The 72,089-nt window shown below is 49.5% G+C and overlaps 2 protein-coding genes across 2 annotated transcripts; one reads left to right on the top strand and one right to left on the bottom strand.

Annotated features, from left to right (window-relative positions):
• Positions 1–25,057: 25,057 nt before the first annotated feature.
• LOC308161869 (sterile alpha motif domain-containing protein 9-like) lies at positions 25,058–38,865 on the bottom strand (the record flags this gene model as incomplete). Its single annotated transcript, XM_080535946.1, has 4 exons — positions 25,058–25,073; positions 25,579–28,706; positions 35,569–35,916; positions 38,842–38,865. The coding sequence occupies 4 exons, from the start codon at positions 38,863–38,865 to the stop codon at positions 25,058–25,060; spliced, it is 3,516 nt and encodes a 1,171-aa protein (XP_080392072.1).
• Positions 38,866–42,280: 3,415 nt separating this feature from the next.
• LOC308163094 (flavin-containing monooxygenase 5-like) lies at positions 42,281–56,306 on the top strand. The gene is made up of 10 exons (XM_080537276.1): positions 42,281–42,327; positions 43,365–43,504; positions 43,925–44,113; positions 44,355–44,520; positions 49,142–49,284; positions 52,481–52,677; positions 53,005–53,152; positions 53,309–53,516; positions 53,947–54,019; positions 54,347–56,306. The coding sequence occupies exons 2-10, from the start codon at positions 43,373–43,375 to the stop codon at positions 54,753–54,755; spliced, it is 1,665 nt and encodes a 554-aa protein (XP_080393402.1). The 5' UTR covers positions 42,281–42,327; positions 43,365–43,372; the 3' UTR covers positions 54,756–56,306.
• Positions 56,307–72,089: the final 15,783 nt, after the last annotated feature.

Genomic DNA, 72,089 nt, shown 5'->3' on the forward strand with positions numbered 1-72,089 from the left:
GTGAGATAACCAATGCCTCTAGCAGATTTTTATAACACTCTTCCTCTAGCTGGAGAAAGTCCCATGGACTACTGGATACGCTTGAATAAGGCTGTGGATGTCGCGGATGAGTGTCTGAGAAGGCAGGGGCGAAACATTGAGGACCCCTCTCATGAAGTCACAATGATGCTGGTGAAACACTGCCCTGACCCCGCTCTTGCAAGTGCCTAAAGTACACATCAGCGTCCTGTCATCGGTCAGCACAGAACACAACGCAGGTAGTCGACTCGAGACAGACCGAGCCGGTTACACTAGCACCAGGGGAGCCACCCCTCCCAAATTTCGTTGTTTGGTACCTGTACTATAGCAATGACAATAAAGACCATTCATTCATTCATTCATTATAAAAGAGAAGCAACCTCAAGTGTCTCATTAAAGCTCAACTGATGAAAAAAAGAATTGCAACTGCAACTGGGTGAGTCAGAATATTTTTCACAATGGTGTAAATATCTATGTATTAAAGGGGAGTGGTTCAAATGATTTTCATTAATAATCAGTAGAGTTAGATAAGAAGTTTAAGTGTGTGTGTGTGTGTGTGTGTGTGTGTGTGTGTGTGTGTGTGTGTGTGTGTGGGGGTGTGGGGGTGTGTGTGTGTGTGTGTGGCTGTATTGCAAGTGCAACTGACACTTGTGATGATATTCTGGTTCAATTAGCTCTTGTCCCTGAGAGGGAATTTGTGATAATCATAATGTCTTGAATGTGTTCTCTCTCTCTATGTGTGTGTGTGTGTGTGTGTGTGTGTGTGTGTGTGTGTGTGTGTGTGTGTGTGTGTGTGTGTGTGTGATAAGTGTTATCCTGTCTCATCTTGTCTGTTTCCTCTCCCCATCAGTCAAGACGGATGAGAAAAGGATGACATCACTGCACCTCAGACAGAAGCCAAGGAGGAGCAGGAGAAAGGGAAAAGAAACAGATATCAAATCAAATTCATTATTATTTATTATTTATTTTTCAGTGAGTGTGTGGGCATGTAGGTGTACACTTTTTTTTTTCCTGATTGAAGTGGTAACAATTAACCATTGAGGTGGCCAGGTGGCACATGTATTGGCCAATTAGCTCATGTAGTCTAATTTTGAATGGCAATGTTTTGAAATGGCAAACATGTGACTTTATGTCAGATTGTTGTGTGCAGAAAACCGTGTTCAGTGCATTTAAAAAGTGCCATTTTGAATAGCAAAATGTGTGTAAAGCAGAAAATGTGTTTAGAGTTTTGGAGACATGAGAAGAGGTTTTGCTCTCTGTGTGTCAGTAATAAATGTTATATTTGCAAGTTAGAGTTTAATTGAAATGTTTGGGAAATAATCAACACGCATGAGTGAGGGGGTACTTCTGGCATGGCAAAACAGCTCAAGGGGTACACAAGACAAAAAAGGTTGGGAACCACTGCTCTAAATGATTCGTTCAAGTCCGTTCCTTGAATCCCCCGAGGCAAAAAAGTCTAATCCCCAATAGTCATTGAGACAAACGCTCGTCCTCTCAAACAAACACGCAGATGGATTGTGGATCATATTGGCTCACCCGGTTGAAGTGGTCCGTCCTCAGCGTCGCGGTAGATTCAAACAAAAATAATCCTTGGAAAAAGTATATCCCACAGCGTGAGTACCTCCCTCCAACGCGATGCGAACGTTTTATCTATCTTTTGTTCCAAGCTTACAGCAACACATTCATATATATATATATAGCCGACCGGGACTGTCTAGAACAAACACTTCTCCTCCAGCTCTCCTCTCTCTCTCTCTGTCTCCTCCCCCTCTCTCTCCTGGTGAATGTTCACCGTCATTAACACAAGTCTCTTCACCTGCGCCAGAGCGCGTTGACAGCTCATTTAAAGAGACAGTACCCCAAAACAAGAAGACATTATACATCACAAAACTAGGAAAATAATAACAGAAAAACACTTATATATATATATACTAATAACCATTTAGGGTAGGCATTAGTGTACAACAACAACACAGTACATCAATGTGGCTTTGTCACAATCTATCAGAAAATACTGATAAACAGCCATACAATGTTACATAAATCAGGCTATGAATGATATTAACAAATCCCTAAGCCTTCAGAATATGAATAGGAATAAAACTGGAAAGTTTGGTTTATGTAAGTGCTACTGAAGTGACAATTCCTGGCTCAAAGTTTGAGAAACGAGCCTTTTTTAGGAGAATACAGATGCACATAAGAACCTTTATTTGTAGAGCACTTTTCCTGCAAACATTGCAGCTCAAAGTGCTTTCACATAGCCACACTGCATAAAAACAATAATAGAACAATACCAATAATATAAAACAAGAATAAACCATACAATGAATGAATGAATGAATGAATGAATGAATGAATCTTTTATTTCAAACATGATTTAAAATAATAAAATAACAAATAACTAATATGAAGAGTACAGGCCTATCAATGCTCGAAAGGGAGTAGGATGAGAGTTTGTTTAAACTATATCCAGAACAGAAGATGTTGGTTCTTCTTCTTCGGCGTATGGGTAGTTGTTTTTCCTCTCCACTCCACCAGGCTCGGGGCCGAGGGGCTACCCTTTTACCACCCCGAGACCTGGTTGAGGGGCTCACCCGGGCTATATTTCTGGACACCCCTCCAGAAGCCACGTCATCGTCTCGTCATCTAATACCGACAGACCATGCATCCCGTTGGGTGGGTGGTACACCGGGCAATCCAGGATAATATGGTCTGCGGTTTGGTCCTCTGCGCCACACTCGCACGACGCATTTGGGGCCAAGCCCCATCTGTGCATTGATGAGCGGAAACGCCCGACGCCGGTCCGGAGACGATTGAGCCTCACCCAGGATAGCCTTGGCAAGTCCATCCCGAGGGGCTCAGCGCCGGCAACTGGGATGTGGTCGCGGAGTTTGGAGGTGTTAGCCTCCCACTCCGCGCGCCACATATAATCCGCCCATCCTGCCGCACTGATGTTGAGATCTCTGCATTGCTGCCTGAGATCCTGTGCGGCAGGCACAAATGGGTGTCTCGACTTGAGACGCCGGGAGGGCTCCGCTGTTATAGTGAGCCTATCATGGAGCAGATGGTTATTAAGCTCCGCGGCCCGGCAGGCGAGACGTGCTGTGGCTCCCATGCGGCGGAGGCCTGCGGGCTGGATGCCTGCTAGGATGGGAAGGTTGTCCACGGGGGTAGGACGCAGGCATCCTGTCACAATGCGCAAGGCTTCGTTTATAGGCGAGTCGATGAGGCGGGTGTGGGCACTGCGACACCATACTGGGGCGCAGTATTCACTAGTTGAATAAACGAGGGCTAGGGCTGCCGTGCGCAAGGTCCTTGCGCCGGCGCCCCAGCCCGAGCCAACCAGTCGCCTCATCAACGCCACACGAGCTGTTAACTTCTTGCGCAGTGACTCGAGGTGTCGGCGAAACGTGAGCGTCCTGTCCAATGTCACGCCGAGATAGATTGGCTCAGCGGAACATGGCAGGGGAGTTCCATCTAGGTGTACTCTAAGCTCACGTTTAGCCTCCCTGTTGTTAAGGTGGAAGGCAGCCGACACCGTCTTTGCCTCGCTAAGCTTCAATCTCCATTTCCGGAAGTATGCCACTAGTGTCTGCATGTCCTGGCTCAGAATCCCCTCCACAGACTGCACAAGATGTTGGTGTCGTCCATAAAAAGAACATTTATTTATACATAACATTTAAACAAGTAAATATATAGACAAAGTATAGTAAAATAAACATCTAATGTGTATTTTGATTTGAGGGCCATTTTAAAATGTATTGAGCTGGGGCAGAGGGGGGGTGTACCCATGTCTTTCTGCTTTTAAGCCCAAGTCAGGTACTCGGCCTCCTGGACACTCCCCCTCCTGGACACTCCCCCACCCTGCACCCAGCCATGACACCTGGGACGACCTCCTGGACACTCCCCCTCCTGGACACTCCCCCACCCTGCACCCAGCCATGACACCTGGGACGACCTCCTGGACACTCCCCCACCCTGCACCCAGCCATGACACCTGGGACGACCTCCTGGACACTCCCCCACCCTGCACCCAGCCATGACACCTGGGACGACCTCCTGGTGGACACTCCCCCACCCTGCACCCAGCCATGACACCTGGGACGACCTCCTGGACACTCCCCACCCTGCACCCAGCCATGACACCTGGGACGACCTCCTGGACACTCCCCCACCCTGCACCCAGCCATGACACCTGGGACGACCTCCTGGACACTCCCCCACCCTGCACCCAGCCATGACACCTGGGACGACCTCCTGGACACTCCCCCACCCTGCACCCAGCCATGACACCTGGGACGACCTCCTGGACACTCCCCCACCCTGCACCCAGCCATGACACCACCCTCCTCCACGGCCCTGGGACGACCTCCTGGACACTCCCCCACCCTGCACCCAGCCATGACACCACCACCCTGCACCCAGCCATGACACCACCCTCCTCCACGGCCCTGGGACGACCTCCTGGACACTCCCCCACCCTGCACCCAGCCATGACACCACCCTCCTCCACGCAGCCACAACACCACAACACCCTAACACTCAACCCTGCACCCAGCCATGACACCACCCTCCTCCACGCAGCCATAACACCACCACCCTAACACTCAACCCTGCACCCAGCCATGACACCACCCTCCTCCACGCAGCCACAACACCACCACCCTAACACTCAACCCTGCACCCAGCCATGACACCACCCTCCTCCACGCAGCCACAACACCACCACCCTAACACTCAACCCTGCACCCAGCCATGACACCACCCTCCTCCACGCAGCCACAACACCACCACCCTAACACTCAACCCTCCACCCAGCCATGACACCACCACCCTAACACTCAACCCTCCACCCAGCCATGACACCTCCACCCAGCCAGCCATGACACCACCACCACCCTCCACCCAGCCACGACACCACCACCTTCCACCCATCCACAACACCACCACCCTCCACCCAGCCACAACACCACCACCCTAACACTCAACCCTCCACCCAGCCATGACACCACCACCCTCCACGCAGCCACAACACCACCACCCTAACACTCAACCCTGCACCCAGCCATGACACCACCCTCCTCCACGCAGCCACAACACCACCACCCTAACACTCAACCCTGCACCCAGCCATGACACCACCCTCCTCCACGCAGCCACAACACCACCACCCTAACACTCAACCCTCCACCCAGCCATGACACCACCACCCTAACACTCAACCCTCCACCCAGCCATGACACCTCCACCCAGCCAGCCATGACACCACCACCACCCTCCACCCAGCCACGACACCACCACCCTCCACCCATCCACAACACCACCACCCTCCACCCAGCCACAACACCACCACCCTAACACTCAACCCTCCACCCAGCCATGACACCACCACCCTCCACCCAGCCAGCCATGACACCACCACCCTCCAACCCCAACACCCTCCACCCAGCCCTGACACAACCACCCTAACACACTCAACCCTCCACCCAACCACGCAGCCATAACACCACCACCACCCTCCAACCCCAACACCCTCCAATCAGCCATGACACCACCACCCTCCACCCAGCCACAACATCACCACCCTCCACCCTAACACCCTCCACCCAGCCATAACACCACCACCCTCCAACCCCAACACCCTCCACTCAGCCATGACACCACCACCCTCCACTGAACCACGAGACCACCCTCCACCCAGCCTCGACACCACCCCCCTCCAACCCCAACACCCTCCACCCAGCCTCGACACCACCACCACCCTCCAAACCCAACATCCTCCACCCAGCCATGACACCACCAACACCCTCCACCCAGCCATGACACCACCACCCTCCAACCCCACCACCCAACCCTCGACACCACCACCCTCCATCCAGCCTCAACACCACCACCCTCCACCCAGCCACAACACCACCACCCTCCACCCAGCCACAACACCACCACCACCCTCCACCCTAACACACTCAACCCTCCACCCAACCACCAAGCCATAACACCACCCTCCAACCCCAACCACCCAGCCATGACACCACCACCCACCAACCCCAACACCCTCGACCCAGCCATGACACCACCACCCTCCAACCCCAACACCCTCCACCCAGCCATGACACCACCACTCTCCACCCAGCCATGACACCACCACCCTCCACCCAGCCACAACACCACCACCCTCCACCCAGCCACAACACCGCCGCCACAACACCACCACCACAACCACCACCCTCCACCCTAACACACTCAACCCTCCAACCACGAGCCATAACACCACCCTCCACCCAGCCACAACACCACCACCCTCCATCCAGCCTCAACACCACCACCCTCCAACCCCACCACCCTCAACCCAGCCACGAAACCACCACCCTCCCCTCAGCCACGAAACCACCACCCTCCACCCAACCACAACGCCACCACCCTCCACCCAGCCACAACACCACCACCCTCCATCCAGCAACAACAACACCACCACCCTCCATCCAGCCTCAAAACAACCACCACCCTCCAACCCCACCACCCTCGACCCAGCCATGACACCACCACCCTCCACCCAGCCACAACACCACCACCCTCCACCCTAACACACAGAACCCTCCACCCAACCACCCAGCCATAACACCACCCTCCAACCCAAACACCCTCCACCCAGCCATGACACCACCACCCTCCACCCAGCCATGACACCACCCTCCACCCAGCCATGACACCACCACCCTCCACCCAGCCATGACACCACCAACAATCTCCAAGCCCACCACCCTACACCCGACCACGACACCACCCAGCCTCGACACCACCACCCTCCATCCAGCCTCAACACCACCACCCTCCAACCCCTCCACCCAGCCATGACACCACCCTCCAACCCCAACACCACCCTCCAACCCCACCCTCCAGCCACAACACCTCCACCCAGCCACAACACCACCACCACCACCCTCAACCCAGCCACAACACCACAACCCTCCACCCTAACTAACATACTAACTAACCTACCCAGAACCTAAACGACCTGCTACAGAACTACGGGGCGTGACACCCGCTCGCGTCTTACCTAATGTTTTTAGACAGCGGTTATCTACGTGATGTAATGTATCACCACCACCCTCCAACCCCACCAGCCTCGACCCAGCCATGACACCACCATCCTCCAACCCAAAAACACCCTCCACCCAGCCATTACACCACCACCCTCCACCCAACCATGACACCCCCACACTCCACCCAGCAATGACACCACCACCCTCCACCCAGCCACGACTCCACCAATCATAAATAAAAGGATTTATTGCCTTCGCGAAAAGTATATTTACAAGTGTTGACAAATATTAGACACCACCACCCTCCCCCCAGCCACGAAACCACCACTCTCCCCCCAGCCACGAAACCACCACCCTCCACCCAACCACAACGCCATCACCCTCCACTCAGCCATGACACCACCACCCTCCACCCAGCCACAACATCACCACCCTCCACCCATCCACGACATCGCCACCCTCCACCCAACCATGACACCACCACCCTCCACCCAGCCATGACACCACCACCCTCCACACAGCACAACATCACCAACCTCCACTCTACACCCCAACCACCCAGCCATGACACCACAACCCTCCAACCCCAAAACCCTTCACCCAGCCATGACACCACCCTCTTACAAGTGTTTACAAATATTATGGACAACAGTCATACAACATTAACAATAACACAAAAACAACTTGGGATAAACAAAGGGTAGGAGAAGGACCATGAGAACGGTGTCACAAAACAACAAAACACAGCCCTATTCTTCCCTACACCTCTGACCTACCTATACCACATACTAACTAACCTACAAAGAACCTAAACTACCTGCTACAGAACTACAGGCCGTGACACCGGCTCGCGTCTTACCTAATGTTTTTAGACAGCGGTTATCTACGTGATGTAATGTATACCCCAGGGTATCTTACCTAGCCCTTCTCCCGTGGCGTAGAAAAGAGAAAACAGGGGTCCATCAACACACTAAACCCACAGCTATGAACAAAAGAAACAATTTCTGGTAACAGATTATAAACAAACTAGTCAAACAAAACACCACCCCTTCCCTCTCTCACTACACATGACAAAACACACATTAAGTAGGAGATGATCTTCTGGGTTTGGATGACAACTGATTGAACACAGGTGAGGGCTGACGAGATAACGATGATGGACAGGACCCAATAACCAACAGGGGAGGAACCACATGCACACCACTTCACCTAGGGGGAGACAGACAGAATTAAAACAAAAACAGACACAGGACATAATACAATACATACAAGTCTGTAACACTTGCATACATACAGACACCACCTCCACTTACATACATACACCTCCTCCACTTACATACATACATACAGACACCACCTCCACTTACATACATACACCTCCTCCGCAGACATGCAGACATGCACACAGACATACAGACAGACATACAGTCATACAGACACCTCCTCCACTTGCATACATACACACACTCACACACTACAAAATCGAATACTCTGTCCAACTGGAGTCCACAAGCTCACCGCTGACGTTGATAGGGAGGTTCAGGGCTGCTGCCGTGACGATGGACGCACAAACAGTGGCGGCAGCTCCCATGTCAGCCCTCATGGCGTCCATCCCCGAGGGCGGTTTCAGAGAGATCCCACCGCTGCCACCAGAGAGCAGAGAGAAAGGGAGAGAGAGGGTGGACAAGGTATGAGTGAGTGCCTGAAAGGTGATGTCTGTCTGTTTTGGTGGAGGTGGTGGTAGGGTGTAGATGATGGCGGTTGTGAAGAAGGAGGTGTGTGTGTTTTACCTGTCGAAGGTGACACCCTTGCCCACCAGCAGCAGTGGAGTGTGTGCTGTTGGGGCAGCTGTTGTAATGCACCTCCAGGAAGACAGGGGGCTCCTCTGAGCCTTTAGGACACACTTAGGAACGCCCCAGTTTTCTGCTCCTCGATCCACTCCAGAGGCCTGGGAGAGGGGCGTTACAAGTTTGCACACACACACAAAGGTTGGTCAACACACACACACACACACAAACAGAGACGCGTACACACACACACACACCTTTTATGGACGGTGACCCAGCCATGACACCACCCTCCAACCCCAACACCCTCCAGCCAGCCATGACACCACCACCCTCCAACCAGCCATGATGACACCACCATCACCCTCCAACCCCTCCACCCAACCATAACACCACCACCACCCTCCACACAGCCACAACACCACCACCACCACCCTCCACCAAGCCACAACACCACCACCCTCCACCCATCCAACCAACCACCCTCCACCCTAACACACTCAACCCTTCACCCAACGACCTAGCCATAACACCACCACCCTCCAACCCAAACACCCTCCACCCAGCCATAACACAACCACCCTCCAACCCAAACACCCTCCACCCAGCCATGACACCACCACCCTCCACCCAGCCACAACAGCACCACCCTCCACCCTAACACACTCCACCCAGCATAACACCACCCTCCAACCCCACCACCCTCGACCCAGCCATGACACCACCACCCTCCAACCCCCTCCACCCAGCCATGACACCACCATCACCCTCCAACCCCAACACCCTCCACCCAGCAATGACACTTCCACCCTCCACCCAGCCACGACTCAAACAATCCTAACTAAAATGATTTATTGCCTTCGCTAAAAGTATATATTTTTACAAGTGTTAACACATTTTAGACACCACCAACCTCCCCCCAGCCACGAAAACACCACCCTCCCCCCAGCCACGAAAACACCACCCTCCCCCCAGCCACGAAACCACCACCCTCCCCCCAGCCACGAAACCACAACCCTCCACAACACCACCACCCTCCACCCAGCCACAACATCACCATCCTCCACCCATTCACAACCACAACACCACCACCCTCCACCCTAACACACTCCACCCAGCCATAACACCACCATCCTCCAACCCCACCACCCTTGACCCAGCCATGACACCATCACCCTCCAACCCCAACACCCTCCACCAAGCCATGACAGCACCACCCTCCACCCAGCCACGACACCACCAATCCTAAATAAAAGGCTTTATTGCCTTCGCGAAAAGTATATTTACAAGTGTTTACAAATATTAGACACCACCACCCTCCACCCAACCATGAAACCACCACCCTCCACCCAACCACAATGCCACCACCTTCCATCCACCCAGCCACAACACCACCACCCAGCCACGAAACCACCACCCTCCACCCAACCACAATGCCACCACCTTCCACCCAGCCACGAAACCACAACCCTCCAGCCACAACACCACCACCCTCCCCTCAGCCACGAAACCACCATCCTCCCCTCAGCCACGAAACCACCATCCTCCCCTCAGCCACGAAACCACCACCCTCCACCCAGCCACAACACCACCACCCTCCACCCAGCCACGAAACCACAACCCTCCACCCAACCACAATGCCACCACCTTCCATCCAACCACGACATCACCACCCTCCACCCAACCACAACATCACCACCCTCCATCCATCCACCCAACCAACCTCCACCCAACAACGACATCACCACCCTCCACCCAGCCATGACACCACCCTCTTACAAGTGTTTACAAATATTACTGACAACAGTCATATAACATTAACAATGACACAAAAACAACTGGGGATTAACAAAGGGTAGGAGAAGGACCATGCGAACGGTGTTACAACAAAACACAGCCCTATTCTTCCCTACACCTCTGACCTACCTATATCACATACTAACTAACCTACCCGGAACCTAAACTACCTGCTACAGAACTACGGGGCGTGACACCCGCTCGCTTCTTACCTAATGTTTTTAGACAGCGGTTATCTACGTGATGTAATGTATACCCCAGGGTATCTTACCTAGTCCTTCTCCCGTGGCAAGGAAAAGAGAAAACAGGGGTCCATCAACACACTAAACCCACAGCTATGAACAAATGAAACAATTTCAGATTATAAACAAACTAGTCAAACAAAACACCACCCCTTCCCTCTCTCACTACACATGACAAAACACACATTAAGTAGGAGATGATCTTCTGGGTTTGGATGACAGCTGATTGAACACAGGTGAGGGCTGACGAGATAACGATGATGGACAGGACCCAATAACTAACAGGGGAGGAACCACATGCACACCACTTCACCTAGGGGGAGACAGACAGAATTAAAACAAAAACAGACACAGGACATAATACAAAACATACAAGTCTGTAACACTTGCACACATACAGACACCACCTCCACTTACATACATACACCTCCTCCACTTACATACATACATACACCTCCTCCACTTACATACATACAGACACCTCCTCCACTTACTTACATACACCTCCTCCACTTACTTACATACATACAGTCACCTCCTCCACTTACATACATACAGTCACCTCCTCCACTTACATACATACAGTCACCTCCTCCACTTACATACATACAGACACCTCCTCCACTTACATACATACAGTCACCTCCTCCACTTACATACATACAGTCACCTCCTCCACTTACATACATACAGACACCTCCTCCACTTACGTACATACAGACACCTCCTCCACTTACTTACAGTCACCTCCTCCACTTACATACATACATACACTCACAGAGAGTGACACAGATACACAGGCACACGCTACAAAATCGAATACTCTGTGTCCAACTGGAGTCCACAAGCTCACCGCTGACGTTGATAGGGAGGTTCAGGGCTGCTGCCGTGACGATGGACGCACAAACAGTGGCGGCAGCTCCCATGTCAGCCCTCATGGCGTCCATCCCCGAGGGCGGCTTCAGAGAGATCCCACCGCTGCCACCAGAGAGCAGAGAGAAAGGGAGAGAGAGGGTGGACAAGGTATGAGTGAGTGCCTGAAAGGTGATGTCTATCTGTTGAGGTGGAGGTGGTGGTAGGGTGAAGATGATGGCGGTGGTGAAGAAGGAGGTGTGTGTGTTTTACCTGTCGAAGGTGACACCCTTGCCCACCAGCAGCAGTGGAGTGTGTGCTGTTGGGGCAGCTGTTGTAATGCACCTCCAGGAAGACAGGGGGCTCCTCTGAGCCTTTAGGACACACTTAGGAACGCCCCCGTCTTCTGCTCCTCGATCCACTCCAGAGGCCTGGGAGAGGGGCGTTACACGTTTACACACACACACACACACACAAAGGTTGGTCAACACACACACACACACACACACAAACAGAGACGCGTACACACACACACTCACACACACACACACACACCTTTTATGGACGGTGACTCGGTCAGCATACGGCGCCAGCTTGAGTGTGTGGGAGTGTGTGTGTGTGTGTGTCTCTTCTCTCTCATCCCAACCCACGCCTCAGTACAGTGAACACAAAGAATAAAACACTGGACAGAATTTTGTTTTGAGAAAAGCAGGTTCCAGCAGGTGAAAGAGACACTTGGTTAAACACAAGAGCAGCTAACACAAATGGTTATGTACTACGCAGAACTAGGCTTGTAACTGGTAAAAGAATGTTTTCTTATCGTGCTGTCAAGCTGTGGAATGCTTTACCTGATTCCATTAGGTGCTTATCAAAAAAACTGTTCAACAAATGCACTTTTGTCAGATGCAGGGTTGGGGTTAGATGCAGGTTTGTCAGATACAGCCACCATTTTATCAAAGACATTTATAGCATTTTGAATTGGCTTATTTATTCAACATGGTGGACATGCGATCTCACACACACACACACACACACACACACACACACACACACACACACAATAATGACGAGTAAAACTCAGTAAAACTGCGCCCAGCTGGGTTGTGGCAGCAGTCATCACAGCCGTGACTGGTGCAGGGTGGAGTGTACTCCCGACCGCTAGGGGGCGATAGTATTGGTTTATGTGTTTAGTACTCTCTGTTAAGAGGTTAGAGTTAGGAGAAGTTGTGGTGGCCATTGTGGATGCCAGGTGGTCCGAGGATACACGCTGTTTCTCCTCTCTCTTTAGGACGTGTTTGCCTGTTATACGTAAGTCTGTTATTAGTTATATGTATCTTATTATCAGATTGTGGTTAACAGTAATCGTTCATGTTTGTTTATATCTTGTTATGTATGTCTTGTTTTGGTAATTGTATTTACTCATACGCTGTATTCCCACCCACAGGGTGTTGACATCTTTGTCTGAATAAATATTATAAACCGACATTGAGGAGTCTTCTTCATGTCAACACCATGAAGGTGGAATGCCCCTTCCCCGGCTGCGACTTCGAGACCAGAGACGTGTCCGAAGCACTCGCCATCGTCTTGCTGACAAACCATGGACATTTCCATCGAGGTGCGGCGGTTCAGACCCCAGCTCCCCGAGGCCCGAGGATGGAGCGGCCTAGGGTTGACACCGGCATCTCAACGGAGGAGTGGAACGTGTTCGTCCGGCGGTGGGAGGTCTTCCGGGCGGGGTCGGGCATTGGAGCCGCCCAGGCCCCGTTCCAGCTGTTTCAGTGCGCGGGGATCGAACTTGGAGACAGCCTGTTGAAAGCGGACCCGGACGTCGCCTCTGGGGCTCTAGAGGAACTACTTGCTGCTATGCGCTTGCTGGCCGTTGTCCCGGTCGCCACATGCGTCCTGCGCACAGAGCTGCTTCAGCTGCGCCAGGAACGCGATGAGACATTCCGCGCCTTTACTGCCAGAGTGCGTGGGAAGGCGGAGACGTGCTCTTACGTGGCTGTCTGCGAGTGTGGCAAGAGTGTGAGCTACACTGATCACATCATCCGCGATGTCCTTGTTAATGGGATCTACGACCCGGACATACGCCGCGAGGCGTTAGGGACGCCTGACATTCTTCTGAAGCCCGTTAATGATGTGGTCGCGCTCGTCGAGGGCAAGGAGATGGCTCGTAACGCCCTTCCATCATCCGCCCTGTCGGCTGTCTCCTCATTCCAGCGCTTGAGGAAGGACCCACAGCCAAACCCACAGCGGAGCCCCTCCTTGGCCCCGAGTCCAGCTGATGTGGCAAAACGAGCCGTGTGCCCAGGGTGTCAGAACACGTTCCATGTCTTTACAGAGGGGTCTCGCGGATGGAACATCAGGCCTCACCAGCTCTGTGTCGACTGCTTCAAGGCCCGTCGACGCAAGCGGCGGCTGCCACCATTTGACGGTCAGCAGGCTACCATGGGATCCGAGGTGTGGCTGCGGACGCCGTCTAACGGTCAGCAGGCCGCCCTGGAGTCGGAGCCAATCTCCCAGCTCTCGGTCATTCAGTCTGAGGCGCGCCCAGATCGACACTACGGGAACCATCGTCGGCGCCGCACAACGGCACCTCTCAGACTCGAGCACCATATCTTCTCCAAGGGCGAATGGAGGCGGGCCAGGCTGAGGGAACACCCCCGGGCACTGATCTCCGTCTCGATTGACAATCCGGTGGGTCAGGGGGGCGGCGCCGGCTGTCGGCCCTCGGGGAACATGGTGGAGGTGTCCGCCATCGCAGACACAGGTGCGCAGTCGGACATTTGGTCGTTAGAGGAGTACCTGTCCTGCGGATTCTCGCGTGACGACCTGCGCCCTGTTAGCCTCAGCCTCTCGGCTGCAAATCGCTCCCCCATAGCCATTGATGGCGCATTCTTTGCTACACTCTCGGCGGTCTCCAACGGCGGCGAGGTGTCGTCCTGCCGCTCAATGGTGTATGTGAGCAGCTCGGTCCGGGGAATGTACCTCTCCTATGAGTCGCTGCTCAACCTCAGCCTCCTGCCTAAGGACTTCCCAACAGGTGGTGAGGGGCGACCCAGGGACACGCACGATCCTGCCCCCCCTTCTTCGCCGGGTCGGCCCTTGTCTGTGAATGCATTGAGGTCCGCCAACGGCGGCTGCGACGGCCCGAGCGACCCCCATGACGCCGGGTGCTCGTGTCCACAGCGTGCAGTCCCTCCGTCACGCCCCGCGGCGCTGCCATTCTCTTGCGAGCCTGAGAACAATAGCCGGATGAAGGGGTGGTTGATTGAGAGGTATGCCTCATCTACATTTAACACGTGCCCCCATCGGGCATTGCCGTGCATGGAGGGGCCGCCCGTCGAGATGCATGTGGACCCTGCTGCCGCGCCGAAAGCGTGCCACACCGCAGCCGGTGTGCCTCTCCACTGGCAGCAGAAGGTCCACGACGACCTTCTCCGGGACGAGGCCCTTGGTGTCATCGAGCGTGTGCCGTACGGCGAACCGGTTACATGGTGCCACCGGATGGTGGTTACCCGGAAGCACGACGGGTCCCCCCGCAGGACCGTGGACCTTTCCCCTCTCAATAAGTTCTGCCAGCGTGAGACGTTCGCCACTGAGTCCCCATTCCACCTCGCACGTCGTGTCCCGAAGGGCACCTGGAAGACAGTCACGGACGCTTGGAATGGTTATCACAGTGTGCCACTGCGCGAGTCTGACCGTCATCTGACAACGTTCATCACTCCCTTTGGCCGGTGGCGTTACACCAGGGCACCACAGGGTTTCCTCTCGTCGGGTGATGGCTACAACCGCCGTTTTGACGCTATCCTCTCAGACTTTGAACGCAAGGAACGGTGTGTGGATGACACGGTCCACTACGACACCGACTTGGAGCAGCACTGGTGGAGGACCATCGATTTCCTGACACGTGTCGGGCGGTCAGGCGTCGTGTTGAACCCGGGCAAGTTTCAGTTTGCGCAGAGGAGCGTGGACTTCGCTGGCTTCAGGGTGTCGGACGCTACCATCGAGCCACTTCCCAAATACCTGGACGCCATCCGGGACTTCCCCAGCCCGGTCTCCACGACAGATATCAGAAGCTGGTTCGGCCTTGTAAATCAAGTGACTAACTACGCCCAGTTGCGCGATACTATGGCTCCTTTCAAGCCCTTCCTCAGCCCACGCTGCAAGTTCGCATGGTCAACCGAGCTGGAGGAGGCCTTCCAGGCGTCTAAGCATGCCATAATTGGGGCCATTCGCGAAGGTGTAGAGATCTATGACATGCAGAAGCGCACCTGCCTCCGCCCCGACTGGTCCAGGCGAGGCATTGGCTACTTCCTTCTCCAACAGCATTGCAGCTGTGCCTCGGGCGTGCCGGACTGCTGCCCGGGAGGTTGGAGAATCACACTCGCTGGGTCTCGCTTCCTGTCCTCCGCGGAGCAGCGTTATGCGGCTATCGAAGGGGAGGCCCTGGCCGTGGCCTGGGGTCTGGAGCAGGCACGATACTTCACGCAGGGATGCGACGATCTCGTCGTGGTCACCGACCACAAGCCCCTGGTGAAGATCTTCGGGGACCGCACACTCGACGGGATCACAAACTCACGCTTGTTCAGGCTCAAACAGCGTACCCTCCCATGGCGTTTCGAGATTGTTTACCTCCCTGGCGTGAGCAACCATGCCGCTGACGCTGCCTCAAGGCACCCTTCCCCCTCGGGCTCGGCTAGCGGCCTCTCCCTGGAACCGCCAGGCGTGCCTGACACTGTTGAGTTGGCACTCATGGCTTCCATCTGCGTCGATGCTCAGGAGCTCGGCGCCGTCTCCTGGCCCCTCCTCGCGCAAGAGACAGCGGCTGACGCATGCCTCGGCCGCCTGCTGGACATGATTGAGCACGGGGACGGAGTGGACGCGCATGACCCTGCCGTGGTGAGTTTGTCGCCGGTCTGTGACTCCATCTATGCGCAGGACGGGGTCTTGCTGTATCAGGATCGCGTCGTGATTCCCCTATCCCTCCGCGGGAGAGTCCTTCGACACCTTCATGCTGCCCACCAGGGGGTTTCGGCGATGGAGCAGCACGCCCGGGCCATAGTCTACTGGCCTGGGATGTCTGGGGATATCCGCACTGTCAGGACCGGGTGCGCGGACTGCAACCGCAATGCTCCATCACAGGCAGCTACGCCCCCTCTGTCATCTCCGCCACCGTCCACCCCGTTCGAGGCAGTGTTTGCTGACTTCTTTGATTACGGGGGCCGCCACTACCTGGTCGTCGGGGATCGGCTCTCAGGCTGGGTGGAGGTCCTGGGCGCTGCGGCCGGGACTGATGCTGGAGGCGCAGCTGGCCTTGTTCGCCACCTCCGCTCATTCTTCCGGACCTTTGGGGTGCCTGAGGAGCTTTCAAGCGATGGCGGCCCAGAATTTATGGCAAGCCACACTCAGGACTTCTTCCGCCTATGGCAGATCAGGCATCGTGTGTCCTCCGTCAGTTTCCCACAGTCTAACGGGAGAGCGGAGGTCGCTGTTAAGACTGCGAAGCGGCTTCTGATGTCCAACAGTGGCCCGGCGGGCAGTCTCGACCAGGATCGCTTCTTGCGCGCGATGATACAGTTGCGTAACACACCCGACCCAGACTGCAACCTCTCACCAGCACAGATCATTTTCGGTCACCCCCTTCGAGGCTCGCTCTCCTTCGTTAACAGGCTGGAGAAGTTTTCGAACCCGCATATCCGTCCTCTCTGGCGTCAGGCATGGGCTGTGAAGGAGGATGCCCTTCGTACGCGGATGTCCCGTACCACCGAGTCTCTGGGGGTTCATTCAAGACCACTTCGCCCTCTGGCACTCGGTGAGAGGGTGTTCATCCAGAATCAGCAGGGCCCGAGCCCCAATAAGTGGGACAGGTCTGGGGTGGTGGTGGAGTCGCTTGGCCACGATCAGTATTGGGTGAGAGTTGATGGCTCAGGACGCCTGACGTTGCGCAACCGGCGGTTCCTCCGTGGCTACACGCCAGTCGCCCCATGTACCCAGCGGCTGCCGTCGCCGCCTCCCCTGCCTCCTCCCTCCCTGGACTCTCTGCCCCTAGCTACCCCCTCTGGTCCAGTGGTGCCCCAGGGTGACGCCCGGCTGGGGACGGATGGGCCCCGTGTTGCTGTTCTGGGCCCCTCTCTGCTAGGGCCTTCAGGCGGGGCGTCGTCTCTCCCCGCACCCCTAGTTCCCGCTGGTGTGGCTCCCGCTACACCTCTTCCTGCGCCGTCGCCACTGCGGCCCGCCCGGCCGGCCCGTGCTAGGAGGCCACCTAAGCGATATGAAGCTGAGTCTGGCCAATGGATTTGAGCCCGTGGACCCACGTGGATTCGTGGCTCCCCGGTCTGGGGGGGATGCAGGGTGGAGTGTACTCCCGACCGCTAGGGGGCGATAGTATTGGTTTATGTGTTTAGTACTCTCTGTTAAGAGGTTAGAGTTAGGAGAAGTTGTGGTGGCCATTGTGGATGCCAGGTGGTCCGAGGATACACGCTGTTTCTCCTCTCTCTTTAGGACGTGTTTGCCTGTTATACGTAAGTCTGTTATTAGTTATATGTATCTTATTATCAGATTGTGGTTAACAGTAATCGTTCATGTTTGTTTATATCTTGTTATGTATGTCTTGTTTTGGTAATTGTATTTACTCATACGCTGTATTCCCACCCACAGGGTGTTGACATCTTTGTCTGAATAAATATTATAAACCGACATTGAGGAGTCTTCTTCAACTGGAAGGAGTGGGTGGAGTCAAGGATGACCCAGGTTGCGGACATGGGGACCTGGAGGAGAAAGTCACCAACCTTCCAACATTCATTCAAAATAAATACCCACACACATGATTTACTCTGCTTTATGTATTGTGCCATTTCAGTCTATGACCATTATCAAAAAACTCTAGATTGAATGACCCCAACAGCCTGGCTAGTACTAGGGCACTCACTCTGGCACGGGTGTGGCTCCCGACTGCTGCTGTTGGCTGGCCTCCAGGGACGGTCGTTGTAGAGCAGGGTAGTTCCTGAGGTGTGTCTTGCCTGGTGACGGTGCAGTGCTCTGTCCCTGACCTTTTTTTAATCAACCAACATCATGTAATTACTGTGGTATTATAGACTAAATGAATAGGTAAGCTGTATGATAATGACAGCAACACTTCTATAACGAATGCAATAAGTTGTCCCAAAGATAGCATAGTTACTCCTTACTCCTTCCTCACCATTTCGTCCAAGGGGAATAGGGATACATTTCATAGAAACAAACAGCGCCATGAATTAACAACGTCAATGTATTAAATAGACAATAGTTCACCTCCTTTGTGTCCGTCATTTTCACCACTGTCGTATTAACGCACACACATTAACAATAACACCACATCTATTTGGGATTGAAGCAGACTGTTTGTTTGCACAGAGAGGGTGAGTTGAGGATGTCGAAATGTCTGTTGACCGCGCTACGCTAACGCTATGTACCATCTTTCTAGTCCATGCAATAGCCTACCATTTATGTAGCAATGTTTTTATCGTAGTTAAATAAACACCCTCAAACTGCAGCTACTACGGACTCATGGTCGTTCCTTGGACTCAGGTGTCAGACAGATCTCCCTGCACTAGCCCTCTTGTTGTCTGATAGTCACATCACAGACAGATCTCCCTGGACTAGCCCTCTTGTTGTCTGATAGTCGCATCACAGACAGATCTCCCTGCACTAGCCCTCTTGTTGTCTGATAGTCACATCACAGACAGATCTCCCTGGACTAGCCCTCTGTTGTTTGATAGTCACATCACAGACAGATCTCCCTGGACTAGCCCTCTTGTTGTTTGATAGTCGCATCACAGACAGATCTCCCTGGACTAGCCCTCTTGTTGTCTGATAGTCACATCACAGACAGATCTCCCTGCACTAGCCCTCTTGTTGTCTGATAGTCACATCACAGACAGATCTCCCTGCACTAGCCCTCTTGTTGTCTGATAGTCACATCACAGACAGATCTCCCTGCACTAGCCCTCTTGTTGTTTGATAGTCACATCACAGACAGATCTCCCTGCACTAGCCCTCTTGTTGTTTGATATCACAGTGACGACGATACACAAGTGCAGACCTGTGGCGAGCCTAATGATCATAATAATAATGACCATAATGATGAATATAGATTTAAGATGATGACAGTTCTAGTCCGGGTTGGATAAGAACGCACGCCACACTGTCCTTGTAGAAAAATTAAAAGGTTTATTGTCCATAATCAAAAGTAATCCAATGAAACGAAAGGTAATAAAACAGACGGTAAGGTATGAGATTAAAGAAAAGCGTCAACGTGGTCAAAATAATGTTTTTTCCAAACTAACCTGTTTCCCTTGGCCCAGGTGCAACTAATTGTCTACCTAAACACACCTGGGCCTATGCTGTCACCTCACCACGTGATCAATTACGACTAAAACATGAATAATTCTATAACCAAAAACATTAAAACAAAACATTATTCATAACATAAATAAAAACCCAAAGTAAAAAAGCCCCTAATTTTTGTAAAACAGAAAATGATTAGCCTAAATCCTACATTATGGCTATCTACCAATCAAATGCAATCATACATTGTTATGTTATCAATATACAGTAATTAATTACTATTCATAAACCAAAAATAAGCATAACGCATCCAAATACATCATTACTACATAAATCATCATCAATTAGTTCATTACATTATTGTCAGGACATATCATTGTCATTACACATCATTCTCAATTAGAACATATCATTGTCATTACACATCATTCTCAATTAGAACATCATTGTCATTACACATCATTCTCAATTAGAACATATATCATTGTACAGTATTTATTTTTATTTTGTATATATAATAATCAAAGTCCATTTAAGTATGTGCATGTGAAAAGTAAAAAAAAAAAAAAAAGAGTTAGATAAAAAAAAGGGAGGTGAAAAAAATATCTTCCAGTAGAATGTCCATATTAGCACATGCCTAGAATTCAAAATGATTTCAACGTAAACATATTTCACCATTCCAAAATCATTTAACATTCCAATGTCTTTTCCAATAACATTATCTACTGTACATCATTTCTTTTACATACAGGATTCATTCAAGTGTGCTTAAGAACAAATTTCTTTTTTTCCATTTCAATATTCCATAAACAATATGGAATAACAACTTAAATCTGTTTCAAGCAAAAGGCATAATTTAGTAATAGGCTTTTCCAAATCATTGGTCTGTGTCTTTTTAAGCACAAAACCCTTATACTACTTCAGTGTCTGTAATGTTTCCCATAGACCATTCATTTCTGGGACAGATTCATCAACTATGAGGACTAGATCTCCAACTAAGAACGTTTCGATGGGGTTTATTCCACTTTTGACGTTGTTGCATTAGGGCAGGTATTCTTTCATCCATCGTTTCCAGAATAATACATTTTCCACATGTTCTCAAATGTTCATCCAAGACAGCCTGGTTCACGACTGTGTCAAAGTGCTCCAACCCTGCAGTATGCTGCTCAAGGTTCTCAACCACGAGCTGATCCAGTGGGCAATCCTGTGTGTCCATTGAGTCCTGTGTCCATTGAGTCCTGTGTGTCCATTCAATCCTGTGTGTCCATTGAGTCCTGTGTGTCCATTCAATCCTGTGTGTCCATTGAGTCCTGTGTGTCCATTCAATCCTGTGTGTCCATTGAGTCCTGTGTATCCATTGAGTCCTGTGTGTCCATTGAGTCCTGTGTGTCCATTCAATCCTGTGTGTCCATTGAATCCTGTGTGTCCATTGAATCCTGTGTGTCCATTGAATCCTGTGTGTCCATTGAATCCTGTGTGTCCATTGCAAAGTCGTTCTTGCTCTGCCTCCTTTCATGAGTTTCTTGAGGTTCTCAGCCACCTCTTTATTTGATGGCTTCTCATTCCCTTCGGCTCGGGAGATAAGAGCTTTCAGTTTCTGTCTCTTGTCCATCTGGTTTCCATCTTCACAGCCTTTGTTTGAGTTTGACTTTTAGGACTTGCTTTCTCCTTCAAATCCTTCTTTCCTGATTTAGGACTTGTTTTCTGTTTCAAATCCTTCTCGAACTTTCTCGACATGTGTAAAGGTCCTTGATGGGCAATATTGTTGGGCATGATCACATCCGGTTGAAGAAAAGGAAGGTTAATGTGGTTAAGCTCAGCTGAATTAGACTATTTTTAAAAGCTACTGATCTTCCTGTGACATCGACCTGTCTTCCAAGTTGGTAGCAGATATTCTGTTGACCTGTACAGTGGAGTCATTTACTTTTCCATTCTCCCCAGAGTGAAGCGGGCCATTGATAACCCAGCCGAGAATAGTTTTAACAGCATAAGGCCCACTACCTTCACTGTTAATGATTTTCCAGGATTCTAAAGCTCTTAGCGTTGACACCTATTAGTAGCCCAATGCTAGCGTCGATTGGTGTCAAGTCAACCTCCTCAAGGTAAGGCCATTTTCTTAGGTCTTCCTCCTTGGGAATGTTGTTGTGTGTCACAAAACATCAGGCAGTTTTAAAAATGTGTCACTGTCTAATGCAGCGATTTCTATGCCAGATATTTTAAAATTGGTTGTTGCCTTTTCTTGACCCATTGTCTTTAAAAGTATCTCTGTTTTCTTGCCAGGGGCATGAAGCTGCCGAGACAACTGCTTGGTGCAAAATGTTGCCCAGTATGGCTACTGGTTGCCATGGTGACAAATGTCTGAGTTGGTTTCTAGTATGTTTGTTGTATGTGTAGGATTGTTGGATGAGTTTTATTACACACATTGCATGTCATGCTCTTCTGGCAACTTCCACTCATGTGTCCACTCTCCAAACAGCCAAAGCACATTCCTTTCGCTTTCACTTTTTCGTTATTTGGTTTGATTTGGAATGTTTCACATGTTTCCAAGGAATGTTTCTGCTGTAGAATATGCAGGGCTTCGTGAATGCACTTGGGCTGCTGATTGCAGTAGGTGCTTGTCTGTTAGACTGCCACCTTGACGGCTCAGATGTAGACGTTGGTGATACAACTGTGGCAAAACTGCTCCCCCTGGTGGTCGATTTTGGGTAGGCTTTGTGCTGTGCTTTTTCATCCAAGACTCTAACCAAAGGATTTTGAATTTCCCCGCAGATAGGATCCAGCATGATTCTTTGTTGCTTATCAATAAATGCCAGTAAATCTCTAAATGAGGCGGTTTGTTTGTGGTAAATGGTGCAGGCAACTGCTCTCCACCTTTCTCCAAGTTTGAATTGCAACTTAGACACAATGATTCTTAAATTGGAGGGTGTTTCTAGATCGGTAACACATCCTGCATAGTGTTGAGACAACTTTTCAGAAAGATTGCATAATGATCTCATTCCAATAGCATCCTCTGCCTTGATGGCAGGCCCCTTCAATGCCTTATCCATGAGCGCAGATGTGATGGTGATTTTATTCCCAAAATGCCACTCAAGCTGTTCCTTAGCTTCCATGTACCCTTTATCAGGTGGCATATGCAAACAACTGCGCACAAGATGCCTTGGCTCTCCAGAGGTGTATTGTTCTAAATAGTAAAGTCTTTGTTGCATGTCCTCAGTCTCTGTTATTGTGTTTTGCCTTGTCATGACATCAGCAAGAGAATCGTTTTGAGATGTAGGTGTGTCATTGCCTTGAAAGAGCCTTTTGGGTTCATTTGGGGAGCTTTGTGTTTCCACCCGAGACGAAGCGTGTTTGGTCGTATTTGAGATGTTTTGTTCGGGGTTACTCTTTGCTTTGTTTGAACCATTTTTGACACTGTTGGCCGAGCTGGAAGAATATATTCTGTGCAGGTTTTGTCTGCTGTAGCGTGACTAACATCATTAATTCATGGCTGTGGATGAAACTTGTGAACAGGTCTCTGTGAGGGCTTTTATTGTGGCTTCTGCAACAGCAGTTAGAATGTTAAGCTTTTCTCTCTTTGCTTTCATTTGTGTCTCTTCCATATCCAAATCCAGCTGCTCATCCAACGTACTCAGTTGCGCTTTGAGCGCAGCGCGTTGAATTTGTGCATTGGAGAAAGAGCTGTGCTGCTGCGACTTGAAGCTTTGCTGTTCGCTTTTCCAGTTTGTGAAATGCTGTTCCATGGCGCAACAGATTCTACACCAATGCCATGCAAATCCTTAGCCAATGTGTCCACTTCATCCGCCATAACTTTACCCTTTCCCACTTCATCACACTTGAGCCAAAATTCAACCCAGTCCAAAAAGCTTTTGAAATCAACCAGTTTCAGTTCGTCATTGTGGTCATTTTCGCTTTCATTATCGTCAATTAATAAAATCTGAACATTCGTTTGCAACTCCATGAATTGTATTGGTTAAAAATAACTTGCTTAATGACTTCATCATTTGTGTCTCCAGCGTCTATAAGCGCATTTATTTAATTGCACTTGCGAGTTAAAACACTCAGTTTCCCTCTATGATGCGATTCATTGATATAGTTGTTTTTCCCTGGCAAACATCTCCTCGTCTCCTGTATTCTCCATGTTAAATGGTTAAAAGGTCTTTCAACAAAGTCAATAAAGTAGTGCTTTTGCACAGGGTGGTCAACAATTCACAGGGTTTAAAATGTGTTCATTAATTTTTTCATTGATTCATTGAAGCGCGGCAGCTAATTGACAAGCGCAAAGGCTTGTCACAGGTACAACGGTCTTACCGAGTGCAGCGGCTCGTATATTATAGTTCAAGTTCTTAAGTTCAATGAACACCGTTTACTCACAAATTCCCAAAGTCAATGTTTGATCTTTCAAAACCAAAAACATAAAATAAACATTAATCATGAAATATAAATATAACTCAAAACTTTAAGCACAAATCATCCAAAATAAAAACCCAAAGTAAAAATGGCCATAACATACAGTATATCTCAAGTGTATTAAATTTGATTTAATGTTCAGTGGACTGGATGTCATAAGCGAGAGGGCCCTTCATTGAGAAACCAATGAAAAATGACACTTTTGTTCCCTCTGCTTGTCCACAGAGCTGGCTTTTGAACTCTGGACAGACTTCTATCTTATAGGATGTGTTCCAGGTATTTGCCAGTATGACCTTCCTACGCACCTCCCCTGTTACCCTACAAAGAAGCTGCTTCACTTCTTTCTGTTTCCATATTTTACCATTACCCCAAAGTGACGCAATGTTTTCCTCCCCTCTGCTCACACACCTCTCAATGTGCGCACGGGGGATTAGGCGGTCATAGCCCTGCTTCGGCCCCAAGAAGAAATGGACAACAGGCCACTTCCCATTGCACACGGACTTCATCTCGTTGAAGAATGCTGTCCTCATCTGTGACACGTAGGTTCCCACATAGGTTCCCAATTCCACTGGTTTCTTCTCTTCTACCCATACTGGGTTCTGCTGGGGCCACAACAGTGCGACAGCAATGAAGTGCAACGCCAAGCTATCGTTGTATGGGATTGGCCCACGGAGAACTTGGCAAAGAATATCAAGAAGTGTCTTGTAAGGCCAAATGTATGCAGACCCAGGTTTGACACAGCTTAGTGCCACATTGGCATAGATAAAATTGACTCTTTCTCTGACACTTGTGTCAACTTTATTCAGAATGAAGGAATACGGTTGGACAATCTCCTCCATTTCAGTACCATTAGAAAGGCATTTGAGAATCCCAGAGTGAGTATCAGCATTTCTCATCTCCAAAAACTGCCTTTTCTTGTGAATCTGCAACATGATACTCAGGTTCTTGTTTTTCATCAACTCTGTGGAATCTGTCTTGCAAAAAAGCTTAACATATTGGTCAAAACAACGGAAGAGCTCCTGTTGAGTTACATGCTCTCTACTGTCTTTAATTGTGAATCTGGGACCCAAGTTGATGTAAAAATTGTCAAGAAAATCAAATTGCCTCTTCATGTTAATTCTGAGGTTGTACAGTAGATCCTCAAAGTCTCTGAGAACGTTGTAATAGGAGCTATGTTTATGGTGTTTGGAATCATTCCTCGCAACGTCTTGGATTTTAATCTTCCCAGAGAGAACCTCACTGAGTATGTCATGACGGACATTGCCTGAAAACACTGGGATTCTTCTCAGGATTTCAATGATAATTACTGCAACCTGTATCTCTCCATGGCATCCCACTGTGTTGAATGGGCAGTTGTCTCCCTTGTTTTGCATCCTGAGAGTAGCCTCCTTCTTTGCAATGTCTTGCGTATCCTTGAAGGCCTCTGTCGCTGAAAGGGCCATTTTTAGATAATCTCTCATCTTTTCAGGTTTTATGGGATCCTCCTTGTCACTTGCTATTGCACTCTTCAACTCATGCTTGATAACTTGTGCAGATGTGTCAGAAATGTAAGAGCTATCTTTGGAAAGATCTTTTGCTTTCCGTGCCCATTCTTTTGCCTCTCTGAACTCCTTTCTCTTCAGGTAATATCTGGCTAGAAGCTGAGAGATGACAGCATTTTTTTCAAAGAGCTTAGCAGCGTTCATCAGCAGAGTTTCTTCAGCCCCTGGTGTCTCCTTTGAAATGTCCTCGATGAGTGGTGAGAACAACCCTCCATGTCTCTTCACCAACATGTCATGAACATCTTGCATCAGTTTGTCTTTGCCCTGTACGCACTCGTACAGCTTGTCTGTGGTGAGAAGTAGATTGGTAATCTCAGCTTTGGATACAGAGTATGTGGTTGTAAGTTCCTGCAAACAGTGCACAGAGATGCTTGAGTGGATCATTCTTACTGCTGCAAATTCGACTGTAGCATCCACGGTGCAGCGGGTCACTAGAGTGGAAAACTTCCCAAATCCCTCCTCAACATTGCAGGACCCACAATGTGGCTTGGTTTGTAGGTCAAGAAACTCTTCACAGAGAGAGACTGAGAGGGTTGCACCCTTGCAGTATACATTCAACAAGACCAAAACAGCAATGAGTTGTGCATGTTTATGATCAATGTTAAAGCTCTTTAGGGTGTTACGAGCAACACCCTGTATGTACTCTGGCAAAAAGTTCTTCTTCATGATCATGAAACCATAGAATGTTTCTGCATTCTTGTAGGTTTTTTCGATCTCCTCTAGTTTTTTCTCAAACTGCCTCTGCTCCATTTCAGAGAGGTTGTTGCCAATGAATACAGTGTCTTCTGTCGGCTCCCAAGACTCTGCCCTCATGCAATTGAGTAGAATTACCTGTGGGGACCTAGAGCCAATGTCTCTCTTCACACATTCTTTCTCAATGTGCTGCTGCAAATCATATACATCGTCCATCTCCTCAAAGTCATCTATCATCAGTAAGACAGGAAGCCGAGGTGATTGTTCTGTTGTGTCATACATCAGAAGTTGGACCACCTGGCGGGCAACCTCAGTGTAATCAGTTCTGTCTCTCAAAACAGCACAACGGAATTTGTCTTTTAGTGCCCATAATATGTGCATGGCTAGTGTTGTTCCTCCACATCCTGGGACATGCAGAAGGTTGAAGGACACACAAGCTTTCCTCAGTGAACTCAAATCTGGTATAACAGTGTTCATGATAAAGTCAAATTTGTCCCGTTTAATGAATGGCATGGAACCAGGCTGCTCAGAGAAATGAAAGTTCCACCATGACACTTTTCCTCCTTTGTAGAACCTCTCCTCAATGACAGCCTTGTCCTCATTTCCACCCTCACACTGGTTTACACAAAGAATACTCAATGTGTCCAGTCTGCCCTCAATTTTCTTCTTCAACAGCACTTTGCTGCCTCCACCACATGGTAGGAAACGGCTGGATTTACGGTTGTCAGACCACAGACTGAGGATGGTGCCGTTAACCTCTGCAAAACTGAGCTCATAGATAGATCTTGCTGAAATGTTGATTCCATAGCGGGCTTCAATTAGGTCCCTCCAGCAAGTGAACGCCTTCTCGTTCTCACAGATACAAAGGATTTGCTCTGTTCCTCTTAGCTCCTGCCAGAAGGTGCTGAAAGTCTCCACCAGGGGGTCCATCTTCTCACTCACAGTCGACAACAATAAGAAAATAACTAGGAATTTCTTGTGTGGCAGCACATCTTTGCGGCACAGGAATGAAATCACATCTCGTACAGATGCTCCCTTCTCTATTAACCAGTCATCTACATCTGAAGGAATATCTCCATCGATACCCCCATTGCAGAAAACCCAACTAGTATTTCGAGTCAATTTTAGCTTTCCTGCAATGTCGTCTATAGCCTCTGTGATTTTATATTGCCCTGGCAAATGGACATTTATTGCACTCTGCTCATTGAAGTGCCTCTTCAATCCATGTTTTGATGACTCTGGGTCAAAGTCCAAAACAGCAGTTGGGTTAAGTACAGGAATAAATGCCAAGGATTCCATTTGAACTGAATGTGATTTGTTGGTCACTATCACATAGCGCTCAAAGTGGGACTTGTCTAAAGATTGGGATCCACCTGTTATCATTTCACTTAGTCTGGAGCCCTGGACACTGCTTTTAACCACGCTAAGGTGCTTTTCCTCTGCTTGTTTTCTTAGTTGTGACAGCTGTGGCACATTGTCAACAAATCTCTGGTATTCCGAAGGCTTAGTTTGAGTGGTCTGTGCACACAGATCACAGCTGCTGCTTCTATCGCGAACGAAGAAGCGTTTTGATCTTTCTTTTGGTTCATTTTTCTCTGTTTCTTTGCCTTTGGACTTCCTTTTTGCTTTCCTTGTATCCAGATTGTAAACATGATAGATATTCTCTTGACAGATCACAAAATCTGGCACTATGTCTACCTCTATCACAAACTTGTCTGAAGATGTTGTATCAGGATTTAGGACTTCAACAAATCGAGGTGGTTTGATGCATATCTTAGCTGTCTGGACATGTTTATGCTCAAAATAACCCTCAATAGCATGTTCCAGTGCATTCTCATATGACTCTGTGTCTTCAACACTAACTCCCAAAACTTGTCCATGAATGAAGTCTGGCTTATCACCTACTCCAAAATGTATGGTGCCATTAGTGCGGCTATTCATGCAGGCTGCTGCAAATCGAATAACCTCATCAGTAAACTTGGTCATTTTGCCCATGTCGTGTATTCTTATTGGTTATGAATCAAACAACAGCTAGTGAGTTTAAGATGATTTAATCCGAGTTACAAACAGATTTATACATACACGTGTTGATCCTGGGGCCTGGTGACAAAAAAAGACCGCTTTTCCCCCTTCCTCGCTGGTTTTCCCTAGTCCCCTAGATCCCTGCCCTCTTATGCAAATACAGTCACAGGTCATAGCCTATCACCTTATCTAGATGGTCATGAGGGCCGTCCCCTGTGATGTCACTGTGATGTCACCCTTCCGGGTGCCCGCTGGTGCAAACATGAAGGCTACAGAATAGCATGACCCCCTATCATACTATCTATGCATGTGTGGAAATATACGACACATCCCCCCTCGGACCACCCAGAGGGTGTTCCGAAACTAAACGACCACAAAACAAAAACAAAAACACAAAACCCCACAAACTAACCCAAAAAAAAAAAAAAAAAAAATAACCCTAACCCTAACCCTTTTAAATAAAATTAAAAATTAAAAAATAAACAACAACAGACAGAAAAACTACACCAACACACAACACAAGAAGCACAATAACACAGACCAACCCAGGACCAGTATTAGGAACCAAAGATATCATAAACAAAAAATAGAAAACAACCAATAATAAAAAGAATTTTGAAAATAACAATCACAATTAAACTAAACACAGTTCATCATGCACAAATCAATACAGCAACTTCCAACGACCGATGTTTTCTTTGTCCTTGAAGCGTCAGGGTCAGAGGTTACTAGCACTTGTACCCAGTTGGAGAACAGCCTTTACCACTGTCTCAGATTGATAACACTTTCATAGTCAGCAGCTTCCATTGTCGTTGCGCTAGGAACAGAACCTCTTTCCTATCTTTGCATAACCACTACATCACTTCTCAACTGACATCAATCACATACGATATAGAAATAAACAAACAATACACAAATAATGACATTCAGTTATCATAACACATAATTCCCCAACAGTAAGCACAGGACAAAGGGAATGCATTAATGCATAGATCTTCACCTCAGGTGAGGACTAGTCTTCTGAAAAGTTCATTAACGTGGACTGAGTGACTGATTTTCCAAAAACAGTCAATGAGGCCCTGCCTTCTAAGAAAGTCAAAAATCATGTCTGCTATAATAGGTGCTCCTATCTTAGCAAAATAAGTTTCCCATGCCCCTAAGACCGTTTCCAGCCATGCTATCATCTGCTGTCCATTCCCGTCGTTCCCTTTGATCTGCTGCTTCACTACCCTATTCATAGTCTTTAATCTTTTCCTAACTGGTCGTCGTCCGTCAGTGTCATTGAGGTTCAGGCAGCCGCCTGGTCCCCTCCCACGCTGATCAAGGTCTGGGGAGTCGCCCTCAGCATCATCTGAAGCATGGTGCAGGCACTCGCCAGCATCCCCAGTAGCACAGGTGTCCAGGCTTTGGACACTCCCAGGCTGGACCTCCAGACTGTCAACCCTCTCTGCTTCGTTAGTTTCTGGTTTATTGGCATCTGGACAGCTTTCCACTGTCCCCTCGGTTTCAGGCACTGCCGGTAATGTCACTGGCTGTAACACTGGCATTGCCACTGGCTCTGGCAACACCACAGCATCTCCTCGTAGCTCCTCCTTCTCAGGTTCTCTGGGGACCTCGGCACCTGTTGGCACAACATCCTGCCTACTCTGTACATCCACCCCCCTGTCCACCACCCGTGGCCCTATTGGGGTAGGGATATGCCCAGACACCACTGGTGTACCCACTCTGATGTTGTTTCTCCAACAGACCCCACATTGACCTAAAGCATGGTCAATCTGTTCCATCAAATATGGACTCCAAAACCCATATTTCTTGGTAATCTTGCGTCTTACCTCCCCCCTAGCCACATGTGCTAATCCATGAGCTTCCTGTATTAACATGCCTAATAAATCTGAGGGTGCTACAACCAACCCCTCATGATTCCTCCATAGACCTGTGTCATCCTGACTTGCCCCCCTTGCTAGCCAAACGCTCTTGTCTAACGTAGTTACTCTACTCTGTAACATCAATAAATCCTCAAGTGTGACCATGCCCTGTAATTGCTTTTCATGTGTGACCAGAAGACCTTTACCTGCCTTGTCTGCTCCTGTAATGGCTTTGGCTGCATCCTCTGCAGCCCTGTTACCTTGTGTGACATGTGATGAGTCAGACCTGTGTGTGGCACACTTCACTATGGCTAATTCCTTTGGCTTCATCATGGCTTGTAACAGCTTCATGATCTGTGCGTGATGCTGTATAGGCGTACCATCAGTTCTCTTAAAACCCCGCCCCCTCCATACAGCTCCATTAAAATGACAAACATTATGTGCATAGGCAGAGTCGGTGTACACTGTCACTCTCCGTCCGGTTCCCAAGTTGCATGCTTCTGTGAGGGCAATCAATTCAGCCAACTGAGCCGAGCAAGGCTGAGGAACTGCCTCAGCCTGTTCTACAATAAACTTTGAATTCTGTGCTTTAACTAAGGAATACCCAGCGCACAACGTTTCTCCTACCCCGTAACAAGACCCATCAACCCAATATTCTATATCAGCTCCCTTTAAAGGCAAAGCTTGTAGGTCTGTTCTATGCTTAATCACTCTGGCTGTCGATGGAATCTGAACACCGGATGGCACCGTCACCTGACAGCCGTCAGGTGTGCATTTTACTGTACAGTTCAATTGGCATTGAGCATCTCTCCCTAGCAGCCCTGTTGGCGTGTGTTCTGACACAAGTGTTGACAGAGTTGCTCTCTGTCCCTTGTACTCTAAGTCTACAAGCTCAGTTGTAGGAATCAGCTGTTTAATTCCCTCAAATCCGATTGTCTTCACATATTCTCTAGACATAGGGAGGTGCGTGGCGCCTTCAGGCTTCTGTGTCACCACCAGCTGGCACCTCCCACTCGGATCTTCCGGGCACCCCTATAGGCCAGCTGCTGGGCCTCCGTAAGGGTTCATCACTCCTGGAGCAGGTGTAGTAGGGGGCCAATATCCTCCTCCTTGGCTCCCCCCTGCGCCCCCCTGGGGCCTGTTGCAGCAGGCACAGGCTAGATGTCCATTCTGGTCGCATTGGCATGGTTCTAGCATCTCCTTCCCTGCTGCTGTCCATCCCCCTGGTGGTGGTCCTTGGCCAGGCTGTGTGTACATTTGGTATGGAACCGCTTGCACCCCTGGTGGCCCTTGTGGGTATGGATACCCCCCTTGTGGCCCCTGTGGGTAGGACTGGTAAGTAGCAGGATACCCCCCTTGTGGCCCCTGTGAGTAGGACTGGTAAGTAGCAGTCTGCACTCCAGGTGGCTGTTGCTGTGGGGCTAAAGCCTGCACTCCCTCTATGTTCCTCTCGCTTTCAGTCAATTGCAAATGAGTCAATATTCTGAGGGATTCTTCGTCTCGTGCCTTCTGTATCTGAATGTTCTTTCGATATAACTCAACTTGATGAGCTACGTGGTCTATATAAACAGCTTTGTTCATGTGTCGTAGCCCCACCACTTCTGCTAGCTTATCCTTAACTGGGGTAGGAAGCCCTTCTTGTATTTTTTCCCTGATTATGGATTTTTCTAAGGGGTTATCTTCAGCGTCTTTCCCTGTCACACTTCTCCATTGAGAGTGCACACGGGCAACATAACCCCTGGGATTCTCATCCCCCCCCAGTGGCTTCACAATGATATTGTCTGGGTGAATGTGAGTAGGGTAGGTCTCTCTGATTGCTTTCCACAGCCTGCCTCTGTTTGCTGCGAAGAGCTCTGGATCATAAACTGATGTATTGATATATCTATGAAGTCCTGCCTTCATCAATATTTCCTGCATTGTATCCAATCCTGCAATAAAAGCTAAGAGTCTTTTCAGGTCTCCCATCGCGGCCTGCGTTCCTGTCAGTATCACGTCGACCTCTCGCGTCCACGAATGTCCTCCCTCTTGAAGAACTGGGAGTTTCTCGATCACTTCAGACAAATCTGTATGATGCCACGGATGATATTCCATCTTGTTACCCCGAATCAGCACTGGACAGTTCTTTAATGTATTTGATGACATTCGGTGACAATCTCCCTCTTTCTCCGGGCGTCTTCTCCCACCTTTCCTTTCGGCTGTGGCTATCATCTTCCTGACCTGCGCGTTGTAGCCTCCATCTGCATTGTCGTCATCACTTGAGTCTTCACTGCCATCTTCGCTGTCATCTTCCTCGTCACTCCTGTCGTCCCCTTTTCCCCTTGGCTCCTTCTTCTTCTTCTGGGAATGATCCTCCAGTGCCTTAGCATATGGAGGGGGACTGGAGGCAGGACACAGGTCTGGGGATGAAATGTTCAATTTCTGTTCCAGTGTTCTGGCCAATTCTTTTTTCTTTTCCGGTTCCATCTGAGCTATTTTCTGTCCCTCTACCTTAAATAGATCTAAAATAGCTAACTCTAACTTGCGTTTCTCTGATCTAATCTTTCCTCTTTGATGTGCTTTGTGCCCATTGATAAGTATCTCCAATGTTGCAATTAATTGTAAATTAAGGCTGCCCTCTTTCGGCCACGGCTGTTCAATGTATGCCCAACGGCTATTCCATTTCGTAGACATTTTGCTAATTTCCCTAACAAGAGGATTCATTTTTTCCACTACAGCCATAGGGGATAACGTAGCCAACATTCCACGATGTTCACTAATATCTTTTAACAGCTTCGTGGAATTCGACCCCATTCTACTTGCTCAATATGCTGACAATATTCTATATTAAATAAGGTGTACGCTTCTTACAACCCACCTTCCTATTGTCTTGTTTGCTAAACAAATGCTAGTCTAATATAACTGTATTAACCGTCCCCACAAAACCCTGCAACTTCAGAATAACAGACTTGCCTCTTGTGTATGTCAGTGCAGTATTAACTTAAATCTAATAGCTGTGTAAGTACTTTATACTTAAATGTGTTTCCTAATTGTTTATGAATATGTGTCACTTGATTACTCATTCAATACTAATTACAGTTCTGGTCAACACAATTATTAAATCACAAAGGCTGGTCACACCTAAGTATTCACTGATCCACAAAAACCCTTTTACTGCTCAACTATCAAATATGTACTATTCTGCTATTCCTTAATCAAACACTGTGGAAATGACCTAACTAAAATAAAATATGTAAATTACAAATATTAATTATAACCTGTAAAGAAATCGACTTGTTATTTGGAAAAGAATGAATGATTAATTATTAATTACAATCTGTAAAGAAATCGACTTGTTAAGTGAAAGGGATGAATGATTAGTTAGAATTATTCATTGACACTTCATTGATGTAAACCTGTAAAGTCAATTAGCTATTATCGACACAAAGAAATGGTTATTATTAGATTATCACAAAACAATTGATCAAAGTTCTGTGAAACAGAAAATGAAATGATCTGAATAATTAATTCAATCAATTAGTAATTAATTAAATTAATTAAAGTAATATCTAACAATCATCTACAAACATCATCAATGAAGGAGGGTTGTATTTCATCAATTTACAGAGAGCCAATGTTTTAAAAATGTCTTGTCGTATTTTGGCCAGCAGATGGAGCTGTGCTCCGGCTAACGCGCATCGATTGCGCATGCGCCAACTCTTCCATGTAAAATGGAGGCTATGAATGTTTTAACCGTAACTCTAAACTATTTAAAATACCCCGCTGATCAATTCACTATATCTCTATCTTTATCAATACTAGTCTATGTGTATGGTTTTATCGTTATCTTTAAGAGATGAGTACTGAAATCTATCAAACTCAGGTTCCCTTCTAAAGGAATGTTCCACTGTGTGTCTGCGCTTTTTGCAAAGCAGGAAGAGGGAAGGGCTTTATTGTTCTTGAAAGCCCACGGCCGTATTGGGGCCTGCTTAAAACAATCTCTTTAACACAACTTGTTTTCATAAACGATTACTTTTCACGACACAGCAATATCAAGATTATCTTTCAATCCAGTTAAACTATTATTTATCTCATTCAAATATTCTACGTTCACGTTTTCCTCATAAAGATGGCCTCTGTGTGTGTCCTTTCTCAAGGACAAAGAAAAATGGCGTCTAAGAATAGATTCTCTGACAGGACACTGCAAATGGCCGCTTACACAATGGCGTCGTTTCAAACAGACAAAGAGAACACAATTCTACACACACACTCACGATATTCCGTAATACCGCTATTAGTTACACAACTAATATCTTAACATAAAAAAGCGAATTACCAAATTCAGCCCTATATCACCAATATACCAATCTAATCGTATATTTACAAAAACGGACTTCAAAATCCGGCTCTCACCAACCCCAGCTTAAAGATTATGAAAGATGTGTTTCTATTCCAACAAGATTACCGTTACACAGATTCTTTTGACTATAACTTATCTGAGATTTACAGTCTATTTTAAACACACCAATCGACTAGAGAGCGATCTCTGCAGAAACCTACCTTCTTCGTTAGATTGAAGTTTGCAAAATACTGTAAATTAAGCTATATTATCTCCGTTGCTTGCTCGCCATCATTGTCGTGTATTCTTATTGGTTATGAATCAAACAACAGCTAGTGAGTTTAAGATGATTTAATCCGAGTTACAAACAGATTTATACATACACGTGTTGATCCTGGGGCCTGGTGACAAAAAAAGACCACTTTTCCCCCTTCCTCGCTGGTTTTCCCTAGTCCCCTAGATCCCTGCCCTCTTATGCAAATACAGTCACAGGTCATAGCCTATCACCTTATCTAGATGGTCATGAGGGCCGTCCCCTGTGATGTCACTGTGATGTCACCCTTCCGGGTGCCCGCTGGTGCAAACATGAAGGCTACAGAATAGCATGACCCCCTATCATACTATCTATGCATGTGTGGAAATATACGACACCCACCACCGTTGCCTCTTGTGTATTGATGTATGCTTTATATTCATGACAGGGTTCTATATAGTCTGAGGCACCTGATTCTGTTACATCAAGAATGCTGTTCACCTTGTATCTGCAGGCATCATGGTGTCGATAAAAAGGATACGGCTTGCATGGTCTCCCAGACTGATTCACTGGACTATTGCACTGCTCTTTCTTAAGTTTCAAATGTTCATCCCTCTTGTGAATTATCAATTTTGCAGGGCCAAGAGTTACACCCAATTCGGTTAAATCAGATTTCTCTAAAAGTAAAAGACTAGCCCCATTAATGTCCTGCTGTAGCAAGATATTTGCGAATTCAGCATCCACACAAACTTCCTTGAGAATCCAATATTTCACATGATGTTTATTCCAATCCTCGATGTCAGCTGGTGGTTCAGTTGGGCTGTCTTTGACTTGATTCTGGAATAAGAAAGGCTGCTTTAATTCAAGTCTATGCCACAAAAGTGCTAACAATATTAAGCTACAACCACAAGCAAATTGCAGGGTGCAGAGCTGCCAAGTTCGCATGAGACACATGCATATCAACCAGTTCACACTCTCACACGCCACACCTCAAATGTGTCACGCCGAGAAATAACAATTGTTTTGCAGGACTTTTATTTTTGAAATTCCTTGAAAGAAAGTTACCGGACATCTTTCTGCACGCGCGTTAACTTGTGTCTTCAATCGAAGCGGGAGGCGAGCGCTGAAGAATCTGTGTTCACGCAAGCTGCATGTAAGAACGTAGCAAGTGTGTGCGTACAACATCGTATCTGGTAGCCTACTGGTACTTTCAAATCGCAAGTTGTTTCATCAGAAAAAAAATAGGCAGCGATCTGGGGCTCACGATCTGGCGTGTCACTCACGTGATGACAACAGTAGTAGTCACTGGTCACATGCATGAAAGTTCGCTAGTAGCTACCTGTGTGTAATGAGTCTGACAATGTCATGATGCCAGCTGGTGAAATCATAAACCATTTGCTTAAGTAATTTTTCTGTTATTTACATAGTCTGAAACTACAGATGGTAAGCTTTCAAATGATGTGTCATACATTGAAATCGGAAAAAAATTCAAGACGACACGAGTATTTTAATGTTGGTGCACCGAATGGGAATGCGACAGGAGAAAAGTGACTGATCAAACAATAACAAACGTTGCTAACGGCTAGCGGCTAACAGTGGTACATCGCTAGGAACGTCTAACTGCGTTTTTATATCATCACAACATGCTGAGAGAACATGGAACGCTAAAAACACATAACTACACATAATTAGATGAACACACAGTCCTTGCTTTTGAACACGTCCTAAAACGAAAGTATGTTTACACGCCATTATCACTTACCGGTAGCCTGCGGCAAACGAGAACAGTGAATCCAATCCACAGATTATAAGTATTAAGTGATCATTAAATTGTTGTATATTATATCGACTGGGTACTTTAAAACTTCAAGTTGCCTGTTATGAAAAAACGAAACGAAAACCAGATATTGTTGACACCCCTTCAATTCTGCGACTGGTTTATGGTCTCACCAGCGGGCGTCACTAGGCTGCACTTTTAACACTACGAGCGTGACGTTTTTTCACCTACTTTCCATGGGGACACTATGGCATACAGTTTAATAGGCTTAATAGGCCACTTATTTTGGGTGAGATGATAGGCCTACTTTGCAACTTTACAGTTTTGGTAAGTTTGGTAGTTTTTTGTTTCTCTACTGTAACATAACCAGGTACATTAATAATAATTATTATTATTACAATTAATTACAATACAAATACAACAATTGGGGGTCCCTCAAAAAACAAGATCAACCACCGAGCCCTCATTCTGACCCAGGAAAAACCCTGGTACGTGCTGTATAACATGATTTCCATCTATGAGCAATGCACTGTATATAAGATGATGACCAAGGGTCTTTCTGCTGCTGACCAAGGGGCTGAGTCCTGTTGTTGGGGCCCAATTTTCTTTTAGAGTCTGTAGGCTACTGTATTTGTTTATTAAGATTTCATAAATATGATATATTGTCTGAATTTGTCTTGTTTTATCAAATGTTCATTTCTTATTATTTTCATTTCTTATGCTGGTTTATTATGAACAACATGTAAAATTGCAGGAAACTAGCACAAATAATTGGGTGGGAGAGAGGGGCCGCCGCTGCCAAAACGTGCACAGTCCACCGCCAAAAAATCTCACTCCAAACTTTTGGTGAAACTTGCCAGCCCTCAGCTACTCAATATATGTATCTGAGTACATGTAAAATCATGCATGCATCAATGAGTCACAAGAAGCAGCAAGTGTGCAAATACTCCTATTTTTAATTGGACCTACTATACTGTACTATGATAGCTTGAACATCAGGGGCCTCATTTATAAAAATGTACTAACTTGCACGTAAGCAAATTTTTCTAAATGGACGTAAGCATTATTTATAAAACAGGCTGCGTACGTACTTCCGTCTACAAATACCAAATATTCTTGAAATTGAACGCAGGTGAATGAGCTTTTAATTAACGCCCTGTGATAGCGGCTCAATTATAGCGGCTGGATTAAGCCAAGTGCTTTAATATAGGGTAGGCGTTCGTCTGGAAGCGGGAGAGGGCAGAGAAGGGTGGCTTCTCGGTAAGTTGCATTTGTAACGTTTGATCATGACAACTAACCAGGCAAATGCTTATACTGTAATAATATAATGGTCTTATTCTTATCAGGTGACATTGAAAACATGGCTGCTCACTCCCTCACACCCCCAGACACCGGAGGAAATCCAGTATAATTTAGTGAATGGCCGGGCAAGGTCCGTTGTGGAGCGCACTATAGGCATGTTGAAGGGGAGATGGCGTTGCCTTGACAGCTCCAGAGGGATATAAAGGAAGACTGTAATACAATCATAAACATCAGTTCCCTTTAAATCTTGAATTAAACTCATTTTCTCGGCTGATAAAAACATCGTTAATTTTATTATGAGCCACTTTCACTTCGCATGAATTACAGTAGGCAGTGCGGCTCACATGCCTGTAATAACTCTGCATAACCAGTAGGTAATGTGCTTACATCAAGTCAATACCTGACATTGAGCTACGATCGTTTCCACGGTCAAATTGACTTCAGTCAAATTTTATAAATCACTACTTTGACGTGGTTTTCTACGTACGACACGGGTAAGATCAAATTTGATCCAAAGTACTTTCTAGAAATGAGGCCCCAGGTTTCCATTGTTTAGGCTTACCTCCATGTGGCAAAGTTACCATAGTTACCATAGTTACCTCCATGTGGCAGAGTTCAGCCATGCTGAAGTCCTTCAGATCCTTGGTTTTATTCCTCAGCAAAACCTTCGGAAAAGCTGGAAAATAGTTCAACATTAGTTCAACATGAGGCTTAGGCCGATATTCCATTAGAGATGTTCCACCTTTGGGTTAGGGTTAGGGTTAGGGTTAGGGTTAGGGTTAGGGTTAGGGTTAGGGTTAGGGTTAGGGTTAGGCTTAGGCCTATATTCCATTAGAGATGTTCCACCTTTGTAGTTATTAGTTAAATAACCATAATAAACCAGTGTAGATTAGATTAGATTATTCAACGCTCCCTCAAAACTTGTGACCTCTATGGCATTGTGCTGTGTGATAAAGCTGCACGTTTTAGAGTGGCTAAAACTTGCACATCTGTGCAATAATCATGCTGTCTAATCAGCATCTGGATATGCCACACCTGTCAGGTGGATGGATTATCTCAGCAAAGGAGAAGTGCTCACTTACACAGATTTAAACACATTTGTGAACACAATTTGAGAGAAATGGGCCTTTTGTGTAGTCTTAGGTCTTTGATTTCAACGCATGGAAAATTGGAAAAACATTGCAAAAACAAAATGTCAGGTTGGGGATCGCTCTACTGTTGAGCGACCCTTTAGCGCCCCCTTTGATTGGTATTGTTTCTCTGTCTGTCCTTATTGTCTGTGATTGTTAACAGCTGTGAGTGATTGTCTTGGTCTATTTATATCCCCCTGTGTTTTCCCTCTGTGTCGGTTGTTCACTTTATGTTGCGTTGTGTGAGTGTGAGTGTGAGTGTGAGTGTGAGTGTGAGTGTGAGTGTGAGTGTGAGTGTGAGTGTGAGTGTGAGTGTGAGTGTGAGTGTGAGAGTGAGAGTGTCCTCGTAGCCTTATCGCTCCTCGTCTGCCTAGGAGATAAGTACCTATTGACTATTGTAAGTAGTTTGCATTGCCATATTCTATTGACGGCGTTTTGGGAGACGAAAGCCAACTCCACTTTTGTTTTGTTGTTTTTGATTTCTATTATTATTTACGCATTCATCGGAGACTTGCTTTCTCCTCTTTTGTTTCATCGCTTACTGTGCGGTTTATTGTTCATGTTGCTCAAATAAAGAGTACCTTTATTTGGAATCATATCCCTGCATCGATCTATTCTGTTCTGCTCTGCATCTGGGTCCAAATACATTGACTAACCGTAACACAAAAGTGTTGCATTTACATTTTTGTTCAGTGTAATAATAATAAGGAGAAGGAGACTTGATTTACCAGTTGATCTGCCTCTGGGGCTCCCTCCTCTCTGCCCCAGGTTGCTGTTGAAAAAACAAACACTAATGAGGAATGATGATTTTCTTCTTCTAGCAAGACACTTGCCAATGGTAAGCCCGAGCTTAGATAACTTTTTCCTGCTATTACTTGTGGATAGATGATTCACTTAGTATTTATTGTAAATTGCTTTGGATAAAGGCGTCTGCTAAATGCCAAAATGTAAATGTTCTAAATTGTACAAGCTCAACGGTTAGTTGATTTCATACATAGGCTTTTGAAATTCTCCAACTACAGACAAAGACCTGAGACATTTTTGTACTACTAGTGTGCAAAATGTGACACCGTTTCAAGGTCCTCATGTTGTTGTTTTTCATTGCCATGAATTTTACTCTCTTGTACTTGTAATGGGATGTAATAAACTTTTGGCACACATGGCAAAAAAAATCATGAATGTTGAATTATTATTATTATTATTATTATTTAGCAATTTAAACATGTCAGCCCTGCAAGTTTGTTTCCGGAGGCTGACAACCCCACTGACAGAGGACAGGTAGATAATGACAGGTAGTGTAGGAGTGGTTGTCTTGAGGGGGTGGTTGTCTTGAGGGAGAGGTTGTCTTGAGGGAGAGGTTGTCTTGAGGGAGAGGTTGTCTTGAGGGGGTGGTTGTCTTGGGGGGGTGGTTGGGGTGGAATTAACCAGCTATTGTTCCCACCCATTACCTCTGTGAAAAAACTGAAGACTTTGAGCCTGGTTTTCTCAAAACGGTCATTTGGAGGGTATCAACATTAAAATATCCATGACTTCTTCAATTTGTTTCAGATTTCAATGTATGACACATCATTTTAAAGTTTACAATCTACCCTTGGCCTTTCATAATCTGGAAAAAAATGAAAAATGTTTTTGCATTTCACAAATGAGCCTAGAGCAGACATGCAAAACCAGGGTAGGGAACAGGACAGGAGGGCAGGGAGAGCTTATCAACAAACCAGACATTATGCATCTGAATACCTGTAGTCTTAAAATAACGTTTATTAATGTATTTCCTCAATACAAATCTAGGTAGGCCACCCCAAATAATATATCAGTGAACGAGTTATAAGAAACGACATTAAGAAACAGCTGAACTTCAGATGACAAAGCTGTAGACTATTAAATGAGGATGGGCACACGGAGGCTGAAACACAACGTTTTTGTATTTCTTAACAAAGCATAATTATGATTATAACTTACCGATCATGATTTACAGATTTCTTTGATGATATTGAGTTGTTTGCTGGTCTGAGTGTGGGTTAGGTCTGGTCTGAGTGTGGGTTAGGGTTAGTTAGGGTTATCTGTGAGCTGAGCTGCTTTGTTCATAAAGAGGAAATCAAAGTGATGCGGAAGAGATGAACACATCTGCCCCCCCCCCCCCCTTGAGTCAGTGGGAGGGATGGGCGGGTGGATGTTTGTTGCGTTACATAATGATCTCACTCTAAATGAGACGTTTCAAACTCGACTCAAAACAGACTTCATTGCGTGTGTACTAAAGTACTAAATCAGTTGGCCGCTATAATGGGAGAAAATACAATTATTTTCAAAGACACTAAATGTTTTTCATGACTTTATCCACTGCGCGTGTCTGCATTTTCCTCTATGAATTGGCAAAACTACGCATATCCACACATGACGCATATCCACACATTTTCAACTGAAACGAAACCTATTTCGTATGGAGCTGCTGTACCAGACCTGACCAGCAGATGGCAGTATGGAGCTGCTGTATCGACTGCATCGATCGATCGACACTTTTTCCGGCACAATTGTGTCGAACTGTCAATGCGTCGAAAGCTTCGTTTCCCCATCACTACCCCTAACCCTAACCCTAGTGTTTCCACATGTACCGTAACATATATATTTCAGACGCCCTGGATAGAGGCTTTTGAACGTATAAATGTGTATTGTAACTTTGTTCTGGTCTCTGTTTGCTAGAGACGGACTGCCATGCTGGCCATCCATTACAATAAGTGAAATAGAACATCTATTGTGTTAGAGTTAGGGTTCGCTAACCCTTGATTTCCACAACAAGGTCAAAAAGTATGCATTGCCAATGATACTGTGTGTGTAACCCTAACTAAGTCAAAGTTCACTAGTCTGTTACTCCGCCCCCCCGTGTCTCTCTGGGTTGTGGTCTGACCTGGAGAGACGGGAGGTCTGCGATAAGAAACACCTTTGTGGAACTCGTAACAGGTAAGACTGACTATAAGACTAGGGTTGTATTCTGGTTGTATTGGAGCTGTGGGTGATACGGGACAGCGGAAGCTACAACTTGCATCAATAGAAGCTGAACGAGGTTTAATATGCTGCTTTTACCGCTGTTACGAAACAGACGAAACCAGTAAATACAAACACCTCGTCTGAACAGAGAACAGAGACCTGAGCCCTGCCTAGCAACATCGTTCTGCTGTAATAAAACTACTCAGTTGTTCTGTGTTAATAGGCAAACAGGCAACTTTGATTGCAACAAACAACTCAACGCTGCGTCGTAAGTCCATCTGGAATCTGATCAGCAGGAATGTCTCAGAACCCAGTCTGATAGAGGAGAGTCACGTGATTAAAGATAGATTGTCCTTTCGGGTCAAACGGAAACTTGTTTTCCTGGGGGGTATTGGATGAATGATATTTATTGTCATTGTAACATGACTGTCACAAACACAGCGCACATAGCAACAGAACAATGTTGAAACATGAATGAATGAATGGTCTTTATTGTCATTGCTATAGTACAGGTACCAAACAACAAAATTTGGGAGGGGTGGCTCCCCTGGTGCTAGGAAAGAAAAAAACACGAAAAAACAAAACAAGAAGGGAAAAGAGCTGGTTTACATAAATAAAGGCTATGTACACTATCCACTCTACTATACTGTACAGATAGACGACTAGGGTTGTCATATTGCACATAACATGTATAAAGGGAAGATAAGCAGCGTGAAAAAAAAGTATGACTTTTGTATAGGCTATGGGTGTATGATGAAAATTAATAATATTCTATGGGAGCTCCATGTTTAACATCACTGAACCATTGAATGTTGGAGTAATCTCATGTTCTCTGTTTCCACTCCCCTTATATCCATTCTCTCTGCACATAACTTCAGGCTATTGGTACATGGTGGTAGTGATGTGAAAGCATGGAAGAACCTTCCCCACCATACATTCCCAGACATACATAGACTTAACCCTATACCCTATACTGTATCCTGTTGTTAACCCTACCCCTCCCTCTGCAGACAGCAGGATGACTCGGCGTGTGGCAGTGATCGGAGGGGGCAGCTCAGGCCTGGCCTGCATCAAGAGCTGTGTGGAGGAGGGCCTGGAGCCGGTGTGCTTCGAGAGCAGCGACGACATCGGAGGCCTGTGGAGGTTTAAGGTCAGTGGGTTAGGGTTAGGGAAGTGAAGCCTCATAGGGTTAGGGTTATGCCTCAGGTCATGTGATCTCTGGCCTCTTCACAGAGTCGCGTATCACAGGATCATTAAAGTACACTGGGCGTGCGCGTGCTGGTAGACCCAGGACATTCCACCAGGCATTCGTTTTTCCCGGCGTGACCCAAAACCGGCGCTCCATGTAGCCTCAGCTGGCTTCCTGTAGCCTCAGCAGCCTTGGTGGCTTCCTCTCTTCATTCTCATTTCCTTCATCTTCACTGGAATAAAAGAGTAGAACTGATAACATTATTCTCTGTTATCAAGGTGGGTGTGCTGATCTTGCGGTGCCTCTTGGCTATGGATGATGATGATGATGATGATGAAGATTATACTAACAATGCCCGTGTGACTGACTGTCCTTCCCCAGGAGAACCCAGAGCCGGACAGGGCCAGTATCTACCACTCTGTCATCATCAACACCTCCAAAGAGATGATGTGTTTCAGTGACTTCCCCATCCCCGCCCACTTCCCCAACTACATGCACAACTCCCTCATCATGGAATACTTCCGCATGTACGCAGACCACTTCCAGCTTGTCAAGCACATACGCTTCCAGGTGAGGGCTTAGACTTATAACCCTATACCCTATACTGTATCCTGTTGTTAACCCGACCCCTCTCTCTGCACATACGCTTCCAGGTGAGCTCTTAGTCGCAACCTCTGCAAGATTAAATGTCAACGTTTCAGTCTGTCTATCTGTTTCTCTATCTGTTTACCTGTTGGTCTCTCTCTCTCTCTCTCTCTCTCTCTCTCTCTCTCTCTCTCTCTCTCTCTCTCTCTCTCTCTCTCTCTCTCAGACCCGAGTCCTCCAGGTGAAGCAGAGGCCAGACTTCTCTCACTCAGGCCAGTGGGACGTGGAGACGGAGAACAGGGACGGAGAGAGGGAGAAACACGTGTTCGACGCGGTGATGATCTGTATTGGACACCACTGTCATCCCAACTTGCCGCTCAACGACTTCCCAGGTATGACATCATCACCCAGTGTGACCTCCCAGGTATGACATCATCACCCAGTGTGACCTCCCAGGTATGACATCATCACCCAGTGTGACCTCCCAGGTATGACATCATCACCCAGTGTGACCTCCCAGGTATGACATCATCACCCAGTGTGACCTCCCAGGTATGACATCATCACCCAGTGTGACCTCCCAGGTATGACATCATCACCCAGTGTGACCTCCCAGGTATGACATCATCACCCAGTGTGACCTCCCAGGTATGACATCATCACCCAGTGTGACCTCCCAGGTATGACATCATCACCCAGTGTGACCTCCCAGGTATGACATCATCACCCAGTGTGACCTCCCAGGTATGACATCATCACCCAGTGTGACCTCCCAGGTATGACATCATCACCCAGTGTGACCTCCCAGGTATGACATCATCACCCAGTGTGACCTCCCAGGTATGACATCATCACCCAGTGTGACCTCCCAGGTATGACATCATCACCCAGTGTGACCTCCCAGGTATGACATCATCACCCAGTGTGACCTCCCAGGTATGACATCATCACCCAGTGTGACCTCCCAGGTATGACATCATCACCCAGTGTGACCTCCCAGGTATGACATCATCACCCAGTGTGACCTCCCAGGTATGACATCATCACCCAGTGTGACCTCCCAGGTATGACATCATCACCCAGTGTGACCTCCCAGGTATGACATCATCACCCAGTGTGACCTCCCAGGTATGACATCATCACCCAGTGTGACCTCCCAGGTATGACATCATCACCCAGTGTGACCTCCCAGGTATGACATCATCACCCAGTGTGACCTCCCAGGTATGACATCATCACCCAGTGTGACCTCCCAGGTATGACATCATCACCCAGTGTGACCTCCCAGGTATGACATCATCACCCAGTGTGACCTCCCAGGTATGACATCATCACCCAGTGTGACCTCCCAGGTATGACATCATCACCCAGTGTGACCTCCCAGGTATGACATCATCACCCAGTGTGACCTCCCAGGTATGACATCATCACCCAGTGTGACCTCCCAGGTATGACATCATCACCCAGTGTGACCTCCCAGGTATGACATCATCACCCAGTGTGACCTCCCAGGTATGACATCATCACCCAGTGTGACCTCCCAGGTATGACATCATCACCCAGTGTGACCTCCCAGGTATGACATCATCACCCAGTGTGACCTCCCAGGTATGACATCATCACCCAGTGTGACCTCCCAGGTATGACATCATCACCCAGTGTGACCTCCCAGGTATGACATCATCACCCAGTGTGACCTCCCAGGTATGACATCATCACCCAGTGTGACCTCCCAGGTATGACATCATCACCCAGTGTGACCTCCCAGGTATGACATCATCACCCAGTGTGACCTCCCAGGTATGACATCATCACCCAGTGTGACCTCCCAGGTATGACATCATCACCCAGTGTGACCTCCCAGGTATGACATCATCACCCAGTGTGACCTCCCAGGTATGACATCATCACCCAGTGTGACCTCCCAGGTATGACATCATCACCCAGTGTGACCTCCCAGGTATGACATCATCACCCAGTGTGACCTCCCAGGTATGACATCATCACCCAGTGTGACCTCCCAGGTATGACATCATCACCCAGTGTGACCTCCCAGGTATGACATCATCACCCAGTGTGACCTCCCAGGTATGACATCATCACCCAGTGTGACCTCCCAGGTATGACATCATCACCCAGTGTGACCTCCCAGGTATGCCAGTGTGACCTCCCAGGTATGCCAGTGTGACCTCCCAGGTATGCCAGTGTGACCTCCCAGGTATGCCAGTGTGACCTCCCAGCAGGGTTTCCGTTAGAAAAATTTGCCGTCGGACATCGTGTCCGGGACGAATTCGATTTACCGGACAAACGTGATATATTCCGGTCATCATATTAAAATATAATAAAAATTTTTTTTTTCAAAATCATATTTCTTTTTTTCAAATCTAATATAGCTGTTTGTCGCGGTGATTACTGTTGTGTAGCGGCCTATATATGCCATTTAATGTCTATTTCTCATCCGATACGATTAGATGCGAGCTATATAATATATAATAATATAACATGATTTGACGCATGCGCGCTATGCCATGCGTCAAATCCAGCGCTGAACGGGCGCCTCACTGGGAACTGAACAGACAGCATCGATCAATGAACGGACTCCACATTACGTTAACTGAAGTTTGTTAAATTGTTTGGGATTAATGTGAGTTTTCTATTTTCTCTTTCCAGTTTTACCCTTTTTTTTAAATCAATAAAACAACGTCATTTCTATAACCAGGTCTCGCTGGTTGGGAAGGCATTTCGTTTAGCTCGGGAGTATGACAATGGGGAGAACATAACTGTTTATTGAGAAACAATTGATAGGCAGTCTGGGATACGTATATAAAGAAATACCACAATGTCTAGATGTATAACATTTTATTGAACAGTAACAGTGCAAGCATGTAGGCTTCTGGCGTGACACGGCTAGCCTAATTTCCGTTCATATGCCTTTTATCAGATAAAATAAAATAGAATAAAACTCTTTGAAAATAAATAGGCTTTAAATTAACTTGCAATGCGTATAGGCTAATTTCCGTTCGATGTTACAGCCTAGGGCTAGGCTATGCCTTTTCTCAGATAGATAGGGGATAGCCCTGTAAGCTCATACGGGTCTGTATGTCGTCCTGAAGACCGGCTGTTAGATCATATCGCTGAAGTTTGTCTCCATCTTAGTGTAAATGTTGTCCGTTTTGTTTGTTATCCTTGTTATTGTGCGATAAAGTTAAAGCGCTCCGCTTCGGGACACCATTTTCAGCTGAGCACCAAACACACACACACTCGTGTAACACTGCCCGAGAGAGAAGGACCCGCCCCCTTTAGTTAGCCTATAGCCTATAGGCTAACTAAAGGGGGCGGGTCCTTCTCTCTCGGGCAGTGTTCTGTGTGTGTGTTTGGTGCTCAGCTGAAAATGGTTAGAGGGAATTATTTTCACCGGACATTTATGTCCGACGAGTTTTCAACTTGTCGGACTTCCACTAATTTTACCGGACAAAGACCGGGAATTACCGGTTAACGGAAACCCTGCCTCCCAGGTATGCCAGTGTGACCTCCCAGGTATGCCAGTGTGACCTCCCAGGTATGCCAGTGTGACCTCCCAGGTATGCCAGTGTGACCTCCCAGGTATGCCAGTGTGACCTCCCAGGTATGCCAGTGTGACCTCCCAGGTATGCCAGTGTGACCTCCCAGGTATGCCAGTGTGACCTCCCAGGTATGCCAGTGTGACCTCCCAGGTATGCCAGTGTTAGGGCCTGTGTAAAGCTAATGCTAATGCTAGCCTCCTAGCCTAATATCCTCAGGCAGATCGTTCCAGATCGTTCCAGAGTCTAGGGGCCATAATGGCAAAGCTTTTGTCCTCAGTCTAGACTCTGGAACAGCCTGTTTATTCACATGGCTGACAGACAGACAGGCAGACAGACAGACAGACAGACAGACATGCAGGCAGGCAGGCAGACAGCCAGACAGACAGGCAGACAGACAGGCAGACAGGCAGACAGGCAGGCAGGCAGACAGGCAGGCAGACAGACAGGCAGACAGACAGACAGGCAGGCAGGCAGGCAGGCAGGCAGGCAGACAGGCAGACAGACAGACAGACAGGCAGACAGGCAGACAGGCAGACAGGCAGACAGACAGACAGACAGACAGGCAGACAGGCAGGCAGGCAGGCAGGCAGACAGGCAGACAGGCAGACAGGCAGGCAGACAGGCAGACAGGCAGACAGCCAAGACTGTCCTCTGTGGTTACCGCGGAGCTAGAAGGGCGGTTACACAAGGTGAACAAGAGAGGTTAGGGTTAGAGGGGGGTGAAGATGGCGTAACCCAGGGTGAGGGGGGTGAAGATGGCCTAACCCAGGGTGAACTTTGAATGGTATCTCAGGTTAATGTAAGAATGGTGCTTTTAGTGTCGGCTTATCTGATCGACTCGATCATCGACTCCTTTCATGGTAAGAAACCAAATGTGTGATTTTGTAATTTGGGTGAACTATCCCTTTAAGGCCATTGTACCGTAGCTTATCTTTACGTTATGTTACGTAATGTGTTGGATGGTCAGCAAGGAAAAACTGATGTTTCGTCACACCTCTGCCTCGCCTCACATATCTTGAATGAGAATATTGAATCACAGTCATTGTCTAGTAGAATCACAGTCATTGTCTAGTAGAACCACAGTCATTGTCTAGTTAGTAGATAGCCACTCATTACCTCTTTATTGAAAGATAATAAACTCTACAAGTGAGAATCGTCTGATTCTATTGATCATTCTGTCAACTCTATATTCAAAGCAGTCACCTTCTCCTATGCCTAACCCTAACCCTAACCCCAAACCTAACCCTAACCTTAACCCCAAACCTAACCCTAACCCCAAACCTAACCCTAACCCTAACCCACATGACAGTGGAATGGAATGAAGAATGATATGGAGGCCGTCCTTCGATTTCTACCTCCACCAGCCTCCCCTGGTGTGGAGGTGGTCAGGTGACTGAGGCCTCCCCTGGTGTGGAGGTGGTCAGGTGACTGAGGCCTATGTCTTTTCCAGGCATTGACACGTTCGAGGGGAAGTACTTCCATAGCCGGGACTACAAGAGCCCAGAGGAGTGGCGTGGGAAGCGGGTGGTGGTGATCGGGATCGGGAACTCTGGAGGTGACCTTGCTGTGGAGCTGAGCAGATTCACCAAACAGGTACAAGAAAACAACACAGGGCTAACCCTAACCCTCTCCAGGGCTAACCCTAACCCTCTCCTGGGCTAACCCTAACCCTCTCCAGGGCTAACCCTAACCCTCTCCTGGGCTAACCCTAACCCTCTCCTGGGCTAACCCTAACCCTCTCCAGGGCTAACCCTAACCCTCTCCTGGGCTAACCCTAACCCTCCTGGGCTAACCCTAACCCTCTCCTGGGCTAACCCTAACCCTCTCCTGGGCTAACCCTAACCCTCTCCTGGGCTAACCCTAACCCTCTCCAGGGCTAACCCTAACCCTCTCCTGGGCTTAGCCCAAGGTGAAGCCATAGACATTACCATGGAAGCGTGTTGGTTTTAGCCATAAACAAGACTGTCTATCTAGCCTCATTGTCCTTCAAGTGGCTGAATCTCCTTTTCACTTCAGTTAGCTCCTTGGCTGGACAGGGTTAGACACCGTGGGTTAGGGTTAGGGTTAGCTCCTTGGCTGGTCAGCTCCTTTCTACAGTCGTCACATTATTGTTGACTTTTGCAGCAGGCTTCAAAATAAATCCTAAATCCATATTCTTGGTGATTGAATTTATAACAGTCAGCCCTCCTCTCTCCCCTCCTCTCTCCTCTCCTCTCTCCCCTCCTCTCTCCTCTCCTCTCTCCCCTCCTCTCTTCTCTCCTCTCTCCCCTCCTCTCTCCTCTCCTCTCTCCTCTCTCCTCTCTCCTCTCCTCTCTCCCCTCCTCTCTCCTCTCCTCTCTCCCCTCCTCTCTCCTCTCCTCTCTCCTCTCCTCTCTCCTCTCCTCTCTCCCCTCCTCTCTCCTCTCCTCTCTCCCCTCCTCTCTCCCCTCCTCTCTCCCCTCCTTTCTCCCCTCCTCTCTCCCCTCCTCTCTCCCCTCCTCTCCTCTCTCCCCTCCTCTCTCCTCTCCTCTCTCCTCTCCTCTCTCCCCTCCTCTCCTCTCCTCTCTCCCCTCCTCTCTCCTCTCCTCTCTCCCCTCCTCTCTGCCCTCCTCTCTCCTCTCCTCTCTCCTCTCTCCCCTCCCCTCCTCTCTGCCCTCCTCTCTCCTCTCCTCTCTCCTCTCCTCTCTCCTCTCTCCTCTCCTCTCTCCCCTCCTCTCTCCTCTCCTCTCTCCTCTCCTCTCTCCTCTCCTCTCTCCCCTCCCCTCCTCTCTGCCCTCCTCTCTCCTCTCCTCTCTCCTCTCCTCTCTCCTCTCCTCTCTCCTCTCTCCCCTCCTCTCTGCCCTCCTCTCTCCTCTCCTCTCTCCTCTCCTCTCTCCTCTCTCCTCTCCTCTCTCCCCTCCCCTCCTCTCTGCCCTCCTCTCTCCTCTCCTCTCTCCCCTCCTCTCTGCCCTCCTCTCTCCTCTCCTCTCTCCTCTCTCCCCTCCCCTCCTCTCTGCCCTCCTCTCTCCTCTCTCCTCTCCTCTCTCCTCTCCTCTCTCCCCTCCTCTCTGCCCTCCTCTCTCCTCTCCTCTCTCCTCTCCTCTCTCCTCTCCTCTCTCCCCTCCTCTCTGCCCTCCTCTCTCCTCTCCTCTCTCCTCTCCTCTCTCGCTTCCTCTCTCCCCTCCTCTCTCCCCTCCTCTCTCCTCTCCTCTCTCCCCTCCTCTCTCCCCTCCTCTCTGCCCTCCTCTCTCCCCTCCTCTCTGCCCTCCTCTCTCCTCTCCTCTCTGCCCTCCTCTCTCCTCTCCTCTCTGCCCTCCTCTCTCCTCTCCTCTCTCCTCTCCTCTCTCCCCTCCTCTCTGCCCTCCTCTCTCCTCTCTCCTCTCCTCTCTCGCTTCCTCTCTCCCCTCCTCTCTCCCCTCCTCTCTCCCCTCCTCTCTGCCCTCCTCTCTCCCCTCCTCTCTCCCCTCCTCTCTGCCCTCCTCTCTGCCCTCCTCTCTCCTCTCCTCTCTCCTCTCCTCTCTCCTCTCCTCTCTGCCCTCCTCTCTCCCCTCCTCTCTCCCCTCCTCTCTCCCCTCCTCTCTCCCCTCCTCTCTGCCCTCCTCTCTCCCCTCCTCTCTGCCCTCCTGTCTCCTCTCCTCTCTGCCCTCCTCTCTCCTCTCCTCTCTCCTCTCCTCTCTCCCCTCCTCTCTCCCCTCCTCTCTGCCCTCCTCTCTCCTCTCCTCTCTGCCCTCCTCTCCTCTCTCCTCTCCTCTCTCTCCCCTCCTCTCTCCTCTCCTCTCTCCCCTCCTCTCTGCCCTCCTCTCTCCTCTCCTCTCTCCTCTCCTCTCTCGCTTCCTCTCTCCCCTCCTCTCTGCCCTCCTCTCTCCTCTCCTCTCTGCCCTCCTCTCTCCTCTCCTCTCTCCTCTCTCCCCTCCTCTCTGCCCTCCTCTCTCCTCTCCTCTCTCCCCTCCTCTCTCCTCTCCTCTCTCCCCTCCTCTCTGCCCTCCTCTCTCCTCTCCTCTCTCCCCTCCTCTCTCCTCTCCTCTCTCCTCTCCTCTCTCGCTTCCTCTCTCCCCTCCTCTCTGCCCTCCTCTCTCCTCTCCTCTCTGCCCTCCTCTCTCCTCTCCTCTCTCCTCTCTCCTCTCCTCTCTCCTCTCCTCTCTCCCCTCCTCTCTGCCCTCCTCTCTCCTCTCCTCTCTCCCCTCCTCTCTCCCCTCCTCTCTGCCCTCCTCTCTCCTCTCCTCTCTGCCCTCCTCTCTCCTCTCCTCTTTCCCCTCCTCTCTGCCCTCCTCTCTCCTCTCCTCTCTGCCCTCCTCTCTCCTCTCCTCTCTCCCCTCCTCTCTCCTCTCCTCTCTCCTCTCCTCTCTGCCCTCCTCTCTCCTCTCCTCTCTCCCCTCCTCTCTCCTCTCCTCTCTCCTCTCCTCTCTCCCCTCCTCTCTGCCCTCCTCTCTGCCCTCCTCTCTCCCCTCCTCTCTCCTCTCCTCTCTGCCCTCCTCTCTCCTCTCCTCTCTCCCCTCCTCTCTCCTCTCCTCTCTCCTCTCCTCTCTCCCCTCCTCTCTGCCCTCCTCTCTCCTCTCCTCTCTGCCCTCCTCTCTCCCCTCCTCTCTCCCCTCCTCTCTGCCCTCCTCTCTCCTCTCCTCTCTGCCCTCCTCTCTCCCCTCCTCTCTCCCCTCCTCTCTCCCCTCCTCTCTCCTCTCCTCTCTCCCCTCCTCTCTCCCCTCCTCTCTCCCCTCCTCTCTCCCCTCCTCTCTCCTCTCCTCTCTCCCCTCCTCTCTCCCCTCCTCTCTCCTCTCCTCTCTCCTCTCCTCTCTGCCCTCCTCTCTCCTCTCCTCTCTGCCCTCCTCTCTCCCAGGTGTTCCTCAGTACTCGTAGGGGGGCGTGGATCCTGAACCGTGTGGGAGATAATGGGATGCCCATGGACATGTTGTTTAACAGGGTGGTGAATCTGGCTAAGGCTATTCTGCCCTTAAACACATTCTGCAGCCTGGGGGAGAACAGACTCAACCAGAGGTTCAACCACAGCCTTTACTCCCTCAAGCCCAAACACAGGTAACACAGGTAACACAGGTAACACAGGTAACACAGGTAACACAGGTAACACAGGTAACACAGGTAACACAGTAACACAGGTACAATTCAAATACTTGTTTTGCAGACAAAGAATACACACGTCATTTTTGGTCGTTTAGTAATATTTAGTAATTTACCGAAATTAACTAGCTACAGTACTAGCTCTGTTTTAACAGCAATAACGACATCGGTCTCCAAAAATGACCAGTGTCTCCAGTTTTGCTTACATTCTGCAGTTGGTGAGATATGGGCTTTCATAGGATATTGATCTGAATTGATCTCTGAGGGAACCTGCGTGTCTCCCAGGCTGTTCCACCAGCACCCCACGGTGAACGACGAGCTGCCCAACCGCATCCTGTCTGGGACCGTCCAGGTGAAGCCCAACGTCCGCAGGCTGCAGGGCGGCAGCGTGGAGTTTGACGACGGGACCGTGGAAGACAACATTGACCTGGTGGTGTGTAATACACACACACACACACACACACACACACACACACATACACACAATTTCTCAAGTCAACAGCGTTATCAGATCAGAACATAAAAGAAAGGAAGCAAGGAGAGGACACTACTGTAGACTATTGAGACGCACCCCATGTCTTCTCTCCAGGTGTTTGCGACTGGCTACAGCTTCTCCTTCCCCTTCCTGTCCTCCCACGTGCTTCCTGTGTCGGGCAACAAGGCGTCTCTCTATAAGTACATGTTCCCTCCCGGGTTAGAGCGCCCCACGCTGGCTGTTATAGGGTTGGTGCAGCCGCTGGGAGCCATCATGCCCATCTCTGAGATGCAGGCCCGCTGGGCTACACGCGTCTTTCAAGGTAAAACACCTTCCAGACTTGCCTTTTTAAGAAGTGATTTAAAGGGATGTTCCACGTTTAAAAAATAATAATATTCAGATTCAAATTCAATTGAATTGTCATTGGGGTGAGAGGTGTCTTCAATGATGCCTCGCGCCCTCTGCAGACAGCACAGAGAGAGAGAGAGAGAGAGAGAGAGAGGGTTAGGGTTAGGCTAACACAAGCCTCTCAGGGTCGTTGGGTTAGGGTTAGGGTTCAAGCCTCTCCACCACAACAAGGTGGCAATCCCCGGAGAGAGTGAATGGAATGAATGAATGAATGAGTGCGTTGCCATTAAACTGAACAGGTGAAACTGGACAGGACAAAGTAACGATACTGATGCAGTACAGTTCTGTATGTGTGTCCCATTGCATTGATGGACTGGATATGACATCATCTCTGCTTCACACAGGGTTGGACAAGGTTCCTCCGATGGCTGCCATGCTGAAGGACGTTACAGTCAAGGAGAAGGCCATGGTAGAGAGGTGCAGTGGTGCTTTATTCTTCATTTATTCTTTCATTCATTTGTGATTGACAAAGGTGACCTGATCTGACCTGCCTTAGGATATTAAGCTAGCAAGATCAGTATTTTCTTTTAAATGTATTCTTAAAACAATTGTTTATAGATTGATGCTGCCCTGATTCTTTTTAATGTTTTGTGTTTTACTGTTTTTCTACTTTTATTTTAGTTTTGGATACTGCTCTACTGTTCTACTATATACTTTGCATATCTGTTTTTATCTATTTGTAAAGCACTTTGAAAAAACTGTTTTAAAAAAGGTTTATTGTTGTACAAAACATGATTGCTGCAGGTACGTCACCTCCCAGAGACACACCATCCAGGTGGATTACGTTGACTACATGGATGAGTTAGCGGAGCAGATGGGGGTTCGTCCCAACATCCTAGGGCTGCTGCTGAGGGACCCTGTGCTGGGGCTGCAGGTGATGTTGGGTCCCTGCACCCCGTACCAGTACCGTCTGCGTGGGCCGGGACAGTGGGCCGGAGCCCGCCAGGCCATCCTAACCCAGTGGGACCGGGTGGCCCAGCCCATGAAGACCAGACCTGCAGACATCCCTGAGCCCCAGCGCTCCTCCTCTCTCCCGCTGGTCCTCTCCCTGGCGGCCCTGGCTCTCGCTGCCTTCTACAGCAAGCCAGCAGCTTTCCTACAGGCCCCTACTGCGCTCCTAGACTGGATCAAGGTCTACCTGCCAGGACACTGACCTGAGAGGAACTCTTCACCCAGATCAACTCTGAATGTTGACTACAGAGTGCAGAAAAACACCAGCTAGAATCACTAATCTCACTTTCTGTTGATTAATTTGCCATGTTGGTGCCACAGATGTGTGTGTGTCTCTCACAACCAATAATAAGCCAGAATGGACACAGTAATATGTCCAGCAAATCACAAAACAATAGGGCACATTGGGGAGCAAGTCCCCCTGTGATGATACAGAAATGCCATTTGTGACCACAGTACAGGCTGAATCATTAACACGTTGAGATGTAAGGGCACATTGTGTTCTATCATTGGATACCTCGACATCACAGCAACATTTCAATCAGAAAGTGCAGTATGGTTATATCCTCATAGCCTTTGTTATCATGGTTGCTGCCAAAACGTTGGTTTAATGAATGATAGCATCTGAGCAAGAGTGCATTCTTTCTCTTCACCTGCCTCTCACCTTTCACCTGCCAGATTGCGCATTGACAAACAAAGGTGTGTGTTTTCTTTTTTTTTTCATGGCATTTCCATGACTCTTACAAACTCAATGACTTGTTAATAGCGCCACCTAGTGGCTCAGGTATCTGGTGAAACGGTGGAGCCCCAATTGCATTACATTCACATTCCTTTTACTGAAAACTACCTGCATCCCTTTTGCTTTAAGCCCAATTTATGCTTCTGCGTAAAATCGACAGCGTAGGCTACGGCGTAGCTTGACGCGCACCTCTCCAAAAATGTAACTACGCGGCAGTGCCTATGCAACCGTAAGCACTGTGATTGGTCCGCTTGGTAGCACATGATTCCGATATGATTCCGACTCTCTCGTCGGCCAAAATGCGGAAGCCATGACAGAAATGTAATTTACTTTTTCTGTAATTACTTATTAATAAAGATTTGAAAAATTATGATAACCATCGTATTATCTTAGTTTAATGTCATTTCAATGCATCATAGAACTTTTATTTACAACAAGCATAACAAAAAGAAATCGCTATTATGCCGCTTTGAGTAGAGCGCCCTATGGAAGCGTCAGGCACAGCCTTCCTATAAGGAGCGCGATTCACATTTACGAGATGTACAATCCTGTTTATTTAGAAATAAATGATTAGTTACAGGGAGCCCCATGGCTGTTCGTTGGGTTTAAATTATATTTATGATTTAATGTAAAGTTATCTATAAGAACTGTGATTGGTCCGCTTGGTAGCGTCACATTCCGACTCTCTCGTAAATGCGGAAGTCATGACAGAAATGTCATTTACTTTTTCTGTAATTACTTATTAATAAAGATTAGAAAATGTATGATAACCATCTTATTATCTTAGTTTACTGTCATTCCAATGCATTATAGACATTTTCTTTACAACAAGCATAACAAAAATACGTTTTTTGATCGCTATTATGCCGCTATGAGTACACCGACCAACGCGACGCGACGCGACCAACGTAGAACTATAAATTGGGAGAGCCCTTGCGTAGCCTACGGCGTAGGCGCACGTAAATTCGACGCAGAAGCATAAATTGGGCTTAACCCTAACCCTGAATACAAATAAACTATCTGCATTGATACAAATAAACTATCTGCATTGATACAAATAAAGTTACAAATTGTGTATAATTGTTTTGGGAAAATTGCTAATGGGTGACAGCAGGCATTCATCAGAAAGAATGTGTAACCCTAACCCAGAAGTGATTCATCAGAATGTATAGAATTAACATTAGAAACTCTTCCCAGAAGGAACTTGGAGGCAATAATAATCAGCCGATACAAATCAGCATATCACCACTACGACACGGTGGTTAGACACAGAGGTCAGACACAGAGGTTAGACACAGAGGTTAGACACAGAGGTCAGACACAGAGGTTAGACACAGAGGTTAGACACAGAGGTTAGACACAGAGGTCAGACACAGAGGTCAGAGGTTAGACACAGAGGTTAGACACAGAGGTCAGACACAGAGGTCAGACACAGAGGTTAGACACAGAGGTTAGACACAGAGGTTAGACACAGAGGTTAGACACAGAGGTTAGACACAGAGGTTAGACACAGAGGTCAGACACAGAGGTTAGACACAGAGGTTAGACACAGAGGTCAGAGGTTAGACACAGAGGTCAGACACAGAGGTCAGAGGTTAGACACAGAGGTTAGACACAGAGGTTAGACACAGAGGTTAGACACAGAGGTTAGACACAGAGGTTAGACACAGAGGTCAGAGGTTAGACACAGAGGTTAGACACAGAGGTCAGACACAGAGGTCAGAGGTTAGACACAGAGGTCAGACACAGAGGTCAGACACAGAGGTCAGACACAGAGGTCAGACACAGAGGTCAGACACAGAGGTCAGACACAGAGGTCAGACACAGAGGTCAGACACAGAGGTTAGAACACAGGGGGTCCATGATGTAGGAAGGGGGGGGGGGTCTATGATGTAGGAAGGGGGGGGGTCTATGATGGAGGAAGGGGGGGGGGTCTATGATGGAGGAAGGGGGGGGTCTATGATGGAGGAAGGGGGGGGTCTATGATGTAGGAAGGGGGGGGGGGTCTATGATGGAGGAAGGGGGGGGTCTATGATGGAGGAAGGGGGGGGTCTATGATGTAGGAAGGGGGGGGGGTCTATGATGTAGGAAGGGGGGGGGGTCTATGATGGAGGAAGGGGGGGGGGGGGGGGTCTATGATGGAGGAAGGGGGGGGGTCTATGATGTAGGAAGGGGGGGGTCTATGATGGAGGAAGGGGGGGGTCTATGATGTAGGAAGGGGGGGGGTCTATGATGTAGGAAGGGGGGGGGTCTATGATGTAGGAAGGGGGGGGTCTATGATGGAGGAAGGGGGGGGTCTATGATGGAGGAAGGGGGGGGGGGTCTATGATGGAGGAAGGGGGGGGGTCTATGATGGAGGAAGGGGGGGGTCTATGATGGAGGAAGGGGGGGGTCTATGATGGAGGAAGGGGGGGGGTCTATGATGGAGGAAGGGGGGGGGTCTATGATGTAGGAAGGGGGGGGTCTATGATGTAGGAAGGGGGGGGTCTATGATGGAGGAAGGGGGGGGTCTATGATGGAGGAAGGGGGGGGTCTATGATGGAGGAAGGGGGGGGTCTATGATGGAGGAAGGGGGGGGTCTATGATGTAGGAAGGGGGGGGGGGTCTATGATGGAGGAAGGGGGGGGGGGTCTATGATGGAGGAAGGGGGGGGTCTATGATGTAGGAAGGGGGGGGGGGTCTATGATGGAGGAAGGGGGGGGGGTCTATGATGGAGGAAGGGGGGGGGGGGGGGTCTATGATGTAGGAAGGGGGGGGTCTATGATGTAGGAAGGGGGGGGTCTATGATGGAGGAAGGGGGGGGTCTATGATGGAGGAAGGGGGGGGGTCTATGATGGAGGAAGGGGGGGGGGTCTATGATGTAGGAAGGGGGGGGTCTATGATGTAGGAAGGGGGGGGTCTATGATGGAGGAAGGGGGGGGGTCTATGATGGAGGAAGGGGGGGGGGTCTATGATGGAGGAAGGGGGGGGGGGGTCTATGATGGAGGAAGGGGGGGGGGTCTATGATGGAGGAAGGGGGGGGGTCTATGATGTAGGAAGGGGGGGGTCTATGATGGAGGAAGGGGGGGGTCTATGATGTAGGAAGGGGGGGGGTCTATGATGGAGGAAGGGGGGGGGTCTATGATGGAGGAAGGGGGGGGGTCTATGATGGAGGAAGGGGGGGGGTCTATGATGTAGGAAGGGGGGGGTCTATGATGGAGGAAGGGGGGGGTCTATGATGGAGGAAGGGGGGGGGTCTATGATGGAGGAAGGGGGGGGTCTATGATGGAGGAAGGGGGGGGTCTATGATGGAGGAAGGGGGGGGGTCTATGATGTAGGAAGGGGGGGGTCTATGATGTAGGAAGGGGGGGGTCTATGATGGAGGAAGGGGGGGGGGGGGGGTCTATGATGGAGGAAGGGGGGGGTCTATGATGGAGGAAGGGGGGGGGGGTCTATGATGTAGGAAGGGGGGGGGTCTATGATGGAGGAAGGGGGGGGTCTATGATGGAGGAAGGGGGGGGGGGGGGGGTCTATGATGTAGGAAGGGGGGGGTCTATGATGGAGGAAGGGGGGGGTCTATGATGGAGGAAGGGGGGGGTCTATGATGGAGGAAGGGGGGGGGGGTCTATGATGGAGGAAGGGGGGGGGTGTATGATGGAGGAAGGGGGGGGTCTATGATGGAGGAAGGGGGGGGGTCTATGATGTAGGAAGGGGGGGGTCTATGATGGAGGAAGGGGGGGGTCTATGATGGAGGAAGGGGGGGGGTCTATGATGTAGGAAGGGGGGGGGGTCTATGATGGAGGAAGGGGGGGGGTCTATGATGGAGGAAGGGGGGGGGTCTATGATGGAGGAAGGGGGGGGGGGGGGGTCTATGATGGAGGAAGGGGGGGGTCTATGATGTAGGAAGGGGGGGGGGGGTCTATGATGGAGGAAGGGGGGGGTCTATGATGGAGGAAGGGGGGGGTCTATGATGGAGGAAGGGGGGGGGTCTATGATGTAGGAAGGGGGGGGGGGTCTATGATGGAGGAAGGGGGGGGGGTCTATGATGTAGGAAGGGGGGGGGGTCTATGATGGAGGAAGGGGGGGGGTCTATGATGGAGGAAGGGGGGGGGGGGGGGTCTATGATGTAGGAAGGGGGGGGGTCTATGATGGAGGAAGGGGGGGGGGTCTATGATGGAGGAAGGGGGGGGGGGTCTATGATGTAGGAAGGGGGGGGGGGTCTATGATGGAGGAAGGGGGGGGGGTCTATGATGGAGGAAGGGGGGGGGGTCTATGATGGAGGAAGGGGGGGGGGGTCTATGATGGAGGAAGGGGGGGGGGGGGGGTCTATGATGTAGGAAGGGGGGGGGTCTATGATGGAGGAAGGGGGGGGGTCTATGATGTAGGAAGGGGGGGGGTCTATGATGGAGGAAGGGGGGGGGTCTATGATGGAGGAAGGGGGGGGGGGTCTATGATGTAGGAAGGGGGGGGGGTCTATGATGTAGGAAGGGGGGGGGGTCTATGATGGAGGAAGGGGGGGGGGTCTATGATGGAGGAAGGGGGGGGGGTCTATGATGGAGGAAGGGGGGGGTCTATGATGGAGGAAGGGGGGGGGGTCTATGATGTAGGAAGGGGGGGGGGGTCTATGATGGAGGAAGGGGGGGGGGGTCTATGATGGAGGAAGGGGGGGGGTCTATGATGGAGGAAGGGGGGGGTCTATGATGGAGGAAGGGGGGGGTCTATGATGTAGGAAGGGGGGGGGTCTATGATGGAGGAAGGGGGGGGTCTATGATGGAGGAAGGGGGGGGGTCTATGATGGAGGAAGGGGGGGGGGGTCTATGATGGAGGAAGGGGGGGGTCTATGATGGAGGAAGGGGGGGGGTCTATGATGGAGGAAGGGGGGGGTCTATGATGGAGGAAGGGGGGGGGTCTATGATGTAGGAAGGGGGGGGTCTATGATGTAGGAAGGGGGGGGTCTATGATGGAGGAAGGGGGGGGGGGTCTATGATGGCTGGTTGGATCCATTTTTGTAGGTTCTGAGGCTCGATGATAATAATAATAATAATAATAATAATAATACATTTATATAGGCTAGCATTTCTCATGGACTCAAAGCACTTTACATGTAAAAAGTATCCCCCAAAATATAGGAGGATAACAGGAGGAGGATAACAGTCACATAACATACATACATACAACCCCTGAACGCGCGGCATCTAAACAACGACACTGGCTCCCTCCGTAAGATGGATCACTTAGACCCCCACCAATCCGGCTTCAAGGCTGGGCACTCCACTGAGACTGCTCTCCTTGCTGTCACGGAAGCCCTCCACTCTGCCCAAGCTTCCTCCCTCTCCTCTGTTCTCATCCTCCTTGACCTGTCTGCTGCCTTCGACACAGTCAATCACCAGATCCTTCTCTCCATCCTCTCAGACCTGGGCATCTCTGGCACCGCACACTCCTGGTTTTCTTCCTACCTGGCGGGCCGCTCCTACAAGGTGACCTGGAGAGAATCCGCTTGTTAAGTCGTGACGTGTTTCCGGGGCCAACGTTGGCTGAGGCGCTGTCTTCGAAATGGCGAAATAATAATAATAATTAATTATATTTATATAGCGCTTTTCCGAGGCTCAAATACCCTGACAATATGGAGAAAACGGGAAAGTGCTGTGTCCCTTGTTGTATGAGTAGATCCGAGTCTAAAAAACGATTAAACTGTCATTCTACCGCTGTAGTACACTGGTACTCTGGTGCGGGGAATTTCTGATTTGGACTCGGAAATGGCTAAACGTCACTTTTGACGTCAGACTTAACAAGCGGATCGCTATCTTCTCCACGAACCCTCTCCACTGGAGTTCCCCAGGGTTCCGTCCTAGGGCCCCTACTCTTCTCCCTCTACACCAAGTCTCTTGGCTCGGTAATCTCTTCACATGGGCTCTCCTACCACAGCTACGCAGACGACACTCAACTCTTCCTGTCCTTCCCCCCGTCTGATGTACACGTGGCAACCCGTATCTCAGCATGTCTCGCTGACATTTCAACTTGGATGGCTGACCACCATCTCAAGCTCAATCTTAACAAGACCGAGCTCCTCTTCATCCCCGGGAAAGCCTGCCCTCTCCAAGACTTCTCCATCACAGTGGAGAACTCTACTGTAACCCCCTCCCTGACAGCCAAGAACCTTGGAGTGATCCTGGATAACCGACTATCCTGTGCGGAGAACATTGCAGCAACGGCTCGCTCCTGCAGATTCTTCCTCTACAACATCAGAAGGATACGACCATTCCTCACCAGAGAAGCAGCGCAACTCTTGATCCAGGCACTGGTCATCTCCCGCCTGGATTACTGCAATGTACTCCTGGCTGGGCTCCCCGCTTCAGCCATTAGACCTCTGCAGCTCATCCAGAATGCTGCTGCCCGGCTGGTATTCAACCTCCCCAAATACTCGCATGTCACCCCTCTCCTTCGCACCCTGCACTGGCTCCCGATAGCAGCTCGCATCAGATTCAAGACCCTTGTGCTTGCATACCAGGCAGCTAAAGGGACAGCCCCTGCCTACCTGAAGGAAATGGTAACCCCCCAAACCCCTGCCCGCTCACTCCGCTCCTCCACCTCGGCTGGCCGACTGGCCCCACCTCCTCTACACAGCAGTCGGGCTGCCCGATCACGTCTCTTCACAACACTGGCTCCCCGCTGGTGGAATGAGCTCCCCACGGCCGTCAGAACGGCTGAGTCACTACCCATCTTCCGTCGTAGACTGAAGACCCATCTCTTCAGGTTACATCTTAACTGCTCCTCCTGAGACATCTTCTGACCCTCACCACTACGTCTCCTAAAGACACCCGCTTTCCCCTCTACTGTGTCCCTAAGAACTTCTACTGCCCCCCTTGTACTGTTTCTCAGTTTCTCCAGTAATATATAAAAAAAAAAAAAAAAGTTTAGTAGAAGGCGATAATAGGGAGAAGGTTTTTCCTTCTATCAGTGGCCCCGGGCCCGAGCTAGAGTACTCTTCCTGCTACGAATGGTGGACTGATGATTCACATGCTTAGTATTATTGATTGTAAGTCGCTTTGGAATAAGGCGTCTGCTAAATGCCAAAAATGTAAAATGTACACATACATACACATACATAACATCAGCCCTACCTGCCTGGACAGGTGGGTTTTTAACCAGGTTAGGTTAGGGTTAGACAGTGTTGTTTAGGGTTAAAGGTCAGGGTTATGACCCCTAACCTGCCACTCCTGACAGATATTTGAGATCCACGCTTGGACAGATGAGTAGGAGCACTAGCAGTCACACACACACACACACACACACACACACACACACACACACACACACACACACACACGCACACACTAAATCAGGTAATGACGTCATGTCTACCTATCTAATGCATGTCTGTCTGACTGACTACCACACTGGTGTCCGACAGTCCTCACTGGAAGAAAAAAAGTGACGCCTGCCGCCGTGGTCAATGCGTGATGACGTCAGACACCCGTGATTGGCGGTCTGCCATCTTTGATTGTGCGACAGGAGGCCGCTCGAGCGGGTCTGACTGAACCAGAGCAACACAGAGGCAACACACACTAGCCTAGACTACACACTAACCTCACACAGAGACGAACGGGCCGGGGAGAAACAGAAACCACACAAAGACCCGAGTAATACCGCACGATAACCCCGCTAACGGCCCCAGACTGCGGAGAGGAAGAAAGGTGCCGCTGAACCCGCAGCGAAGCAACACTGACGACAGAAGAACAGGCCCCGAGGAGGAGAGCAGAGCGTTTGGTTGCTAACGCGCGGCGCTAACAGAGGAGAGGCTAACTACCGCTAGCAACAATAGCAGAGCAGAGCTAGCAGCTAGCCAGCTTCTGTAATACGCCGGCCACACACACACACACACACCAGGGCCACATCCAGACCCTGTCTAGAGTAGTGTGTGTAATAGTCGAGCCCAGACGAGAGACAAGAAGAAGAAGACCGGCGGTGACACGGTAGGTGAACATGGTACAGGATGTGTGAGGATGGGGATGCTAGCAGGCTAGCTGTGTGACACTGAGAACAAGGCTGGATGGGGATGCTAGGCTAGCAGGCTAGCTGTGTGAGAACAAGGCTGGATGGGGATGCTAGCAGGCTAGCTGTGTGAGAACAAGGCTGGATGGGGATGCTAGCAGGCTAGCTGTGTGAGGGATGGGGATGTGATGGCGACCTGATCCAACTGAAGCGTTTCCTCTCAGGGTCCATCTCTCATCTCAGCCATGCAGCACTGTGGGTCTGGCTGGGATACGTGGTTTGTAGTCGGGGGTATTCAGGTGGTTTTAGGGTCAGGTGACCCAGATGAGAAGGTTTTATTCAGATGATGTTCGGGTCCAGAGAGAGGCCGTGACCCACCCTCCTCCTCCTCCAGCCCCGCATCAGACACCGGCCTGTCCCGGGTCTGTCTCCCCCTGTCCCGGGTCTGTCTCCCCCTGTCCCGGGTCTGTCTCCCCCCTGGCCCGGGTCTGTCTCCCCCCTGTCCCGGGTCTGTCTCCCCCCTGTCCCGGGTCTGTCTCCCCCTGTCCCGGGTCTGTCTCCCCCTGTCCCGGGTCTGTCTCCCCCCTGTCCCGGGTCTGTCTCCCCCTGTCCCGGGTCTGTCTCCCCCTGTCCCGGGTCTGTCTCCCCCTGTCCCGGGTCTGTCTCCCCCTGGCCCTGGTCTGTCTCCCCCTGGCCCTGGTCTGTCTCCCCCTGGCCCTGGTCTGTCCCCCCCTGTCCCGGGTCTGTCTCCCCCTGTCCCGGGTCTGTCTCCCCCCTGTCCCGGGTCTGTCTCCCCCCTGTCCCCGGTTTGTCTCCCCCCTGTCCCGGGTCTGTCTCCCCCCTGTCCCGGATCTGTCTGGCCCTGGTCTGTCTCCCCCTGTCCCGGGTCTGTCTCCCCCTGTCCCGGGTCTGTCTCCCCCCCACTCCTGTCCCGGGTCTGTCTCCCCCTGTCCCGGGTCTGTCCCCCCCTGTCCCGGGTCTGTCTCCCTGTCCCTGGTCTGTGTCCCGGGTCTGTCTCCCCCTGTCCCTGGTCTGTCCCCCCCTGTCCCGGGTCTGTCTCCCCCCTGTCCCGGGTCTGTCTCCCCCCTGTCCCGGGTCTGTCTCCCCCTGTCCCTGGTCTGTCTCCCCCTGTCCCCGGTCTGTCTCCCCCTGTCCCGGGTCTGTCTCCCCCCTGTCCCCGGTCTGTCTCCCCCTGTCCCGGGTCTGTCTCCCCCCTGGCCCGGTCTGTCTCCCCCTGTCCCGGGTCTGTCTCCCCCTGTCCCGGGTCTGTCTCCCCCCAGACCGGCCTGTCCCTGGTCTGTCTCCCCCTGTCCCGGGTCTGTCCCCCCCTGTCCCGGGTCTGTCTCCCCCCTGGCCCGGGTCTGTCTCCCCCTGTCCCTGGTCTGTCCCCCCCTGTCCCGGGTCTGTCTCCCCCCTGTCCCGGGTCTGTCTCCCCCCTGGCCCGGGTCTGTCCCCCCCTGTCCCAGGTCTGTCTCCCCCTGTCCCGGGTCTGTCTCCCCCCTGGCCCGGGTCTGTCCCCCCCTGTCCCGGGTCTGTCTCCCCCTGTCCCGGGTCTGTCTCCCCCCTGGCCCGGGTCTGTCTCCCCCCTGTCCCGGGTCTGTCTCCCCCCTGTCCCGGGTCTGTCTCCCCCTGTCCCGGGTCTGTCTCCCCCTGTCCCGGGTCTGTCTCCCCCTCTCCCGGGTCTGTCCCCCCCCTGTCCCGGGTCTGTCTCCCCCCACACCGGCCTGTCCCAGGTCTGTCTCCCCCCTGTCCCGGGTCTGTCTCCCCCTGGCCCGGGTCTGTCTCCCCCTGTCCCGGGTCTGTCTCCCCCTGTCCCGGGTCTGTCTCCCCCTGTCCCGGGTCTGTCTCCCCCTGGCCCGGGTCTGTCCCCCCCCTGGCCCGGGTCTGTCTCCCCCCTGGCCCGGGTCTGTCTCCCCCTGTCCCGGGTCTGTCTCCCCCCGGTCGGCTGAATTCATTGCTGAGATGTTTCTTAGTCAGGTGTCCTGCACTCTTTATATCTGTACTGAGATGTGTAAGCTTGAGGCTCGTTGCTCTGTAATGTCTTTGTGTTTTGGGGGGCTGGGATGATAGCCCCCCTCGCTCCTCAGGCTGCGAGAAACCCTCCTCCCTTTTTGTAATGCCGCTTCACGTTATAGGGTTAGGGTTATATTAGGGTTAGGGTTATACTAAGGTTAGGGTTATAGGGTTATTAAGGCATTCTGCTGGTAGGGTTGTTGGATTGCTTTTCAAAGATGACTTTTATCTGATTGCCAGAAGTTCTGTACATCGTTGGTTCTGCTTCATTTCATTCAACCCAACTGAACACAGAAGCGTCTCAGAGGCTAATGACCGTAGTATGCTTCAGGGTCGGGGGTATTCAGGGTTATTCAAGTCGGTGGAATCATCCTCTCATCTGGGGTTAGGGTTAGGGTCTCTCATCCTCTCATCTGGCTTTTAACATTCCTCAGTGTGGGGGGGTATGCTAATGAAGAGGGAGGTTTGACCATCGGGTGAACAAGTGAGTGAGTGTGTTGGTGTGCAGACTGGTGTGTCAGAGGAGCTGGTTGAGGGACAGACTCACAAGTGATTCATCCTCCCGTCTGCACAGAGGGAGTGACTAGGTAGAAGCCCGGCAGGCGGGCGGCATTATGGTAACTTATCTACCAGTCGTGTCTCTGTGTGTCGGGGGAGGAATAGCCTGGGGGGGAGGGGGGGGGGCGGTGGCTCTGCACTAGAGTGGTACAAAGGAGGGCCATTTCATCCCAAAAGTGAATTGATCTGGCTAAATTGTTATTGATTTAGTCAGACAGCCCAACTCCAATGGGAAGTGAAATGGGGGGAGGGGTTGGCAGTCCAGGGACGACCAGCCAGTGTACCTCTGTTAGGGGGAGAGATGGTGACTCAGCGTATCCTCCTCCTCTCCTCCTCCTCCTCCTCTCCTCTCCTCTCCTCCTCCTCCTCCTCCTCTCCTCCTCCTCTCCTCTCCTCCTCCTCCTCTTCTCTTCTCTCCTAGCTCAGTGGACAGTTTGGGGTCTGTGTGGCTCCCTCTGTCTCTCAGGGCGCTGCTGGTCCTCGTTCCTTCTCTTTCACTTCTATCTGGAAGAACTGGAAAGGTGAGAGAATTCTCTGCTCGGATTTCATGATATAGCAATTGAAACCAGCAGTAGTTGATTTCAACATTTGAACATTGGACACAGCTATATAACACTGGACACTGCATAGGTGAAAGAAAGGCTAGCTGAAAGAAAGGCTAGCTGTAGCATATAGATAGTGTTTCCTCTACATGCATTTATTGGTGGCGGGCCGCCACGATGGAATTTCCTCCGCCACGAATTGATTCAGTCCACAAAAAAAAAAAAAAGTTCTCAAAAAAATAAAAATAAAAAATTTGCTGATTAAAATATATCTGATCCTAGATCAGCGCTATAATGGATGTTGACTAAAAGTGCACCTAAATCCACGCCCATCTCTCTCTAACCGCTGATCCAAAATCAGATTAATCACATTCAGTTGACGACGTGACACAAGGGCTCCTGATTGGTCTAAATGTGAACTGTGGTATTATTGTTATTGTGTACAGGCCACCGTAGTGACATCCGGGGGGTATTCCATCAACATCGCTAAAGGGAAAATCCAGGTTTAGTCTGATAAATCTCGCGAGAGTTCTTACAAATATCCAGGCATATTCTGATAGGTCTCGCGAGAGTTATCAAAAATAAGCCAGGATTTTCCTTTAGCGACGTTGATGGAATACCCCCCAGGTCAGGTGGGCAGGTTACGACGAGACAACAAGAGACCGGTATTGTAGAGCTTACAGAGCGAGTTAAAATAAAGACACTTACATTGAAATACAGAAGGACTCACGTGTATGTTTAATAGAATAACACGACATGGTGTCAGAAGTCCTGTAAGTGAGTGTTAAGAGTTAGATCGGCCGACAAGTGTAATTTGAGCTCGTGACGGTGAGAAGGGAGAAGAAAAGATGGATGCTAATGCTAACGCGGGAGCAGCTGCAGTCCAGAGAACGGCGCCAGTTTCAAGTGCTACGTTAGCAGACATTAGCAAGTCAAAAAACGATTCTTATGTGCCGTCACTTTAGCAACGACACAGTATTGTCAAGGGGAAAAGAAGGGGAGACGATTTTTTTATTGACAACGGAATTACATGCTGGAAAAACATGCAGCTAAAATTCAGGGAACATTTGGACAATAAGAGACACACGGGAGAAGTACGGGAAAACAGGGCTCATGTGGGTCTCATCAAAGGTAAGAGTTTGTTTTCTTTAACTCAGCTGATACTCAGCTGTTTACCGAATGCTCCATCTGACTGTGATTTTACTTCTGTAATGTGGTGGGTTGACATAATTCACGCACGGAACTATAGGTTGAGACTATTGTTCCGTCCGTAGTACCCAAGTTGTTTAGACTGTTCTATTTACTGCTTGTGTGTGTTGTTGACAATCGTTCATGTCCTTCATTAAACGTTTAGCTTTGTCATTTGATACGCCGCCTACGACTACCATCTCTCTGCACTACAGTAAACAGTTAATCAGTAACGTTAGCCGCTTTTGTGCTCATGTAGGCCTACTTCGTATTATATTATAGCTGATGATCTTTGTGTGTGTATGTGACTGTCAGTCACAAGTTTATATTCTGTATATTCATAAAAAAAAATTTTGGCCATCCTCTAGTTTTGGCTGTGATTAGAAAAAAATAAAATAAAAATCGTTGTTTTGAGCGCGCGTGCGCGTTTCATGCGCGTGCACTCGAAAAAAATCGCGCGCGCGGTCACGGCCACCCGCCACCATTGTACAAATTCCTGGAGGAAACACTGTAAAGATATATCTACATACTATAGCCTTTCTTTCACCTATGCAGTGTCCAGTGTTATCACAACTGGACTGTTGGGGTGCTCCCAGGGAGCGTGTTAGCAGATGTTGTCAGTAATCATTCACTACTACTAAAGAGAGAATCAGGACATTAGAAACGCGTTTCCTGCCACCGGTAGACGCGACACATTACATCCTAATACTTTCTCTGTCATGTCAAAGTAACACCCCCCCCTCCAGGCAGGAGGCTCTAGGTCTGGGGTGGTCCAGTGGTCTGGTACCATGGCCTGCGGTGGTCCAGTGGTCTGGTACCATGGCCTGGGGTGGTCCAGTGGTCTGGTACCATGGCCTGGGGTGGTCCAGTGGTCTGGTACCATGGCCTGGGGTGGTCCAGTGGTCTAGCACCATGGCCTGGGGTGGTCCAGTGGTCTGGTACCATGGTCTGGGGTGGTCCAGTGGTCTGGTACCATGGCCTGTGGTGGTCCAGTGGTCTAGTACCATGGTCTGTGGTGGTCCAGTGGTCTGGTACCATGGCCTGGGGTGGTCCAGTGGTCTGGTACCATGGCCTGGGGTGGTCCAGTGGTCTAGCACCATGGCCTGGGGTGGTCCAGTGGTCTGGTACCATGGCCTGGGGTGGTCCAGTGGTCTGGTACCATGGCCTGGGGTGGTCCAGTGGTCTGGTACCATGGCCTGGGGTGGTCCAGTGGTCTGGCACCATGGCCTGGGGTGGTCCAGTGGTCTGGTACCATGGCCTGGGGTGGTCCAGTGGTCTAGCACCATGGCCTGGGGTGGTCCAGTGGTCTGGGGTGGTCCAGTGGTCTAGCACCATGGCCTGGGGTGGTCCAGTGGTCTGGTACCATGGCCTGTGGTGGTCCAGAGGTCTGGTACCATGGCCTGGCAGGGTAAGAGGGAGGGGGGGGGACAGGGTAAGAGGGAGGGGGGGGGGCAGGGTAAGAGGGAGGGGGGGGGGCAGGTTAAGAGGGAGGGGGGGAGGGTAAGAGGGAGGGGGGGCAGACCAGGCTGTCCTCGGATGACTCTCACACTCTCTGTGTCCTTGGGTGACGCGGTGCCTCTCTCTCTCTCTCTCTCTCTCTCTCTCTCTCTCTCTCTCTCTCTCTGGGGTCTCTGTCTCTCTCTCTCTCTCTGGGGTCTCTCTCTCTCTGGGGTCTCTCTCTCTCTCTGGGATCTCTCTCTCTCTCTCTCTGGGGTCTCTCTCTCTCTCTCTGGGGTCTCTCTCTCTTGGGTCTCTGTCTCTCTCTCTCTCTGGGGTCTCTCTCTCTCTCTGGGGTCTCTCTCTCTTGGGTCTCTGTCTCTCTCTCTCTGGGGTCTCTCTCTCTCTCTGGGGTCTCTCTCTCTTGGGTCTCTGTCTCTCTCTCTCTGGGGTCTCTCTCTCTCTCTGGGGTCTCTCTCTCTCTCTCTCTGGGGTCTCTCTCTGGGGTCTCTCTCTCTCTCTGGGGTCTCTCTCTCTTGGGTCTCTGTCTCTCTCTCTCTCTCTCTCTCTGGGGTCTCTCTCTCTGGGGTCTCTGTGCTCTAGAGGAAGTGGGGCTGCCTGTCGCTCTGCCTCTTATCGCTCCTGTTCCCAGGCTGACCAGCCTCCTCTGCTGCCTCCCAGCCAGCCTCAGTCTAGAACCGCGGCCTGGGAGTCTGAGTGTGTTTGCTTGTCTGATTAAGAGGAACAAGCCTGCCAGAATTCCTCCTCCTCCTCCTCTAGTTTCTTGGGAGGTAATGTGCGCTGTAGTACTGTTAGGGTTAGGGTTAGGCTGTAGTGCTGTTAGGGTTAGGGTTAAGGCCGATTTAAAGTTCTGCGTCGAATTTACGTGCGTAGCTTACGTAGCCTACGTAAGGGGTCTCGCACTTTACACGTAGGCCGCGCTGCAATTACACCGCCACATCGCTAGGTGGCAGTGTGTTTTCTATGCCCATGTGCTGTGCATCTTCCGGTTAGGAACTCAACGGAGCTCAAAGCTCAAAGCGGCATAATAGCGATCTTTTTGTTGTTATGCTTGTTGTAAATAAAAGTTCTATGATGCATTGAAATGACATTAAACTAAGATGGTGGTTATCATAATTTTTCAAATCTTTATTAATAAGTAATTACAGAAAAAGTAAATGACATTTCTGTCATGGCTTCCGCATTTTGGCCGACGAGAGTCGGAATCTTGTCGGAATCATGTGCTACCAAGCGGACCAATCACAGAGCTTACGGTTGCGTAGAAACTGACGCGTTCTTACATTTTTGGAGATGTGCACGTCAACCCTCTCCGTAGGCAAGGCGGGCCCACGCGGGCCGACGCAAGGCTACGGCGTCGATTTTACGCAGCAGTTTAAATCGGCCTTTAGGCTGTAGCGCTGTGCTCCAACACCCCCCCCCCCCGCTGTACTCCAACACCGCTCCATCAATTATGAATGACCCCCGTGTGGCAGCAGAGGCTGGGTCTGTCCCAGACGTCTATCTTACTCTCAATCTCTCTCTCTCTCTCTCTGTCTCTCTCTCTCTGTCTCTCTGTCTCTGTCTCTCTCTCTCTGTCTCTCTCTGTCTGTCTCTCTCTCTCTCTCTCTCTCTGTCTCTCTGTCTCTGTCTCTCCCTCTCTTTCTCTCTGTGTCTCTGTCTCTCTCGCTCTCTTTCTCTCTCTCTCTCTCTCTCAATTCAATTTCAAAGGGCTTTATTGGCATGGGAAACATACATTTACATTGCCAAAGCATGTGAAGTGTGAAGATCAAAAACAAAAAGAATGTAATGTACATACTAGAATAAATCAATAGATTACATACTAGATTACAAATAAATAGATTACAAATAGATTACATACTAGAATAAATACATGAAATAAAACTTATTTCAATTCTTATGGTGGTTTTAGCCCATTTGATTGCCTTTTTCTATCACAGCAGCTAACAAATCTTGCTGCTGTGTTTGCACATTGCTGTACCTCACCCAGCAGATATGGTAGCCTTTCGACATTGGTCAAGTCCTCAAAGTCTCCCTGGATGTTGGTGATCAGTGGGAAGTATGTGTCCCTGATGTCCTTGTACAGCTGGCAGGTAGTTAAGAAGTGCAGCTCTGTTTCCACCTGGTTTTGTGTGCAGTGGGTGCACAGTCTGTCTGGTCTGGGGAGCCAGGTCTGCCTGTGGCGGCCTTTCTCCATGGCCAGGTTGTGTTCACTGAGTCTGTACATAGTCAAAGATTTCCTTAGCTTTGGGTCTGTCACAGTACTCAGGTATAGGCCACTGTGTATTTTCTGTTTAGGGCCAAATAGCATTCCAATTTGCTCTGGTTTTTGGTTGATTCTTGCCAATGTGTCAGGTAGTTTTCTTTTTGTTTTCTTATTATTTGGTTTAGTCTAATAGGTGGCTCTGCTTGTGACTGTGAGAGTCCCAGAACTAGCTGGCTGAGGGGGCATCTCCCTAGAGTCTCTCTGTGGGTAAGGGCTTTGTTGTGGAGCGTGTCAGGGTGACTTTCTTTTAGGCGGTTGTAAAATTTAAACGCTCTCTTTTGAATTTTTATAATTAGTGGGTATCGTCTCTCTGTCTCTCTCTCTCTCTCTGTCTCTTCAGGCCAGCCTGTTGTCTTAGGTGGCGTTGGCATGGCAACATGACATGCCCCGTCGAGCGTAGAGAGGCCATTGTGATGGAGAAGTCTAGGGTCTGTCTCTCTGTCCCCCTTCGCCTCTCTCTCTGTCCCCCCCCTCTCTCTCTCTCTCTCTCTTTTTTCCCTCTCTCTCTCTCTTTTTCCCCTCCCTGTCTCCCTCCATCTCTTTAGTCGTTGCATCACAACAGGATGTGCCGGTTCTCCCGATCACACTGACCCAGTGTGAGCGCCACGCTCCTGCGTGGTGTTTACCTCTGTGGTGTTTACCTGCCTGGTGTTTACCTCTGTGGTGTTTACCTCTGTGGTGTTTACCTCTGTGGTGTTTACCTCTGTGGTGTTTACCTCTGTGGTGTTTACCTCTGTGGTGTTTACCTCTGTGGTGTTTACCTCTGTGGTGTTTACCTGTCTGGTGTTTACCTCTGTGGTGTTT

Source organism: Nansenia antarctica (assembly GCF_963989245.1).
Source record: "Nansenia antarctica genome assembly, chromosome: 7".
In the NCBI taxonomy this organism is placed as follows: Eukaryota; Metazoa; Chordata; class Actinopteri; order Argentiniformes; family Microstomatidae; genus Nansenia; species Nansenia antarctica.

Excerpts from the sequence above, each read along its gene's own strand:
- LOC308163094 (XM_080537276.1), top strand. The coding sequence starts at position 43,373 with ATGACTCGGCGTGTGGCAGTGATCGGAGGGGGCAGCTCAGGCCTGGCC. Across the intron at positions 43,505-43,924 it reads GAGGCCTGTGGAGGTTTAAG|GAGAACCCAGAGCCGGACAG; the intron begins GTCAGTGGGTTA and ends GTCCTTCCCCAG. Across the intron at positions 49,285-52,480 it reads TGAGCAGATTCACCAAACAG|GTGTTCCTCAGTACTCGTAG; the intron begins GTACAAGAAAAC and ends CCTCTCTCCCAG.